The following is a 72,089-nucleotide window of genomic DNA, read 5'->3' on the forward strand; positions in this document are numbered from 1 at the left end:
ATCTATTGAGGAGTTCTTTGATGGCTTTCTTAGATAGTTTCAAGTATGCCCCACACTAAACAGTCAAGTGGAATCCTTCATTGAGCATCATCATGAACTTGGGAATCTAGATGATTAGCAGGAGAGGGGGCCCTCCCTGAGTCTACATGTTGAAAGATGGGATGATGATAATTCTAAAAGCATGTATGATAGGGAGGATGAGTTTGTAGAGTGTGAAGTTAGGGTTAACCCTAAATTTTTCAAGGATACTATCTCTGATGATATACCCTTTGAAAACCTTGGAGAAGGTGATCCCATAACCCCTTCAAACATTGATATCAATGACTACTTATATATTGAAGAAGGAAAATGGGAGGTCCATGGAAATTGTTTCGACAAGGACCCTATTGTCACTCACAGATTTATCAGTCGTCAATTGCTTGAAATACCAAATAGCAGCAAATTTTGATGCTAAGTTTTGAGCCACAAAAGCTCTTAGAGCTTAATCAGACCTCTCCATTGCCTAGTGCTTAGAAATTTTTTCCAATGGTATATGGAAGTCCAAAAATGGACTCCTGGAGTAGAAGTTAGAGCATGTTGAAGTTACCCTTAGGAAATATGGAAAACAAAGAGAAAACACCAAAGGAGCAAGGAAAATTGCAATCAGAGGTCCAAGGGAAAATCACAACCCTGGGCACAACAGTCATGCAATCCTGCAATCTTGCAGTCCCGCAGTCCCATGATCCCGTAGTCCCGTAGTCCCACAATCCTAAAGTCCCACGATACCACTATATCACAGTCCCGCGATCCCACATCCTACAACATCACAGTCCCACACACTCCAAAACCTTGCGTTATCGTCAATTTGAAATATAACGATACATCGCTAGGGAGGCCAAAAAATCGTTTACAAAGGAATTTCATGGAAAAACCAAGGCCGAGTAGATCCCTTCTCTCTCCTCCACATGGCAATACAGATACTGATGTGGAAGTATGGTTGGACAGGTGTCACCCAGTTTCAGTGTTTTTAGGGGTCAAATGGGGCCATTTCCAGGTGACATGTGTCACTACTCATAGGGTGACACGTGCATCACCCCACGAATCGGTGATCGCACAAAGTGAAAATCCAGTTCCTTGTCGATATCCTCCCCGAATGTGATTGCGATAAGGAAAAGCCCCCCGGATGTGATAATTTATTGAGGTGTATTATATAAGGGTTTCATGTTTGGGATATCAGTTGATGCGGTATAAAGAGTTAATGAAGGCTCCTGGAGTTATAAAGGAAAAAGACCCCCGAATAGGTTTCCATAGGCCTTAGCGCCTGAGGGTTAAATGCTTAGTCAAGTCCCTGATCACATGAAGGAAGAAGTACAAAGGTGTTGAAAGTGTGAGGGTAAGGGAAAAATCAGAAAGCAGTTGGAACTCTCCTATTTCATGTGTTTCCGTAATAAAATGTGCATACGAAAGACTACTCTTCTACACTGTAATACATATCCCCACGAAGATCATGGTGCTGATTGCGTTCAATATGAGGTTTAAGGTTGAAACGATAGAGCCAGCTCCTAAAGAATATTTAGCAGCAAATTATGGGGGACGGAGCATTCAAAACAGGTATGGGTGCATTCAAGGAAGGATCAGCCTGCAATACGCCTCTAGAGTCAGCACCGAAAGCCTTTAAAGGAGAATATATAGCGAACCGCTTCAACAACAGAGAAATGCATCATAGTAGGTACATGACTCAACCAGAGGCCTCCACAAGAACAGTAGAGGTACACCTCCTCCTTCCTCTTTCCAACTTCCTTCTCTATCCATTAATTTCTATAAGATTCCAATAAATGCAGGAAATCCCTATTGTATTCACAGTTTGAGCAACAGAGCTTCACCTTGCCAAGACAGCTAGCTGATCTGATAGCTAAGACTAGGCCCATGGATATTTTGTATTCAATCATGTTTTATAAATTCTTCCCATCATTTTATAAATAGGGGGAAGCAACAATGTAATAAAGAGGGGGTAGGGGGGTTTGGTTGGTTGGGCAGGCTGGCTGGCTGGTTCCAAAATTTCTCACTCGCTGGGTCTGAGTTCTGAGATACCATTTGTTCAACTTGTTGTATTAATGGAGGGGGACTAAAATGATTTTGGGATTAATGTATGGATTGATTGTTTGGACGCTTTGGTTTAATGAAACTCCCTATTGATTCCACGAATAAGGGATGTGTAGCATGCTTTCTTGATAATTTCATTTCACTTGTGTATTTCTTCCCCTAAAATAGTGTTAATGGAGCTATTGGTTTCTTGCTAGTTCATGGATTTATCTTAGTTGATCAATAGTAAACAATACCTGTGCATATCACATATTTACCTTTGTTATTCATTATCATGCAGTACCTGTAGAATTACATATTTACTTGTGTTTTTTATTATCTTACAGTACCTGTGGTGGCTCAGATTTACTTTGGTTGTTAAGCAGAGAATGATACCCATATTAATATGTATCCTGAAACATTAATCAATGATCAACTATTTCTACCATTTCACCTTCCTTTCTCTACCATATTTCTACTGGAATATTATTGCTAAGGATTCTGTTCATTTACAACCCTCTTCATATGTTTCCCTCATTTTCCTCCTCTCCACCACTACTCCAAATTCAGTTTTAAAGCTATCTCATTATTGTGTGTCGACCACTAGGAGAAGACATTTCTCTTTTAATATTGTCTTGATATAACCCCTCATTTGAATCCCTATATTGGCTTTAGTCCACCTTAATGAAGGCTTATTTAACCAAGCCCCTCCTATTACCTTTTTACCTGACAATTGGAGCGCTGATAACCCCTTATATATAACATTTCATGCACTCCTCTATTTAAGATGTCCTAGGCACTGGTCTATAATCAACCTAGAGGCTGTCTCTAGGGGGATTTATGTCTCTCCTACAACACTTATGTTGCTGGTGCAATTTGAAGAAACAACATCTTTCTGGTGTCATTGCCAGGGAACGTATTAGAATACTTTTCCCTGGGTACAACAAATTTTTACATTTCCCCTGTTAGGTGAGCAAGGGAAGTGTGGGTTGAATATCTCTCACCTTGGTGAATCCACTATCAAATTTATGGTAAACATCTCGGTGACTCCACTGTCCCTATCTCTATTTGATCATACTGGATTTGAAGCAACCCCATACTCACTCAAATGCTACAATAACCAAAAACTCTCCCTTCTTTTGAAGCTAAAATCAATCACATAGGGAGGTTTTCAAGATGGCCCTTCCTGCATTCCTGTCCAGCCAATTTACCCCACTGGATTTCTCTTCTATTATTGGTTATTCCAATCATGTTCTTGCATGTCATGAGTGGAATTTCTATTTTCCTAGATTCAGTGGGAACACAAAGAGACAACCTAACCAACACCTCAAAGACATTCATGAATGCATGGAGCAACAAGGTATTTTTCTTGAAGATGTACAAATGAAGTTGTTCAAGTGGTCTTTAGATGAGGATGCTAGAGTTTGGTTTAAAATGATACCTCGTGGTAGCATATCTTCTTTGAAATGTTTTCATACAACATTCTATCAATATTTCAAAATATTTTATCCATCAAATGCTATATTTCAAGATTGTTGCACACTTTGTAAAGATGAAGATATTCTTGAGGTAAATAACCCTGTTGAAGATGTATGTGAGAGCTCATTCCAAGAATATATCTACTCACATCAAGAATCATCTCCCCATGAGCAAGAAAGAGAAGAAGGAAACACCATTGATCTTCCAATAAACTCTCAGAGGGCTTATTCAGTTGAGTCTGATGTTTCTCCTTCTTATGATGAATATAACTTTGATGGAGAGTCAAGTGGGGCAGATATACCATACTCCCAGTTATGGGAAGCTGAACAACAAGAAGAGGCCCATCAAGAGGTCAACAAAGAGGCTTTTGTCCATGATGCATATATTTCACATGGAGAGAAGGATCAAGGATCTCCTCCAATCTATTATTCATATGATTCAGAGGAGGAGGAAATGGTCATGAAGGTGCAGAAGGATCTATTTACCAGTAAGTGGGGAGAAATCTCCCAACAAGAAGTTTTTCAAGAAGATCCCAAAGCTAAATTGTTGCAGAAATATTTCTACCAAGAATTCTCAACATACCCTCCAATCTATGATTCTTACAGTTCTGAAAGTGAAGAGTATGCTATAGATTTCCAAGACAACTGTCCCATTGAAAAATGGGCTGCAAAATATCAAAAGCCAATTTTTCTTGAAAATGTTGAATTTTAGAAGCTGAAAGGTGTTTGTGGCTGCCCTGGCCAAGAGGATATTTGTCAACATACTACTTATGAAATTAAGGCAGCTGCAAAATTTCCTTCCCTATTCCATGACCTTGTGGTTGAGTACATGAGCCTATTCTTAAGCTAGCAACAGAGGTTGTTTCAACAACATTTATCAAGTTCTTCATTTGCTAATTTTTCATGGTGCATTCTTATTTGTATCTTTCTTTTTCAGTAGTATGAAGGCATATGGTCTAGTACTCTAATGCTGGCCTGGCTCTAGTGGAAGGTTGAACATACTTAGCTAAATTAAGCTCTTTGCATAAATAGGAATGTACATAAATAAGCTCACTACCTGAGCATTTACTTTTCGGTTATTAGAATTTTAATTTCTGCATTTTAGATTGAGGAGGAAAGTCCCATGGAGATTTTCTGGTTATAAAGATCCACTTTATTACTAACTGTTACACAGTATTTTGTCATCGACCTTGTATCCCCTGATCCCGGGTAGAGTCGGTCCCTGTATGGCATCTATTCTATGTCATACATCAAAATATGTGTCCACATCTTCCAAATCACTAATGAAGATTAACCATGCTCATTAATCCTGAAGTTGACCCTTTTTTACCTATGTTTCAAGATCGTCATAGGACATCACTATCCTGCCTGCAATGATGGCCCAGAGTGAACAAGAACCTTGCGACACCGTCACAAGAGTACATCTGTTCTCAGCGACGGTCAGATTTTAGGGATCGTCGCAAGTCATTAGTCTCCTGCTTGCGATGATATCCCTGAATACACTGATGCCTCACAATGTCGTCTCTGAGTCTTAGTATTTGACTCGCGACGACCCAGATATGGAAAATTAGTTCAAACCTAATGCTTTTGGGTGGTTCTGGAGCTGGTTTTTGGGTCAAGGAAGTTCACCTTTCCTCATTTGAGATGGTGGTTCTGCCTTTTGAGTAACCTCCCATGAAGATAAGATTCCTCTCCCTCATTTATGGAGGCTTCTCCTCTTATAAAAGCATCCTCCATGACTATGATTAGCTAGTTTTTGTGTAGTGATAAAATTAGCTAGTTCTTGGTGTTGGATTGATAGCTTACAGTGTGGATTGCTAATAGCCTAGCAATTGGTTGTGGATTGATAGTGTGAAATGGTTTTGTAAGAAGGAAGCCTTGTTGTAATTGCCTTAGTCTCATACTAGTGCTTTTGGGTGAGAGAGAGAGTCATCAGTCTTTCTAGGAGACCTTTGAGAGTGAATGCTTATGGAGACATATTGATTGGACCCTTCAAGGAAGCTTATGACGTCAAGGCGTGGTTGTAAGATTTACTGTTGTTTATATTAATACAATCAATGGTTATTTCCTATATCATGTATGAAATGTATTTGATAGCTTATGGTTCCTTGACTCTATAAGTGGATAGTTCATTGTTGTGCTCTATTATGTGTTTCGTCGTTCTCTTATGTTGTTTCAAGTGAATCATTTATCAAGGAGAAGAAAATGATAGCTAAAGCGATGTAACAAAGACTGCATCAAACACTGGTATAAGGTAGGCTCCTTCAACGATAACTATTTAAGGAATTGGTTGTTTTCTTTGTCTTGTTATGACTAGACCCACTCTAGGGCTAGAGGGGTTGCCTCTATCTGCAGAGGAAACAATACCTGCATCACAAGTTGTAAACTCGGCTGGGGAGATCGTGTTGTCTCTTGTTTTTGCTCTTGATTTTTTTTGTTAGAGTTACATAGTGTCTCTTCATTTTAGGACTGAGCCATCAGTGTTCTGGATCACTTGATTAGCTATGGTAGTCCACCTCACTGTTTGAGTGAGGAGCATGGTGTCTTTCAGCTATCTTTGCCTTGTTTTGCCTCTTAATTGAGATCGTCATTGTTTAGCTCTTAACAGCTGCGATGAATCACTCCTGTCCTCTTTACCCAAGCTATACGTTGCGGATATCCCGTCATACAGTTCCAATGATTCCTGAAATTGAACCGTCACTGAGAATAGGTGTCCTTTTGTGACAACGTTGCTCAGTTGCTAGTATAGTGCCTGCGACGATTTGGCGATCATCTCTTGTTGTCAGTCTTACTCCTACAATGATTACTGTAGGGTTGCTTTTTACAGCCCTGCCTCCTGAATAGGCTAGTGTAGCTTGTCCTTTGCTGTCTCTTGCATGTTCTTAAGCTTGTTTTGAATGTGTTTGCTAAGGCACATCCTTATTGGTTCCGTTTGTATGAGTTTTGGTTTCTTGGGCTGTGTGACCTAAATCTTTTAAGGTTTCGTCAAGAATTCATTTGTTTTGGGTTACTTGTCCTTCTGAGATTCTGAACTACATCCACAACCATTTTGTTGACTTGTTTGAAGTTGTTCCCTTGCTACCTGTTTATCCTTTATAATTGGTTTGTAGTGATTGGTTATCGAACTAGTTTGTTGTGATTGATTTGATTTCCATTCATCGTTGAAACATAGATTACATTTGTTTTGATCAGTCATGCTTGCATTTGCTTGTTTGTTATTAATTCCAAAAAAAAAATCAAAAACATTGCATTCATATAGTATATGAAAGTGAAAGCATGTTTGCATTAGTAGATTCCTCGTGATTAAGAATTAAAAGGCAATGTTCAAATCTTTCATTTTCTATCATAGTAGTTGCGAGATAAGAGAAAACCAATGCATTGTGTTTCCTATTGATTGGATTACTTGCTTGGATTGCTATTCTTGCATTTTCTTGTTATTGTTTTCGTTCACTTGGAAATGAACTCTTTACCCTCATTTAGGTAGTCGTTCATCGAAAGGAATGGTTTTTTACTCATTGTAGTTGCATCCTAGAAATTGTTGAAAGACATTCGATAGGGCCTTGAAATCGAGACTTAATTCCAAGATCAACTGTTAAAATCTATTGAATGAACTTAAAAATGCATTGGAACCTAACACTCACATATCTAGAGGTCTAGGCTAGAGACGTGTTCTGACGTTGTTAAACCTAGTTGCTGTTGTTTTCACTAAGGTTGGGTGCTTCCTCCTTTTGATTCAATAGGTACTAGTACGGATTTGTGCTCCCCATATCATCGAGTATATATTGGGAGACCCCACTAGGTTATCATCCTATTATCCATAGGAAGCCGAGTCTGCTGCCTTACGAATCGTAACACACTGAACACAACATTTGGGAAGATTGACTGCCGTACAAAAAGTCCTTGGTCATTTCTCTTTCATTTGATCACCAAGGTGTATATGCAGTTTTGTGATTTGTCTGGTAAACCTCTTGTCTAGTACTCCAGAGCAGTCACTTTCATTCCTTTTCGACTCTTTAAAAGTAAAAGGATCATCTGAGCACTTGTCCTTTCAGGCTCATTAAACATTCGAAGGTGACTAGAGTCATCTTTTGTCCTTTTTCTCAACTCTTTAAATATGAAAAGGTCAAGTTTCATTCCTCTGTCATAAAATTTATTTGTCCATGCTCACATTTTACCCATTAATATTGGTCGTGTTCTTAGTTCGCGTAGTGTTGTAGCCCTATTCATTTATCTCTTTTTCCCAAATTTTGAGTTTAGGCCATCCTGGGGAACTCATCGATCCCATTATCTTCACCAAGCGACGAAGATCCTCCATCTCCTGTCTCTTATGAGGCATCGGTTGCTAGTGGTACCCTTCCTATTGTTCCAAGTGTTCAGCATCTTGACTCTTGAGCTTTGGGAGAGGAGCCTTTTGATATCAATTGGAATCATCTTTGGGAGCCTTCAAATGAAGACCTCCTATCTACTCCTCTTGGTGTTTCAATTGCAATGTCTTCTTCTGACATGGATGAGACAAGTCCCGTTAGCGGTGAAGAGAACATTGCGTCAAGTGGAGCCCTTCCTTTTCCACCGGAAGGTTTCCCTTTTCACTCTACTCTTGGCATGTCATTACCATTATGCTATCGTGCCTTGGCTGACATCACTGGTTCTACATCTCTAAATCGGAGCTTTGTGTGGTCTCGTACTACAACTCCGACTTCAGGGCCTTTCATACCTCAGACTCAGGTCATCTCAGTCACATCTGTTCCATCAATGCCCATTGTTTGTGTGGCCTCTACCACTCCTTCCATTAGTGTCATTATTTCATCCTCGGTGGTTACTACTGTTACCGAGCTTTCTTTTGAACCTGCTAGCGGTGGTCCTTCATCCTCGATGTCCGGAGTCGTTAACCCTATGGGTAACTTACCACTTTCTTCCGGTTACATTCTGGCAGGATGGTCATATGAGCAATACATGTTTGCTCTTCAAAACCCAAATTATATGCCTCTGGGCTCCCAACCGCCATCTTATCCACATAACCCGTTGCACTATTATGATCCCCAAGGGGCTCATATTTATCACACTAGGTCCCCCCCCCCCAGAGCCTATGGTTGAAATTTCCATTCCACTATTGGTTGCCTGAACTCATACTACCTATCATGGCCTGCAAGGGCAACCCTATCAAGGGAAACCTTTACAAGGTCAACCTTCAGGCCTACAATGACAACCCTTACATGGACAACCTTCAGCCCCCATAGGTTCCTCGTTTGTTTATCTAGGGCAACCTTCTCGTCAACCAGGTCAGCCTCAATTCCAGCCAGGCCAACCCATTGCCCAGCAAGTTCAACCTTCTGGGTAGCTAGGTTAGCCTTCATTCCAACAACGCTAACCTGCTATCCAGCCAGGTCAACCCACTGGTCATGCAGAATAATGTTAGTTTCAACAAGGCCAACTTACTATCCAGCCAGGTCAACCCTCTGGTCAAGTAGGACGGCCTCAGTTTCAGTAAGGCCAACCTGTTGTTCAGTTAGGTCAATCCTCTAGTCAAATGGGCCAGCCTCAGTTTCAACAAGGTCAACCTATCACCTAGCAAGCTCAACCTTTTGGGCAGGTAGGTCAACCTCAAATCCAACAAGGCCAACCTTCTGGTCAGTTGGGTCAACCCCAGTACCAACAAGGACATCAGTTCGGTCAAGTCAATCCCGCTCTTAGTCAAGCTAGTTCCCAAATTCAACCAAGTTTCCAAACTCATGCTAGACTCTAAGCTCAACCTGGTCTCCAAACTCAGCTGGCTTTCCAACCCAACCTGTTTATCAAATGCAACCTGGGTTTTAGGCACAGTTTGGATCTCAACTGCAATACGATCTCCAAGTACCTCAGCAACCCCAAGGGTAGTCTCAGGGTGTTCCGTATCAAAATTATCAGCAACCACAAGTCAATCCTTATCAAAAAATTTAGCAGCCATAGCTGCCCCTGTTGGTCAAGCTGGTAACCAGTGGTTTGCTGGTGGTCAAAACCCGAGACAGCCATCAGGTTATAACTATAACCCTTATGGAAAAAACCCTTATGGGAAAAATCCTTACAAACAAAACCCATGGGAGCAACAAGGATCTAGGTGGAACCCTAACGCTAGCCTTTATTAGTGGCCTATGATGTCCTTTAACCCTCAATTACCTTTTTTGGCAACCTTGGAACTACCTGATGTGTCCAAGCTGATGAATGATCCCATCCTTCATAATCCATATTGGCAACTAGTTCTGACCAAAATTCTCGGTGATTGTCCTAAATTTGATGGTAAATCTGGAGAGGATCCCCAAGCGCATATCATGACTTATCACCTATTTTGCTCATCTAACTCATGGCTTGATGATTATATCCGCCTCCATCTTTTTCAAAGGACTTTCACTAGTTCCGCTGCGAAATGGTATATTGAACTTGCTCGTGGAACTTTCCAAGACTTCAATTTTCTTGCGATGGTGTTTCTTACCCATTTTCAGTTACTGATTCATTATGAAATGGGGACACACCTCCTTACTTCTCTGAAATAGGACATGGAAATGCATATCTCCGATCATATTCATGAATGGAGAAGGCAACGTCATTTGATTAACTTTTGGATCCCTGATCAACTTCTTACTAATTGGTTTACTACCTCTTTTTTTCGGTCTGATAGCCTGTGATATTGCTATGGGGGCATGTGTTACTAAAGAGCAGGCTATTGTGTGTGCTCAGTATCTTGATTTGGTTTATTCCCAATCTGGCACACTCTATGATCTCTTGCCTGATGCTCAGCGACCTGGAACTTCTAAAGCCCCGTCGATGCCTTCCATCGATGGTGTTATTGGTTCCATTGCTCAATCTTCCCACAAGTCTTCAACGAATCCTGCGAAGCAAAAATCTGCTGCTTCTAGTGAAAATACTTCTCAATCTGCTTCTAATACTAGAAAAACCTTCGAAGTCAATGTCATTCAATACACCATGACAGATAAAGTTTCAAAAGGTAAAAAGAAGGGGAAAGGTAAAAATAAGGCCGATGCACCGAAGCAAGATCCTCCGAACCCTCTTGTCAATGATGGGTCGAAACGTAAACCCAAGTATCCTTGCCTTATCTGTGACGAGGATCACTACACTAAAGACTATCCTAGATGGTCTAAAGTTAGTCATTTTCTTAAGGGGACTCCAGGAACTCCTGCTGTCCTTAAAGAGCCTTTCCCCTCACCGCAAACTCAAATGGTGGTCGATCAATCTTAGTACTCTTCCACTTTTGGTTCCCAATTTTTTATGCTTGGGACTATCCCTATTCATGTGAGTACTCGAGTGAAAGAATATCCTCCGTCTGTCGGCAAGGAATCTGAAATCCCTTCAAATGTTCCTTCGTCCAGTTCTGGCCCTCTTCATATTGAACAACCTAGCACTGAGTCTATCATTCGACCTCCTACTAAGGGAGTCCTCTGGAAATATTCCTACAACCCCAATGCTCGTTTCATGCAGCACTACAGTATTATTGAAGACTTAGCCCAAGCTCCTTCGGATATGTCTGCTTTAGAAGTTCTCCAAGTTGTCCCCCCCAATGGAAGTCTCTGTTATCAGCCATTGGTGGCATTGACCCAGCCGGTTCGGAATTAATTACATTTGATCTTGAAAACCACATGCCAAGATTTCCTCATCAAATTGCCTTTCTCATTCAATTCATCATTAACTCGAGGAATATTCATCGTACCGTTATTGATGAAGGTGCTCCAACTTGCATCATGTCTGTTTCTTGTTGGAAGGCCATTAGGTCCCCGTCTTTGAGTCAATCTCCTAATACCTTGGAAGCCTTTGATGGAAGAGATTCTCATCCATTTGGTATTCTCTCGTGCTTTCCTATTACCTTGGAAGGGGTTGAAGTCGAAATTATTTATGCGAATTTGACTTACAAACCTCTGTTGGGGCGTAACTGGACCTATGCCATGCATGTGGTGGCTTCATCTTTATTCCATGTATTCTGTTTTCTTCATCAAGGGAAAATTTTCATGGTTGACCAACTGTCCTTCTTCGCTTCTTCTTTCTCCGATGGCAATGTTCCATTTTTGGAGCATACCAGTATTCCCTATGAGAGTGTGGGTGTTGGACTCTTCAAAGATCCTGCCCTTATGGGTGTTTTTTCACTCCCGCCTCCCAAAGTCGCCTCTATTAATATGATTTCTATCCATTTTGATCCTTGGGTGATCCCCCCGTCGATCAGGTAGATTCATGGGGTGATGTTATGCCATTGAGCCCTGTCGAGTTCAACTATGTTGAAATCATTTCAGCTTCGATTTCATCTTCTGACTCTACTCCATTGAGCAGATCCCTTAACACGTATGTGTAATCCCCTTGGCTCAGAGATATTATTTCTTTAGATCCGTTACAAGAGACTTTTCCTTCAGATGAAGAAATTCTTGAGACTATGTCTTTTAAGGATCCTCCTTGATTCGATCATCACCATCGTTCCTCGTTTCTCCCAAGCCATGGGGCCATGGCTGCCTGTCTAGGTCAGTTTGCTTCCTATATTCCCTCTCCACTGCTTCAGACACCTATCCCGATTAATGAAGTTTTTTCTAAAGGCAATATGGGGAATATTACACAAACAATGCCCATCAACATCTCTGTTAAACCAGGGATTGTTGAAAATATTCACGTTGGAGTTACCTGTTCTCCTGAGGAGATTCAACTTTACATTGGCCTTTTTAGAGAATTTCGTGATGTGTTCGCTTGGTGATATGAGGAGATGCTCGGTATTGATCCAAGTATTGTGATACACAAGATACCTACGTACCCTGGTGCCAAGCCAGTTCACCAACGTTTATGCCCCATGCATCCGAGAAGAGCTGCGGCCATTAAAGCTGAAGTTGAAAAACTTCTTAAATTAGGGTTTATCTACCCTATGCCACTGACCAATTATCTAATATTGTTCCTGTGACCAAAAAGCAGGGCACTATTAGAGTTTGTGTTGATTATCGTGACATCAATTGCACGCATCTGAAAGATAACTATCCTACTCCCTTTATTGACCAGCTCATCGACGATTTTTTTGGGAGTGAGATATTTTTGTTTATGGACGACTTTTCTGGTTACAACAAAATTAATATTTCACCTGCCGCTAAACACAAAAATGTCTTCATCTGCCCGTGGGGTACTTTTGTTTACAAAAAGCTTCCTTCCAGCCTAAAGAATTCCAGTGCCACTTTCCAACGACCAGTGTCCTACGCTTTTCACGACATCTGTCACATTGTTCAGTCATATCTAGATGACCTTCCGGCTCATTCAGATAAATGCTCTGATCATCTAAACCACCTCCGTCAGATTTTTCTTCACTATAGACATTACCGTATTCGTCTCAATCCGCATAAGTGTGTCTTCTGCGTCGAATCTGGCAGACTCCTTGGGTTTGTCATTTCTAAAGAGGGCATTTGTCTTGATCCCCTCAAGGTCGAAGCTATACTGAATCTCCCACCTCCTACTTCTTTGCATCAGTTGTAGATTTTGCAGGGAAAAGCTAATTTCCTATGTTGTTTTATCCCTAACTACACCAATATTGCTAAAGGTTACACACATCTCCTTAAGCATGACACTCCCTTTGTTTGGGATGACATTTTCCAAAGTTCATTCGAGCAACTCAAGACACTTCTTGTTTCTGCTCCTTTATTGCATCTGCGTGACTATCATCGTGACTATTCACTTTATCTCGTTGCTGTCGATAGTACTATTGGTATGGTTTTGTTTCAAGACAACGACGATGGTTTCGAGCACGTTATATATTATCTTAGCCGCAACCTCCTTGACACCAAGACTTGATATGCTTATGTCAAGAAGCTCGCCTTGGTGGCTGTCCAGGCTATCCAATCCTTTCGTCATTATATTTTGTTGTGTACGACAACCATGATTTCTGATTACAACCCGATGACATACATTTTGTCACGTCAATTGCTGGGGGGCAAGTACTTGAAATGGATTGTTATCCTTCAAGAGTTAAATTTGGAGTTTACTACTGCCAAGTCTAAGAAGTCACTCATCTTCGCTGAGTTGATTTTCTCGTTACCGTCTGCTACTACTCCATCTCGGATAGAGGATCGCAGTCCAGACGACACTCTTTTCTTGATCAGTACCCTCGATCCCTGGTATAGTGACATTATTGTCTACCTCCAGATATCTTCCTTTCGTCTTGATTTGTCTAAGGATGTTTGATGATGCATTCGTCACCATTCTCAGCCTTATCGTATTGTTGGAGACACTTTATACCATCTCGGCATTGATTCAGTTCTCCGTCATTGTTTGACTTTCGAGGAAGTTGAAATAGTCTTAAATGACTGCCACTCTGGCACGTGTGGTGGTCATATGTCTAGTTATGCTACTGCCCAAAAAATCCTTCATGTTGGTTACTTTTGGCCCTCCATTTTTAAGGATTGCATTCTCGCTGTCTGTTCCTGTCACGCGTGTCAAATTTACCAGCAGAAGATGCATGCGCCACCTTCCCTTTTGCATCCTGTCATTACCGTGGGCCCTTTTTCTAAATGGGGCATTGATTTTATGACCTGTAACCCTCGCTCGGCCGAGGGGCATGGGTATATCATCGTTGTCATCAATTATTTTACAAAATGGGCTGAAGCGATGCCTACATTGTCTAACAACGGTAAGACAGTTGTGCAATTCCTATTCAATCATGTGATTACCAGATTCAGAGTCTCTCAGGCTATAGTCACTGATCATGGTTCCCATTTCCGTGGTTATATGATGACTGAGTTTACAACCTATTTAGGCTTGCATCATGATAGTTCAACACCTTATTACCCTCAAGCCAATGGCCAAGTTGAAGTTGTAAACAAAGTATTGGTTACCATGCTTCAACGTACCATTGGAATGCACAAGTACAACTGGCATTTGATGTTGTTTTCTGCATTATGGGCCTACTGTACCTCGGTGAAGGATGCAACCAAATTCACACCATTTCAACTGGTTTATGGTCTGGAAGCTACCCTTCCGATTGAATGCAAAATCCCTTCTCTCAAGTTAGCTGTCGAATTTCTCCCGAATACTACTCTGGTGGAAGAATGCCTTCTTTATCTAGAGCAGCTAAACGAGACCCATCAACTTGCTTCTTTCGTTATTGAAGCACAGAAGAAGAGAGTGAAAACTCACTTTGATCAGACTATTAACCCTCATTATTTCGCTGAGGGAGATTTAGTCCTGCTATATGATCAAGAAAATGATAAGCTGGGGTTAGGAAGATTCAAACCCATGTGGCATGGGCCCTATACTGTGAAACATGTTTTGCAAAAAGGGGCCTATGAGCTATTGACTATGAAGGAAACCCTTTGGATAAACCCTAAAATGGGATTTATCTTAAAAAATACTATGCATGAGTCTTTCGTGCATTTGTTGTGTACATAAGTGTGTTTTTCATTTTGTACATGTTTGGTTTGGTGTGTAAGCGTTTGTCATTTATTTTGTCCTTTTTACTTCTTATGCATATGTCTGTCACACCTTATATTGGTTTCGCTGATGGTGCCTATCGCAGTACCCTGAATCTTTCCTCTGTGACATGGGTGATCTACGATCTTCATGGTGAGTTAGTGGATCTTCAAGGTATTTGTCTAGGGTGTATCAAAAACAATGTCGCTGAATATAGTGCCATCATTGAATTACTGGCTGAGGCTATTGCCCTCAAAATTCACCCATTGATTGTGAATCTAGACTCCCAGCTTGTTGTTCTTCAACTTAACGGGCGATATTCCGTAAAAAATCCTCAAATTTTAAGGTTGTATTTATGTGTTTTCTTATTCGAAAGGAATTTTGATTATATCACATATCAACACATTCCTAGAAGGTTAAATACATTAACTGATACATTAGCGAACCATGTATTAGATAGTCATTTACACAATTTATAAAAATCATAAACAAGTATTTAGACGCAATAAATAGATACAGTAAAACATAGATAGATGTATATCATGTGTTGCGCACCATGGCGCCCAAAAAATATATGTATATATCTAAAAAATATGTGTGTTCAAGTTACATTGCGAGACAAATGTCTCTCAAAATTTACAGAAAACGAAACCTAGAAGTCTACTATGGATGATGCTCTTTGTAGCAGACTACTGCTCGGACCACCCATCTAAGCAGTTGGTGTATCCTGTCTGACACACCCGCGGTGTGTCATTGGTACCATCTAGGAATCTCCTCAAATCCCACGTAATCCGGGATTCCCTCAGTCAAGCTGTATAGGTTACGGGCTATCTTCTCCTTAGCATCTCCACCCGGAGGTGGTAAGTCAATCTCTCTGTTAGCCCTCCAGGAAGTAGGAGTGATACCTGTTGGTCTCTCAGGTCAAACATCTACAAAGAATTGAACATAATAATCAAGGCATGTATATTTAAAATCCAAAAACAACAAAAACAAATTACAAAAAAATTTTCAGTCAAACTGAATATTTTACCTCTCTCATCCCACTGTTCACCAAGAGGAAGCAACATGTTTGGATCGCCCCTGAAATCCATCCTATCATATGGCCAATCCTCGACTATGACTTGCTGACAGTTCATCCACTTCATGAATTCAGGACCCCATGATATCAGTTGGCCATCGCTTCCTCGCGACATCACAATAGCCCAATGGGTAATCCGTGTCTCTCGTGGTCCCGGCCATCCCACGTGTATGTACTATCTTTGAAGGATTGGTGCTCACTCTAGAATGAGCGGTACTAAGATCGAACCATAACGAAATTGTTTTGTCTCACCCCTATGGCATTTGGTTAATTGTCTCTTCATGTTAAGAGACATGGCCTCTACCCAGTCAAACATAGTAGGATTTAAACAGTCTAAGGCTAACCGTAATTGAGTTTTGGTCACTTCATGCTGGGCTTGGGAACCAGCTGCACTGGTGATGGTGAATAGAAACACCCGCAATGACAAATCATTAACCATGGGAATATGTAGCTTGCCACTCATAGATGATTTCCATGCTCCTGGGGACACTCTTGCGATCATTGTGTCTAAAGAATCTCCAGTAATTAGAGTACCCACCATGCGAGGTCTCTCCCCTCGCTGTGACAATCCAATCAAGAAATAGATATCTGTGGCATCAAACTCGACTTCTTTCCCACGAATTATAAATTTACCTTCCGTTGGATTCCACGCTCGGATCAGGTACTCCAAGAGATCCATTTGAGCTCTCAAAAGTGGTGTTAAGAAGAATTCTAGCAACCCACAGTTCCATAGGATGTTCTGGAAATGAGGATCAGTTACCCCCATCACATCATCATCATCATCATGGGTGCATTCCTTCCAAGAGAAAGCCATTTTTGATCCCTGCATGTACAAACATCCCTTTGTCAAAAGCCATTCAACCAATTTGACTTCCTAAAACTGTTTAAAAATGAAGATTTTTTGGTTTCGGTGCTCATCGCAGCTATTTTTAAAACAGCTGCAACGGGCTGATTTTCGTAGTTCACAAACTTTTGAGTCATCGCAGGTGTACATCACTTTCTTGCGATGATCTCGTTTTTTCCCTGTGTAAATTTCTCGGTTGTCGCAACCCTGAGGGGGAAACTTGCGACAATCGAGGCGTAATTTTTCTCCCAAAAATTCCTCTAAACCTCGGTTGAAAACACGAAATTGCTTCTAAATTTGGCATAAAAACAAAGGTAAAGATGAGGCATTTACCTAGAAGAAGCTCAAAAGGCAATGGACCACTGAGCCTCCTGGAATCAATCGTCAAGTTTCATGAGGTACGCAATGTTTGAAGATTTTTACCACAGTAAAAAACACAAGTAAATTAGTTTTTTACCATAAGTGTCTTTTATAACCTTTTTTAAAACATTTTTAGGGTTTTCCTTAAGGTTTGAAATTAGGGTTTTTGCTTATATATGTTTTTTTGCAGATCTTATGCTTGTATTTCCTTGTGTAGCGACAGGTGTTTCGAGCACTAGTGATGATCGATGTATGAATTATATACTCGTTAAATACCGAAAAGTCCATTCTGAGTCAACTTTAAGCTCTTTACTGACTCTTGAAACGTGAAAATATTGTCGAGCCCTTGTCGTTTCGAGCTCATCAATGGTTACGAAACATCATGTCCTTAGTAAGTTTTTTACTTTTTCAGGCTAGAGGTACTATTTACGAAAAGTACTCCTTGATTGAAATGGTCAAGCGATTCTCTCAAGTATCATTTTCTGCCTTTTCGGGCTTGAGAGACACAAAGTTAAGAAAAGGACCCATTTGGAGTTTTCTTTTCCGTGTCTTTTTCAAACTCTCTAAATATGAAAAAGACTTCAAGTTTCACCTATGTCGGACTCGTTAAACCTTGAGGACATTAGACTCATCGCCATGATGAGTCTCGAGCTTCTCCTCCCTAAGGCTCGTTAAAATTTCACTGGGTTGGATTTGTCTGAAGGATGAACTTATATTGCAAGGATATGATATCCCCTTCAAGCTTGTGTTTCAAAAATAATTGGAGTACTTGCCAGCAATGGTAGGGGAAAATTTGGAAATATTCTGTTGATTACCTATGGCAGCTTGTCGCTCTTAAACATTGACAATTTTGCTTCTCACCAGGTTTAGGATATCCTCACTTCGTCATTGGCCCTACGGGATTTGGGTTCTTCATTTTGCCTCATTCCATTCGATCTCTGTTGTCTTTGTATGACCTTCGATCCCTTGGTACCAAAATGCTGCCGCATTCCGGAGTCGTGTCGCTGATATGTTCAAAAGCTTCATCCTTCTATAGTTTGCACCCTTATATCCTCCTTTGATTCTCTATTTCATCCATTTTCATCTTGTTGATCTAGAGACCCCTTTTGGGTACCTTGGAGCTTGCATGCCTCAATGGAAAGTTCCTCGCACTCTACAATAGGTTTGCATTATTGGTCTTCGATCAGGTGATTTCTCAAGTGTTCGACTCTAGATCGTTCTTCAAACTTTGTGGATTGTAATAGTAGTACCTTGAGAACCATTGAAATTACTAGTGGTCTCTCTCACGTTTGTTAATAGTTCACATCATTGACCAGTAATTAAGTGATTTTCTAATATGCTAGACTTCAGCACATCTATTCGCATATTAAAAATTGCACTATGATCGGGTTGGATTCAAGACCCCGGACTCAGATTACATAAGTTCGGGTTGCGTGGATTGGTTCATGATTACATACATGATTCTTTGATTGGATGGCTGTGACCATACCTAAGTCCTTCTGGATGGCTATGACCATACATGTATTTTCATATGGTCTTATCGAGTGGATGGCTACATCCATACCACAGACCAATTCTACTTGTCCTTTGGATGGCTGCGCCCATACCTCAACTACATGTTTTTCTTTCATTATCATAGATATCAATTGTACTTGCATCGTAGGTTCTCCGTGATGGTGTTCCAATTTAGTTATGGTTTCATAAAGCATTTAAACCCTCCCACTCTCTCAACCTTCATGCTTCAGGGGGCATCTGTTACATAGTATTTTGTCACCGACTGTTGTAGGGAAAAGTATCCGACTCGGATGACCCTATCCCACTCTAAGGGTGATAGTTCCTTAGCAACAACTGTAAAACAAACTACTCAAGGTTTACTTCTTTATGAAAGCAATAGAGAATGGAGAAAAGCACTAACCGTTGCCTTGCGCTTAATGTCGAATCCAAACTCTTCTCTTTGGCCGCTTGCTCCTAGCTCCTTGTTCTTTTGCTTGCCCAGCTACAGTGAGATCCTGCAAAATAACAAAGAAGGAAACTACAAGAGGCATGCAATCATAACTGGTTCATGGATTAGTGTAAACCAAACATGCAGTTATCACAATATATCATTGAAACAAGAGCACATAGAAGAACCTCAATAGCTTTTATTAATGAAGAAATAAAGGTTCTGAGAGTATTACAACCATTGAAGGCTCCAACCCAGCAACACCTCCCAGCAGAAAGAATTTCTCCTCTTCACCTCTCTCAAACAATCACCCAATAGTTCTATAGTGAAACCAACAGCATATCATTACTTTGCACAAAATTCCAGCCTCCTGAGCTCATAGGAGAGAGCTCAATATATAGATGAATTGAGAAAGGATGAGTCAGCTTGCAACTGATGTGTAGCTGCCTTGTGTCCTCTCTCTCTTCAGTTAATCTTTAGTTGATCTTCAGTTCTTGAGTCCACTTGGTGAACCTTGCTTCCACTTGGAGAAACAAAGCCTCTGACTCATCACAAGGCGAAATCCCTGATCCAAGTGTCATTTTTGGAAGATTCCAGAGCAATGACTCAGTGTGCCACATGTCCAAACTCGCTCAACGCAGGTGGGCTTTGTTCTACCTGCTTTGCAACGCAGGTACACCATGGAGCAGTTGTGTTTCAGCGCAGAAGCCTAGTGGAGCACCTGCTTTGATTTCAGGATTGCTTGTTTTTGATTGTTTTTAGGTGGAGAACTGATCTGAGAGCTGTTGGTTTGCTGACCTTGTTCCTCTAGGGGTAGGAACATCATGTTTAGGGAACTTTGGATCCCTTGGATTATTGACAATTCATGCTTGTTGCTGTAAGGCACAAAATTGTCTATAACAGATTCCCCCTAAAGTATGAGGTCGTTTATCGGGTGAAATGCTTTATTGAGAGGATCCGAAGTTCATTCAATCTGCTGAGAAGTGTCCTGTAATAAGATACAATACGATACATTATTTTTCATACATTTTCATGATCTAGCTGAGGCGGGCATTCCCATGCTCAGCTTTATAAATACATTTTGGTACATAGAACAGACGATCGTCTGATTGTAGACAGACAATTCTCTGCTGAAATTATCATCCTTTGAGAAGGATGATCATCTGCTGCAACGATGTACATATCAAATGTCTTTATATCCTGAATATATATCGCAGCCCGGATGGATGAAACTAGATCCGGGGTCTTCAATCTCTTCCGATCTTCACTCGATGTACAAGTCGATCCATGTGAGAATTTCTTGAAGTCGAACATGGAAAGACATCGCTTGATTACCGGCCAATGATGTAAACCGTTAACAAGCGCGAGAGGAATCACCGATAAGGATGATGACCCTCAAGGTACAGCAGTACAATTCACATGGTGGGAATAAAGGACTTGGCGTCGACCACCATGCAAAATCCTCTGGTCGAAGGTCATTGATGTATACCTGTCGCCGGAAGTGAGAAACTTGCCATTGAGGCATGCAAGCTTCAAAGTATTGAAGGGGTTGTTCCTAGATCAACTCCTTGGATAATGAGCTGATGTCGACAAGGAGCGATCCGTCAAAGGAGGGCCTTAATGAATCCCACATCAGTGACACGGAACGGAGCTAGTGATTGTGATGAGGTGAAAACAAACTGTGATGTATGATTCAGGGTGGCGGTCATGAAGTGGATGAAGGATAATGTATGGCAGTGGGTGGAACACGGTTGACTCTTTACAGAACCACATCTCTTGAACATATAACGACACTGATGTGATGGATTGGTAGCATTACCCCAATTGCGGATGGTGTGGCAAGGACCATGGTTATGAGACCGGTGAATGAAACAACCCAACCCGATGTGATACAGAGGACAAAGTGTCATGTTCAAGAGCGACTTGCTACCATTAATGCTGTGAGGTTCTCCCAATTTTTCCCCAGTCATTGCTGACCAGTACCTCTTTATTTTTGTCAAGCTTGAGGAGGATAACATATGCTTGTTCTATAACCTGCCCTTCGGGCAAGCCCATCGCTATGTTTTAACGAGCCTAGCGATAGGGAAACTCGTTCTCGTCTAAAGACAAGTTTGTCGCTATTTAATCATTTTAACGAGTCTAACGACAAGGAAAACTCGGTCCTTTTCATTTTTAGAGAGTCTGAAAAGGTACGGAAAGTTAACTCCAAAATTCCTTTTTCGTCATCTAATCCCTTAAGTCTGAAAAAGTATAAAACAATACAGAAGGGATGAATTTTCGATTGCTTTAACGAGCCGAACAAAACAAGCGCTCGATCTTTTTGTGCAATAATCCCTCAGGTCCAAAAAGATTAAAATCTAGAGGAGGGATAGCTCTTCCGGTCGCTTTAACGAGCTGGAAGGCCAAAACTCGGCAAACTTTTCATATTTTACGAGTCAGTGAAAAGAGCTCAAAGAAGACTCGTCTTTTGAGGAACGAGTGATTAACAGGGCAGCAGTAGATTCCAGGTACAGGTTGGAATATTCCAATCACGGCAGTGTCACAAGGATGGCTTAGTGAAATCACTCTTCGCAGCTGTTCCTCAAAATGGGTAAACAAACATATGGAGATGAACGATTGGCCAAATGAACGGATGGAGGTGAGACTGCAAGAACACGACCAAAGGGCTTTAATATGGCTGTCAAAGGTTACATTTACCAAGGTTATTTACCAGTTCATTTTTTCTGGGTGAGCTTGAACTCTAGGGGAAGATTGCTCACAACTTATGTTTATTTTTTAACGAGCATGAACTATGCGCTAAAACTGCTCGGATCTTGCGTTTATTTTTTAACGAGCATGAACTGTGTGCTAAAACTGCTCGAAGATAAGTTTGCATGCCCCCAGCATAATAATGCAAATCAAGGTGCATGCCCCCCAAGCTTCATTGCATCCAACTCGGTGGTTGGAATGAAGGTTTACCTCGGGGATTTGTTTCATTTTTTAATGAGGTTGACACAAGATAGGAACTATCCTCGACTCCTTGTTTCATTTTTTAACGAGGTTGACACAAGATAAGAACCGTCCTCGGAGCCGACAAAATATCTAGGAATCTTCCGAATCCAACCAGAAGATTGGATTAGATTTCATTTTGTAGGTTTCCACCGTGGCCACTCCCGCCAGATTACTTGGAGGCGGTAGGGCGAAAGTACCCATTAAGGCAGGGTCTTTTAGGAGACCTACTCCGATATTTTGGAGCAAATGATTCCTTCCATGGATCATTGGAATGCTTCCTGTAACTTGTGAACTGTTGTGGAGAAAAGTTTGTTGGTCGATGATTGTAATTCCTCCTTGGAAGGGAAATGCAATCTTCCTGAAGTAGGTCGACACAACTGCGGCCATGGCATAGATCCATGGTCTTCCAAGTAGGATGTTGTAATCGAGGTTTCCATCAATTACTTTAACATCAATTCCTACTGTTTTGCCCCCCAGTTCAACTTGCAAGTTACTTAAAATCCCGTATGGAGTGTATGAACGTCCATCAAATGCTTTTAACGTCGTTGACGATTTTGACAAGGGTGGTGAGCCTAAATCTTTCCAGCAACTCATCGACATAAGACATGTAGATGCCCCCTCATCAATAATTGTTCGATGAACAGTTTTGTTGAGGGCTTTCACTTGAATAAGGAAAGCTAGTTGAGCTGGTAATTGTGGGTCATATCCTTTATGATCAAAGGCCACAAGATTGGAATCCATTGGGCCAATCCCACCTATTGCTGATAATAAAGCTTGCTCTTGGGAGGGGTAATTTTGTGGTACCTCAAGTGTCGACATAGTGGACGGCGATTGGGCCAGGTCCTTTACTATATTATAATTCTGTGCTTCTTTGGCACGAGGATTAAATGTCGATTTGTGTACTACTCCCTTTGGCGACTTTATCATTGGCTCAGGAACGATGGGTGGCACAACTTCGGTCAAAGTTGTTGTTGAACTACTAGGTCGTTCATTAACCTTGTTGTTCGACAGCTTTGGATTCCCGTAATCTTTATTCCTTGTCAAAGCATTATTCTGTTGCTTTGAGGTAGACAACATAAGCACTTGGGATCCGGAAGCATTTTGATTAGCAACCAGATTTTGACCTGGATTAGGAAACAGATCAGTCAATACTGCTGGGGTTTTTGAACTCTTAAAGAGTTTCTTAACTTCAGCTATATGTGGACAATATTTCGTCCAATGATCCTTATCGCATATATGACACCCTGCCAGGGGTTTCCTTTTTCTTCCTGTCTTTTTCTTCTTGCCCCCTGGTTGCTTCAGTTGTTTGCTCTTGTCGGTCGACATTGCATTTACTTCTGAGGCAAGAAGTTTTTCATTTGCATTTTGACTATAAATTTTGTGCTTGCCAATCACGTCATCGCCGGCGTGAGAGTCATTGTTTGATTTAGGAGGAGGAGGAATTGAGAATTCCGGTCTAGGGGCGTCAGGTATTTTGTCGTAGAGCGTGCCAGACTGAGTATAGACCAAGTCCAGATATTGCGCACGAGCGATAACCTGCTCTTCCGTTACGACCCCCCCCTTTGCCACATCTTCCGTGATGGCAGGAATTAATGACTTGATAAACCATTCAGCTAATAGCTGATCGGGAACATACGTTTTTACCATCCTACGACGACGTCGCCACTCATGTATATGATCAGATATGTGGGTGGCAGTCGTCTGTTTGAAGTTGGTGAGGAGTTCTGTTCCCGTTTCATACCTTATTGGTAATTGAAAATGGGTTAAAAAGGTTGTGGCTAAGGTACTGAAGTTGTCGAACGAAGCTCTAGGCAATTCAATGTACCATTTTGCCGCTGGACCCGTTAACGTCCTCTGAAAGAGGCGAAGTCTTATCGAATCATCATTCAAGGTGTTCGATGAACACCATAGATGGAATGTCATCACATGATTCGACGGGTCTTCACTCGGATTTCCATTAAATTTAGGAATATCTGACGGAAGTTTATGTGGAATCGCTGGCCACCAAGGGGCATAAGCAATTGGATCATTCGTCAGCCAGTTTAGATCTGGTAATTCTAGAGTTGCTACAAAGGGCAACTGTTGATTCAGGTTAGGCGAAGCATATCCAGGATAAGATGGGATTGCCTGAGCAATGGGTCTTTGCAGACCAGCATAATGCTGGCAACTTTGACAAGGTTGATGGGCATAACCATTATAGCATGGTTGCCCATTACTTACAAAGACTTGTTGCTCAGGTCCTTGATATGATTGCTGGAATGGCGGTTGTTGAGATTGAACCAGCTCTGGTTGCTGGACCATTTGCTGTTGACCAATACTGGATGATTGACCAGGATGAGGGGTCACAGTACTTGTTTGAGCCTGAGTCGCTCCAGATAAGGAGGCACTACCCTGAGATTGTGATTGAGTCGTTGAGACTTGCGACACATTCATTATAGCAGGTATGGTGGGAATATTCGACACAGGGTGTACTGGTTGCATTGAATATACAACCCCTGGTTGCTGAGGCAGTATTGGTACCCAACCGCTGGATGTAATTCCAGTTTGACCTGAACTTTGTTGTAAACTCCCATATGGTTGTTCTCTGGGAGGGAACAATGAAAGAGCATACTGCCCTCCATATGGTGGAAATCCAGTACTTAAAGGGTAAATTGGCCTTTGAAGACACATTGGATCAATTTGTTGAGTTTCAACATAAGAAATACCAGATGATAATCCGGATGAAGAAATAGGAACTAACCATGTCGTCGTCCCTGATGGGACTCCGGCTTGTTGTTGACAATTTGCCGGGACAGATGGTATACCAGCGAACATCGTTGGAGTAGCAGTAGGAGGCTCTGCTGCTGCTGTGTCGGACGACACAGTCCTAGATGTCGACGGTTGTTCAGACATATCTAGTCTATCCAAAAGATTTCTTAGCGATTCTATAGGAACTTCCACTTGTGGTGGACTAACTTCGAAGATCAACGAGGGAAGGGTGATGATTATTCCGCTTAAAATAAATTTTATAACGACGCTTTAGACACAACTTGCTTTTTCAGTTTTAAAGAGTCGAGAAAAAGCTAAAGATGACTCTAGTCTCCTTCGATGTTTTAACGAGCCTGAAGTGACAAATGCTCGGATGGACTTTTTCAGTTATAGAGTTTGAAAAAGGCCAAAAGAAACTACTCTGGAGTTCTAGGCAGAGGGTGTGCCAAACTTTTCGCGAAACCACAGAATACGTTTTACGGTACGGGTGGTCGATCTTCGTGAATGCTGTGTTCACTGCATCGCGATCAGTAGGGCGGCCGACACGGCTTCCTATGGATAAAGGCTTTGTTCCTATAGGGGTCTCCCAATATATACGCGACGGTATGTGGGAGCACAAGTCCGTATTAGTGCCACCGACTCTCAGGAGGAATCACCCACCTTCGTAGAGATCGACAGTCACTATGTTTAACGACGCCGGAACACGTCTCTACCTAGACCTCTATGTGTTTGCGTTATGTTACAAAGCATTGTTATGTAAATTGAATTTATTTTAATGTTGATCTTGTTTAGCAGTTTGCCTTTAAGGATCACCACGAGATGTTTGATACAAATTCCTAAATGCAGTCTAAGATGAGAAGCAAGCTTTTTCAAATCTTTTTGACTGATGAAAATCTTAACTACTGAGGGAGAAGAAAGGCATATCTTTTCACACAGTTCATACAGCACAAACTAATGCACTTTCTCCTAAATCATCATGCAAACTTTTTCAAATGCAAAATGCACAATGCATGTATTTTCTTTTCCCTTTCTTAATGTTGATGTATTACAAAAAGAAAGTTGTTATATAACTTTGATTTCGATTTAAAGCGAAAACAAACAAGTTTGCCCAAAATCAAAAGACACCTTAAGATTTACTTGTTTAATCACTGGAAATACATGAAATCAAACCATAATGACGAAAGTAAAAAGACTAATCAGCTATGGACAGCAAGCAAGCTAACTCTTTAGACCAGCAAAATGCCTAACACAGGTTCAGATCTAGGAGGCCAAAGCAAGACTAGTTTACTTTTCGTTATGGGAATTTGTAAATGAAGTAAGAAATACAAAGAACAAGTACAATTTCGTTATATAACAGAGGCTGAATGATGGCAAGTAAGGTTGGTTTCAGAATAGGTACAAGAAAGACAACTTGTTGCAAAAACTGTAGTGAAAACAGGCAAGAAAAAGGGAGGAAACCCCAACTGCACTAGGCAAAACTGGATCAAAGCAGGTAGTACACTGCCTGTTTGACATTCAGCGCAGGTCCCGAAGGGGCTACCTGCGTTGCAAAGCAGGTAGCCTGTGTACAGCCTGCTTTGGAAAACGAGACTTACGTTTTCTCAGTTTCCGGGTCACAATTTTCTCAAAAATTCACGGTTTTTGCTCAAATCAGAAGCAATCAGTCAAGCACACTCAAAGGGATGATTAGGAAGGTGAAAAGCTATCACTAAGAGCTTACAAGGATCCTTGTAGATCAGCTCTTCAAATCATGAACATGCTCAGAAATGAGCTAGAGTAGCTGCCCTCTACTTCGCTTTTGATATAGTCAAAAGCTTTTCGATTTGGTACTCTTTCGTTCAGGAAATGAATAGCAAAATACTACAGACAATCAAACAGATACGGTCCCCAGCGGAGTCGCCAGTTTGTTGTAGGGAAAAGTATCCGACTCGGATGACCCTATCCCACTCTAAGGGTGATAGTTCCTTAGCAACAACTGTAAAACAAACTACTCAAGGTTTACTTCTTTATGAAAGCAATAGAGAATGGAGAAAAGCACTAACCGTTGCCTTGCACTTAATGTCAAATCCAAACTCTTCTCTTTGGCCGCTTGCTCCTAGCTCCTTGTTCTTTTGCTTACCTAGCTACAGTGAGATCCTGCAAAATAACAAAGAAGGAAACTGCAAGAGGCATGTAATCATAACTGGTTCATGGATTAGTGTAAACCAAACATGCAGTTATCACAATATATCATTGAAACAAGAGCACATAGAAGAACCTCAATAGCTTTTATTAATGAAGAAATAAAGGTTCTGAGAGTATTACAACCATTGGAGGCTCCAACCCAGCAACACCTCCCAGCAGAAAGAATTTCTCCTCTTCACCTCTCTCAAACAATCACCCAATAGTTCTATAGTGAAACCAACAACATATCATTACTTTGCACAAAATTCCAGCCTCCTGAGCTCATAGGAGAGAGCTCAATATATAGATGAATTGAGAAAGGATGAGTCAGCTTGCAACTGATGTGTAGCTGCCTTATGTCCTCTCTCTCTTCAGTTAATCTTTAGTTGATCTTCAGTTCTTGAGTCCACTTGGTGAACCTTGCTTCCACTTGGAGAAACAAAGCCTCTGACTCATCACAAGGCGAAATCCCTGATCCAAGTGTCATTTTTGGAAGATTCCAGAGCAATGACTCAGTGTGCCACATGTCCAAACTCGCTCAACGCAGGTGGGCTTTGTTCTACCTGCTTTGCAACGCAGGTACACCATGGAGCAGTTGTGTTTCAGCGCAGAAGCCTAGTGGAGCACCTGCTTTGATTTCAGGATTGCTTGTTTTTTAGTGTTTTCAGGTGGAGAACTGATCTGAGAGCTGTTGGTTTGCTGACCTTGTTCCTCTAGGGGTAGGAACATCATGTTTAGGGAACTTTGGATCCCTTGGATTATTGACAATTCATGCTTGTTGCTGTAAGGCACAAAATTGTCTATAACACCGACCCCGTATCCCCTGATCCCAGGTAGAGTCAGTCTTTGAATGGCATCTGTTCTGTGTCATACATCAAAATATGTGTCCACATCTTCCAAATCACTAATGAATATTAACCATGCTCATTAATATTGAAGTTGACCCTTTTTTACCTATGTTTCAAGATTGTCGCAGGACATCAGTATCCTACCTGCGACGATGGCCCAGAGTGAACAAGAAATTTGTGACACTGTCGCAAGAGTACATCTGTTCTCAGTGATGGTTTGATTTTAGGGATCGTTACAAGTCATCAGTATCCTACTTGCGACGATAGCCCTGAATACACTGATGCCTCGTGATGTCATCTCTGAGTCTTAGTGTTTGACTTCCGATGACCTAGATATGTCGAATTAGTTCAAACAGAATGCTTCTAGGTGGTTCTGGAGTTGGTTGTTGGGTCAAGGAAGTTCACCTTTCCTCATTTGAGATGGTGGTTCCACCTTTTGAGTAACCTCCCATGAAGATAAGCTTTGTCTCCCTCATTTATGGAGACTCCTCCTCTTATAAAAGCATCCTCCATGACTATGATCAGTTAGTTTTTTGGTAGTGAGCAAATTAGCTAGTTCTTGGTGTTGTATTGATAGCTTACAGTGTGGATTGTTGATAGCCTAGCAATTGGTTGTGGATTGCTAGTGTGAAATGGTTTTGTAAGAAGGAGGCCTTGTTGTAATTGCCTTAGTCTCATGCTAGTAGTTTGGGTGAGAGAGAGAGTCATCAGTCTTTCTGGGAGACCTTTGAGAATGAATGCTTATGGAGACATACTGATTGGACCCTTCAAGGAAGCTTACGATGTCAAGGCGTGGTTGTAAGCTTTACTGTTGTTTATATTAATACAACCAATGGTTTTTTCCTATATCATGTATGACATGTATTTGATAGCTTATGGTTCCTTCACTCTATAAGTGCATAGTTCGTTATTGTGCTCTATTATGTGTTTCGTCGTTCTCTTATGTTGTTTCAAGTGAATCATTTATCAAGGAGAAGAAAACAATAGCTGAAGCGACATAACAAACACTGCATCAAACACTGATATAAGGTAGGATCCTTCAACAATAACTATTTAAGGAATTGGTTGTTGTCTTTGTCTTGCTGTGACTATACCCACTCTAGGGCTAGAGGGGTTGCCTCTGTCCACAAAGGGAACAATACCTGCATCACACTGACTCCATGCCCAATGGTGAAGGATACTAGTCTGCAAGTTCTCAACACCTTGCCAATAAGGCACTGTCCCTAGTAGGAGCAAATGTTGTCACTCACTACTTTATCAGGCATCAGTTGCTTGAAATGCCAAATAACAATGAAGTTTGATGTTAATTTTTGAGCCACAGAAGCTAACAGAGCTTAATCAGACCCTCTCCATTGCCTAGTTCATGGAAAGAGTTTTCCAACGGTATATGGAAGTCCAAAAATGGACTCTTGGTGCAGAAGTTAGAGGATGTTGAAGTTACCCTTGGGAAATTTGGAAAACAAAGAGAAAACACCAAAGGAGCAAGGAAAAATGTAATCAGAGGTACGAGGGAAAATCATAACCCTGGGCACAATAGGCCTGCAATCCCACAGTCTTGCAGTCCCACGATCCTGCATTCCTACAATATTACTATATCACAGTCTCGTGATACTGCTATATTGTAGTCCCGTGATCCCGCATCCCACAACATCAAAGTCCTACACACTCCAAAACCTTGCGTTATCGCTGATTTGTGATATAGTGGTAAATCATCGGGGAGGCTGGAAAATTGTTTACAAAGGAATTTCATGGAAAAACCAAGGGTGGACAGACCCCTTCTCTCTCCTCCACTTGGTGGTATAGATGTTGATGTGGAAGTACAAGTGGACACATGTCACATAATTTCGGTGTTTTTAGGGTTCAAATGGGGCAATTTTTGAGTGACACATGTCAAAACTCACAGGGTGACACATGGTAGTGATGACGTAACCCCAAGGATTGGTGATCAGCGATCGCACAAAGTGAAAATTCAGTTCCTTGCTGATATCCTCCCCAGCTGTGATTGCAATAAGAGAAACCCCCCCTGGATGCAATAATTTATTGAGGTGTATTACATAAGGGTTTCACGTCTGGGATATCGGTCGATGCGGTATAAAGAGTTAATGAAGGCTCCTGGATTTATAAATGGAAAAGGCCCCCAGACAGGTTTCCATAGGCCTTAGCGCCTGAGGGATAAGTGCTCAGTCAAGCCCCCGATCACATGAAGGAAGAAGTACAAAGGGGTTGAAAGTGTGAGGGGCTAAGGGACAAATCATAAAGCAGTTGGAACTCAACTGTTTCATTCATTTTCGCAATAAAAGCGGCACCTGAAATACTACTTTGCTACACTATAATACATATCCCCAGGCAGATCAAGGCACTGATTGCGTTCAACAAGAGGTTTAAGGCTGAAATGATAGAGTTGATGTTGGGTCCCTATAATACTAGTGATTACCCCATTACTATTGTAGTTATACCCTTATTTATATTGTTGTGCCCCTATTACCCCCATATTGTTATTTCTGTGCCCCATAGAATCCCTCTATTGTTATTTTTGTGGCTTTATATTATTACTGTTAGGTCGGCTGGATTATATTGTGACTCCTTAGACTCCTATATATAGAAAGGAGGTTTTATCATTTGTATCATCCAAGAATTGTTCATTCATGTAATGTAAAGGATGTTGCCCCCTCGAAGAGACTGAATTCTAAGGCGTTGATCTATCTTTTCTATCTTTTCTTGAGCTGGTTTCATAACATTTGGTATCAGAGCTTTGGATTCTAGGGTTTCGCTGCTCCAAACCGGTCATCGTTGCATTTTCGCTATAACTTTTCTTTTGTGATGTTTCAGAAGTCACAAAAAAAACCCATGTGAGAAGAATTGGTGCTGAACCTTGGGTCCGAATTTCAAAGTTTTTCGCGCGATATTTTTGGAGATATGATCTGAGGAAGTTGGCCTTTTTGCAGACTCCTGAATTACATTCAAAACAGGTGACCTGGGGAAAATCGTCATAACTCTCTCTCTGAGGATCGGATTGAAATTTCGTAAAAAATTACAGAAAGAGGACGGACTGTAGTTTCTTGTATGTGTGTTTCAGATTCAAAGGTTGAAACAGTGACTCGTGGCACGTCGTACAAGTTCGCTCTACTGAACCAGTCTAAAAGCAAGTCACTGTGGGAGATTTCACATAACTCTTCCTTGGAGAATCCAATTTGGCTCAAACTTGTGGCATTGGAAAGAGGATGCAGAAGGCTACTGCAAGTAGCAATTTTAGAACTGGATGATCTGAAATTACGGAGATACATCAGATTCAATATCAGGCTTCTATAAAGTGAAAAAAGGTGTGTAGTTTTTTTTTTAATTTTTGTGTAAGCTTGGTTTAACGGAAGTCAAAGGGCATAGTAAAGCATTATTATCAGTAATGGATTCCCTGAGGAAATAAAATGAAAACACCTAGTAAGTAACCTGAAAGCTCTAGCATGACTCATGAAGAAGAAGAAGAAATGCTACATGATATATCAAAATTACAAGAACAAGTGCAACAAATGTCACGCTCACAAAAGCTAACAGAAGCTAAGATAAGTGGCGTGGAATCTAAGATAAAGGGCATGGAAGCTAAGATGGATGATTCGAAGACAGTTTTGAAGAGAGACATGGCATATTTGAAGACAGATATGGAAGAATTGAAGAAGTTGCTACAAGAAAGGGTCACTAATGGTGAAAAGGTAGTAAAGGAAACTCATGATGAGAACAAAAGAAATGTTAATCATGATACCATAGACGCTAATGTTGGATCAAAGACTCACCATGTTCCAAAAATCGATATGAGGAAGTTTGATGGCAAGGATCCCGCCACATGGATATTACAGATGGAGCAATTCTTCGATCTCAATAATGTGCAAAACACACAAAAGGTACGTATGGCAACTTTATATTTGGAACCAAATCAGTTTGTATGGTATCAATGGCTTTGTTCTCGTAAACAATTTATCACTTGGGCAATTTTTACGGAAGAATTGATAGCACATTATGAGGATACAAAAAGCAACACTTTTTTTAGCCAATTGATAAGTCTCAAACAAAAGGGTTCAATAATGGAGCACATTGAGGAGTTCCAAAAATTGAACATAAGGGTAAAAGATATTCCAGAGGAGCATAGGATTGATGTGTTCATAGGGTCTTTAAAGGATAATATCCAACATGATGTGTGCCTTTGGGAACCTGATTCATTAGAGAAGGCATTCAGGTTAGCAAGAAAAATGGAAAGCAAAATTATGGCAACTAGGAAGCATACCATTCACAACTATAAAGATGGAAGTGTTGTTGCCCATAGTCTTCCACAACCTACAAGGTTGACACCACAACAATTGGAAGAAAAAAGAGCAAAAGGGCTTTGTTACAATTGTGATAGCAAATACACAAAAGGTCATAAGTGTGCTGAGAAGAAATTATTCTACATAGATTGTGAAGAGGAAGAAGAAAAGGAGCAAGAAAGGTCAAAAGAAGAGGATATATTCCAGGAACAAAGCCTAGATGAAGAACAAATAAATCCGACCATATCTTGTAATGCATTGGCGGGAATTACCACTCCTCAAACCATCAAGATAGAAGGACAAATCAAGAAGAAAAAGGTAATAGTGTTGATTGATTCAGGAAGCACCCACAATTTTATTCATTGTAGGGTAGCAAAAGAATTGAATTGCTTCCTATATCCAGCACCAGAGTGTCAAGTGATGATTGCAAATGGAGGAACAATAAATTGTTCTGGAAAGTGCCATAATATCAAGCTATCCATGGGAGAATATGTATTGACTAGCCCAATGCTTTCCATTCCAATGGGAGGTGCTGATGTTGTACTAGGAGTCCAATGGCTACAATCCTTGGGTACAATAGCTTTTAATTTTCAAGAACTTTTCATGAAATTTTCTGTGGAAGGAAAGGAAGTTGAATTAAGGGGTATTGCAGGGAAACCAGGAAAGATAATCAGCTCTAATGGCATGACAAAGCTTCTAAAAAAGGAGCAAAGAGGTGTAATTGCACAATTATGTTCGCTAGATGTTTCCACATTGGAATCATCTATTTCTCCAGATCTCCAAAAAGTCCTGGACAATCATTCCAAGGTATTTGAGACTCCCAAAGGTCTCCCACCTATGCGTGATCATGATCATGCTATTCATCTGATTCCAGGAAGTGTTCCTCCAAACATCAGGCCGTACAGATATCCATATGTCCAAAAAAGTGAAATTGAACGTATGGTTGCAGAAATGCTAGAGGCTGGTATAATTCAACCGAGTCAAAGTTCTTTCTCAGCTCCAGTAGTATTGGTGCACAAGAAGGATGGATCATGGCGCATGTGTCCAGATTATAGGGAGCTCAACAAGCTCACTATTAAAGATAAGTTCCCCATTCCTGTCATTGATGAATTACTGGATGAATTGCATGGATCAATTTACTTCACCAAGTTGGATCTTCGTTCGGGATATCATCAAATCAGAATGAAGATTGAAGACATTCCGAAAACGGCATTTAGAACTCATGAGGGTCATTATGAATTTTTGGTCATGCCTTTTGGCCTTACCAATGCACCTTCAACATTTCAAGGTTTGATGAATTCAATTTTCAAACCATTCCTTAGAAAATTTGTGTTAGTATTTTTTGATGATATACTAATCTACAGCAAGTCTTGGAAGGATCATGTTGAACATGTTGACAAGGTGCTACAACTATTGGAGGAGAAACAATTATATGCAAAAAGATCCAAATGTTTCTTTGGAGTCCAGGAGGTGGAATATTTGGGTCATATTGTATCTCATGAAGGAGTTAAGGTAGACCCTAGCAAAATTAAAGCCATTAAGGAATGGAAAATCCCCACATCCATAAAGCATCTGCGAGGATTTCTTGGGTTGACAGGGTATTATCGCAAGTTTGTTAAGAATTATGGGAGAATAGCAGCACCTCTAACAACATTATTGAAGAAAGATTCATTTTCATGGACTCCGGAAGCAACAAAGGCCTTTGAACATCTTAAAGAGGCAATGTGCCAAGCACCGGTCTTAGCTACACCGGACTTCACAAAAACCTTTATTGTGGAATGTGATGCTTCAGGAAATGGAATTGGTGCTGTTCTAATGCAAGATGAAAGACCCATTGCTTTTGAAAGTCGTCCAATCAAGGGAAAGTTTTTAAGCAAAGCTATTTATGAGAAGGAAATGTTGGCAATACTCCATGCACTTAAGAAATGGCGACCCTACCTAATGGGAAGACACTTCAAGGTAAAAACGGATCATGATAGCCTTAAATACTTTTTAGAACAAAGATTATCCTCTGAAGAGCAACAAAAGTGGGTCACAAAGATGTTGGGTTATGACTTTGAAATCATCTACAAAAAAGGGAAGCAAAATGTGGTGGCAGATGCACTCTCAAGAAAGGATGAGGATGTGGAAGCATTGTTGTGTGCCATTTCTATTATCCAACCAGATTGGATAAACGAAGCAAGGGAGGAATGGAAGAATGACGAAGAAGTGTGGGCACTTATTCGAAAGCTACAACAAGATTCCAGTACTTCTGATACATTTAGCTGGCAAAATGATTCGTTATGGTACAAAGATCGCTTATACCTCTGTAAGAATTCCCAGCTAAAACAAAAGATTCTTATGGAATTGCACACTTCTCCCTTAGGAGGGCACTCAGGATTTTTAAAAACTTACCACAGGGTTAAGAAGGAATTTTTTTGGGATGGCCTTAAATCAGATATTCAAAAGTTTGTGGCGGAATGTTTGGTTTGCCAACAAAATAAAGTTGAAACAATTAAGACACCGGGTCTATTACAACCTTTATCCATTCCAAGCCAACGTTGGGAGGAGGTTTCAATGGATTTTATCACAGGTTTACCCAAGTCTGAGGGAAAGAGTGTCATCATGGTGGTAGTTGACAGACTTACCAAGTATGCACACTTTTGTGCATTATCACATCCATTTAAAGCCAGTACAGTTTCTACTGCATTTATGGAAACAGTTCAAAAGCTACATGGAAACCCAAAGATTATTGTAAGTGACAGAGATCCCATTTTCACTGGAAATTTTTGGACAGAATTATTTTCTTGTCTTGGTACTCAGTTAGCTCATAGCTCATCTTATCATCCTCAATCTGATGGGCAAACTGAGATAGTAAACAAATGTTTGGAAGGATATCTTCGTTGCTTTGTATCTGATAAACAGACACAATGGGTCAAATGGTTGCCTCTGGCTGAATGGTGGTATAACACTTCCTTCCATACAGCAACAAAAATGACCCCATTTATGGCACTTTATGGGTATCAACCACCATCCATCACATCATATTTAAGAGAAAATTCTAAGGTTCAGGCAGTGGAACATCACATCGAACATCAACAACAAGTCCTCCAACTCTTAAAGGATAACCTCGTGTTGGCACAAAATAGAATGAAACAACAGGCAGATCAACATCGCAGTGAAAGAAGTTTTGATGTAGGTGATTGGGTATTCCTACGGCTACAACCATATAAGCAAATGTCCCTAAAGCAAGCTAAGAAGGATAATAAATTATCACCAAAGTATTATGGTCCGTACAAGGTGTTGCAAAAGATTGGTACTATGGCATACAAATTGGAGCTTCCTGCAGCTTCTCGATTGCACCCAGTTTTCCATGTTTCATGTTTAAAGAAGGTTATAGGCGACAAGCTCCCAGTTCAAACAATATTGCCAGAACTTGACGAGGAAGGAAAAATTATATTGGAACCGGAAGCAGTCACAGAAACAAGAACTCGACAGCTACGAAATCGATCAATTTCAGAGTATCTTATCAAGTGGAAGAACTTATCCGCTGAAGATTCCACATGGGAGGATGAGAATTTTATGCAGAAGTATCCAGAACTACTCAAGCGTTGAGGACAACACTTTTTTGAAGGAGAGGGGCATGTTGGGTCCCTATAATACTAGTGATTACCCCATTACTATTGTAGTTATACCCTTATTTATATTGTTGTGCCCCTATTACCCCCATATTGTTATTTCTGTGCCCCATAGAATCCCTCTATTGTTATTTTTGTGGCTTTATATTATTATTGTTAGGTCGGCTGGATTATATTGTGACTCCTTAGACTCCTATATATAGAAAGGAGGTTTTGTCATTTGTATCATCCAAGAATTGTTCATTTATGTAATGTAAAGGAGGTTGCCCCCTCGAAGAGGCTGAATTCTAAGGCGTTGATCTATCTTTTCTATCTTTTCTTGAGCTGGTTTCATAACAGTTGACCCCTAAAGCAACTTTAGCAGTGAATCATGGGGGACAAAGAATTCAAAATAGGTATGGGTGCATTCAAAGAAGGACTAGTCTACAATATGCCTCTAGAGTTAGCACCGAAAGCATTTAAAGGAGAATAGACAGCGAGCTACTTCAATAGCAGATAAATGCATCACATTAGGGACGTGGCTCGACCAAAGGCCTCCATAAGAACAACAGAGGGACACCTCCTCCTTCCTCTTTCCAACTTCCTTCTCTGTCCATTAATTTCTGTAAGATTCCAATAAATGCAGGAAATCCCTATTGTAATCACAATTTGAGCAACAAAGCTTCACCTTGATAAGACAGCCAGTTGATCTGACAGCTGAGACTCGACCCATGGATATTTTGTATTAAATCTTGTTTTATAATTGCTCCCCATCCTTTTATAAATAGGGGCAAGCAACACTATAATATATAGGGGGGCTTTTGGTTGGTTGGTTGGGCAGGTTGGCTGGTTCCAGAATTTCTCACTCGCTAGGTCTGAGTTCTGAGATACCATTTGTTCTACTTGTTGTATTCATGGAGGGGACTGAACTTATGATGGGATTAATGTATGGACTAGTTGTTTGGACCCTTTGGATTAATGAAACTCCCTGTTTATTCCAAACATAATGGATGTGCAACATGTTTTCTTGATAATATCATTTCACTTGTGTATTTCTTCCCCTGAAATAGTGTTAATGTAGTTGTTGGCTTCTTGTTGGTTCATGGATTTATCTTATTTGCTCAATAGTAAACAATACCTGTGCATATCAAAAATTTACCTCTGATATTCATTAGCATGCATTACCTGTATAATTACATATTTACTTGTGTTTGCGATTAGCTTACAATAGCTATGGTGGCTTAGATTTACTTTGGTTGTTAAGCAGCGAATGATACCAATATTAATATGTAGCCTGAAACCTTAATCAATGATCAGATATTTCTTCCATTTCACCCTCCTTTCTCTTCTATATTTCTGCTGGAATATTATTGCTAAGGATTTTGTTCATTTATAACCCTCTGTATATGTTTCCCTCCTTCTTTTCCTCCTCTCCACCACTACTCCAACTTCAGTTTTATAGTTGTCTCATTGTTGTGTGTCGACCATGAGGAGAAGACATTTCTCTTTTAAATTGTCTCAATATATCCCCTCATTTGAATCCTTGTATTGGCTTGAGTCCACCTTAATGAACTCTTATTGAACCAAGCCCCTCTTATTACCTTTTTACGTGACAGTTGGAGTGCTAATAACCCCTCATACATAATCTTTCATGTAGTCCTCTATTTAAGATGTCCTAGGAACTAGTCTACAATCAACCCAGAGGTTGTCTTAAGGGGGCATTATGTCTCTCCTACAACACTTGTGTTGTTGGTGCGATTTGAAGCAACAACAGACCCTATCTATGACACTAATAATGATGATATCGATAGGACCCTTGTCTTTCCTCACAATCATGGGTTGTAGTTGAGTCTCATGTGGACCCTTTCCTCAACCCTTCTTACATTATCACTAGAAATGACGAATCCTCCATCCCTCCTAAGTGTGATCATCATAGGCAACCTAATTTTTTATCTCCATCTCATCAGTCTCCCTTTCTTACTAATCATATCCTTATGGAGGCCATAAAGAAAATGACATAAATGGTAAGGATCATGATGGAAGTGATATGTCTAAGGTTTTCATCCATCAAAATTTTATGAGCCTAATTGTTTACATCTCTATCTTTTGGTTAGAGGAGAGGATCTCATGGACTAGATTACATCCCTTTGTTACCTCATCTCTCGTGATCATCCATGTATGGGAATTCTATTCCCCCCTCCTGCCTTGGTGACCATCCATATGATTATTTGTGTCCTTACTCCTAGATTTGCTACATAAGTAATCACTGGGGAAAATGTTTTTATAATGACCTAATGATGTCCTGTTTGCATTGGCTCAATGATTACTCATAGTGCTTCTACAATGTAATATGCATGTTAAGGTAGAATGCACTGCATGCTAATTTTCCTCATTAGAACTAACGTTATATGATATTATCATGTTAGATTAGCTGCATTTAGATTAATATGGAATTTGAACTTTTATTTAAATTTTATTTACTAGTTGATTTTTAGTGGCCTAATATAAGCATGTGTGATCATGAGATTCCACGAAAGATTGCTACTCCATGTGTTTGATTTGTGATATGTGTAGGTGACAGGTTTGTGTACCTAAGAGATTGTTGGAGTTCTCATGACCTCCTTATTCAAGTACATTTGTGTACTCTCCAGAGAGATCATGGAGATAGATGTTACTCACCACTTTGTGGGTGATATCCCTAGAAGAATTTTTTTTCTCTAAGATGGTCCTCAGCTGGCATCCAACAACCCCTTGCAGCTACTAGATAGCTCGATGTGCCATTTTCTCCACCACCCAAGCCAACCTTGTGGTCCCTCGCCCATATGTTATGATCACATGTTTGAAGGTAGACCTTCTAACCGCAAAGGTATGACTTTTCATTGGTTTTGTTGAGTAATTTTTCTTACTCATTATGGACACTTTTGGGTATGGATTGGTCGGGGAATTTAGTGGAAATAGTGAGCTAGGTTTGTACTCTTGTCCGCTCTTCCTAATTCATAGTTAGCCTTGTATCTTAGTCCCATGGGATCTATTTTACTAGCCATTAGATTTAGGATTAACACTACATGGGAAATCCTATTTTTTCTTGTGTGGTATTGCTTCCCGACACCATATACATCAATCCCCTCTACTCATTTTAACCCTATTCATCACTTTTCCAATCCAGGTCCACATGTGCCCACTAGGTTCACACAGGGTTAGACTCCCCATCCCCTTGTGCACACTTTGGGTTGGGCCTGGAACAATGCCCAGAGGTTTATGCAACTAAAAATAAAGGAAAACACATAATTTGGACATTTACAATAGGAAATGTACCACAAAATGCAAAATATGGCTGGGACATACAAATTTAGCACATGGGAAAAATCTAAACGTGAGCTCTACCCCTCATTCACGGCCATCACCCTGGTTCCTATGGGCCCTAAATGAGACCCCTCCACATTAAGGAACCCATTATTGTCCCAACCCCTAGCGAGAAATGAGCCGCCTCACCTTAAAAGGGGGTATCTACTATTATATTCTACACATCATGCTCTCATCCCCTAGAGCCTCGAGAAGTTATGAAGAAAAATCAATCAAAGGAAAAAGGCATATGAAGAAGTGTGGAAAAACAAAGGCCAAGGTAACTCATGTAACACAATTTCCTCCCTCCTACATTCATATACCCAAGTGTGGGAATCCCTTATCATAACTACCCTTTTACAATGACTTGTGGCTTGGTGCCTTCCCTTGGACTCCACTCGATCCCATCACTATATGACATGCCAATTACCCATTGATGCATGCACCATGGACATGTCACCCCCTTTAAAGACTGAAACCACCTAATAGGGTCCTTGGTTAATGCCCTTATTGAGCTTGGATACAACTATACATGCCATAGCCCACTATGAAAGGGCATGCCACCATGAATTTCCCACTTGATTCCATGATTTAAAAGATCTTTTACTTGATTTCTTTAGATCTGTTGTATTGGAGGGCAAGGGGATACATTGAATCTTATGCAGGATTATGGTTGGGTCTCCATTTTTGGGTTTGGTTTCCCTATACAGGGTCCAAACCCTCTATAGGGCCACATTGGCACTTGTAGGGTGCGTTTTGAGAGCCATGGACCTCCACCATAGCAAGTAATTCATGGATCCCCAACACCATTCAGAGATTGGTCGTGTTCCATCTTTTGGATGAGGATGATGCACTTGGATCACCATTCCCAACCTGCCACACACATGTACCTCAAAATTGGCAAATGTTCTAGGGTCCATATGAGGATGTGTCTCACTGCAGGAGACAAAGGGAAGGTTTATTTCATCATCCTAGTCCCTTACAGATGGTTTCCATGCATTATCGATCCACTTGGAGACCCATGAGGATGTCATTGTGCCCCCACACCCACTTGAAAGCACCACATGTGACTTGATTGGAAAACAAGGGGCCAACCCCATGTCCACTATGTTTTTAGCCTTTTCACTCAACTTGGCAGATTTGGATTCCATTAGGCCTCCTCTTTGGCTTAACGACTCATCATATTCATTATTTTTCCCTCTTTAGAGGCTATTCTTTGTATTATCGAGCTATATTGATGGGATTATCGCCAAGTCATGCCATTATTATGTATTATTTTATTATTTGGGGCTAAATAGGCTAATTAGGAAAATCGAATCCCTTTTAGAGTTGTATAAATATGAGAGAAGCTCATTATAACCTCTCAACATCACTTGGATTGGATTGGTATCTCTTGAGAGATTTTCATACTTTTCGCTTGGATAAAAATTTTGGAGTTTCTTGATGCGTTATGATGTTTGGACTTTCACTATTTTCTTTGGAGCTTCTTTCTAATGCAAAGTGGATGAATGGATATACTCTCTCTCTCTCATGTGAGTCAAATTTTTTATGCTATTATTCTTATCTTACTTTTAAAATGCATGTATATTGTCATCATTATTCTTGTATGGGTTAATGTAATGAAAATATTTTTGGGACCTCTGATAAGTGATTTAATGCATGCATTACTCTTTTAGGGATTGTGTGAATGTTCTTAGAGCCACCTCTTAGTATGAAAGACCTCGAAATTTCATCTCTTTGGCAAATTTTAAGTATAAATCCCTATTAACCTAGTTGCTTCCCTTGGAGAGGGTAGAAAAGATCAATTAGGGCTCCTTAGCTCATGAAAATTCTCAATCTATGTGTAGCTTGACTCTATTAAGCCCAAGCAATAAGGCACTAATCGTTGTATCCCTTTGGCCATCAAATTTACCTCTCTTTTCTTCACTTTTCCAAACTCTAGGCCTAACTCTAGAGGGTCACCTAGGTCATCAAGTGAAATATTTTGTAGCTATCCAAAAACCTTGAAAGTTGGTCCACAACTACATTGGGATATTTTGAATTTTCCCCAAAATTTGTGCACAGTCTGAAGGTGGAATCCCAAGATGTCACAAGCCCTAGCTCAAGGATCATATATCTCCCTAGGTTGATTTGGGTTAATGTCCTCATTTGGATCATTGCATTTAAATTTTAAAAGAAAAGTAGTCGTTTGATCCTATTCTCTTTCCTAATTAGGTCAAGCCCCTCTTTGTTTGATCAACTCCACACCGTTGACCTAGTTTGGGTCCACTTGGGTTCTCTATGGTCCCACAACTTTATAACTCAAATTCCACAAGGATTACATATAATCCATTTCTCCATAAGGATCCTTAATTCTAGGAAGCCCCTTGTCAAGGAATATCCTCGAAACCTAGGCTCAAGTGTCCTCTTATATCTTCCTAGAGAACCTATCACCTTGCTTCTCAAGAAACTAAGCTATTTAATTGAGTCTCTCTTGTGAATAGAATTTAATAATCACTCCTTATTTGATCACTAATTTATTCATCATTGTGATTCCTCCTCTACTAGGTCTCCTCCCATCGATGAAATTGCATAAAGAGCAGAGAGCCTTAGCTAAGGTGACAGTGTGCTATCGCTCCATTATTTCCCCTTGCCAAAGTAGTTTCTCCATAATATCCCCTCTTAGGGACCTTGCTAGTTTGAGCGGTAACAAGGGGCTTCCACAAATATTATGCCATTGAAATCCATGAAGTAATTGAATCTTAACATTACTTGTAGCTACAAGGAAGTTTGTGGGTTCAATTCTCAACCCATCGAAGTAGAGGGCCTCATAAAGGATCTTAAGGTTTAGTTATCTATGAATCCTGATATATCATTTCTTATGGATGTTGTGGTCATAGATATTCTCGATGTCTGTTATCAAGGAAATGGGGAGCCACTGTTGGTGGTCAACTTCAAATGGAATTATCATACATCACCTTTTTGCATTCAGATGGGGCTCTTTTCATTCTTTATAGAGAACTTGCTTACCCTACTCATGTCATCAAGCTTGGGCCAATCCCTTATTATAAGATGAACGAGAATGAGAAATCTTTTCCCATTCTTCCTTCACAAGAAGTCTGTATTCTTAAAAGACCAAATCACAAGATGAACAAGAAGTGGAACACTAAAAGAGAATACAAGGTTGGGGATGTAGTCTCGGTAGATAAAATCCATGTTCCTATCAAGATTCATGGAAAGGTCGGAGAAGATTACTATTACATTTCCAAACTTAACAACAGATTTTGGTCACAACTGGTCAAGTTGAGTTGTATCACCCCTTTCTTTCACACTTGACATTGTATCATATGCATGTTAGGGTAGGATGCATTGCATGCTGATTTTCTCATTAGAAATAACATCATTTGATATTATCATGATAGATTAGCTGAATTTAGATTAAAATTGCATTTAGAATAATTTTATAGGCTTATTGATTTTATGACCTAATATGAAGCATGGGTGATCATATGACACCACAAAAACATGTTTCCCCATGTGCTTGGTCTTTGATATGTGAAGGTAACAGGTGTGCGTCCCAAGATATTGCTAGTTTTCTCATGACCTCCTGTTCAAGTATGTTCATGGACTCTTCTGAAAGCTCATGTCCTAGTTGGAGTCAGATGTTACCCACCCCCTATGGGTAGTATTCATGGGAGAAAATTTTCTCCTAGATGGTCTTTAGCTGACAACCAACAACCCCTTGCAGCCACCAAATTGGTCGATGTGCTACTATCTCCACCACCTAAGACATATGTTATGATTGTGGTCCCTCTCCCATATGTTATGATTATATGTTTGAAGGTGGGCCTCCTGACCCCAAAGGTATGGATTTTCTTTGGTATAGTTGAGTAATTTTTCTTACTTATCATGGACATTTTTGGGCATGGATTTGTGTGGGGATTTGACAAAAAGAGTGGGCTAGGTATGTACCCTTTTATCCTCTACCCAATTTGGTGGTTAGCCTTGTATCCCAGTCTCATGGGATCTCCTTTACTGACTATTAGCTTTAGGGTTGGCACTACATGGGAAATCACAATTTTGTTTGCGTGGTCCCACTTCCCGACACCATATACATCACTTCCATCCACTCACTTTAACCCCATTCATAATTTTCCCATCAAGGTCCACATTTGTCCACTGGGTCCACAAAGGGTTAGCCTCCCCCTCCCCTTGCCCACACCTTGGATCAGGCCTCAAATGATGCCCCAGAGGTTGATGCAGCTAAAAATAAAAGAAAAAGCATAATTGGCAACTCTCAACAGGAAATGTATAACAAAATGCAAAAGATGGCCAAGACATATGTTGGAAATATTATGGGGGGGGGGGGGGGGTGGTTTGGGGGGGTTGAATCAATATTTCTTAGCGATTAGCACTTTAGTAATCTTTTTAGAGCATTAGTTAATATTCAATTATTATTATTATTGTTCAGTATGGGAAGTAAACAAAAATGCAAAAATAGAGACAATAGTCACAATATTTTTAGGTGGAAAACCCCCTCTTGGTAAAAAACCACCGAACACTTTTCCAATAATTTCTTTAATCTTCAGCCCCAACTAAAAAGAAAGCTACGAATTCCTAGAACCTAGAAAAGTATTTTTCTCTAGCTCCCATTGGAAGGACACCCCAATGCCTTGGTTTTATCAACAATCAGCTGAATGGATGCCTCAACACCCTAGTGAGCCATAGCTCTCCTTAACACCACCCTACCACCCTGAAGTGTTTACATGCCCCAATGTTAAATTAAGGTATGTTCCATGCTTAGAGAAATTTATTTCAAGTTTCATAGTTAGCTCAATATCTTTTCCAAATTAGCAATCACATCGGCATAATAGTAAATTGTAGATAGAAAATAAACATAAATCGTAGAAGACAAGCCAAGAAAAGAGGACATAAGATGTGACGCTAACCAGGGACAAGCACCAATGTGGGGAAACCCTTGATCAATTCTTCTTATATGTTCTTCAATAGTTTAGTAGATATAGAGAGAGATAGTACATATACAATAGAAGTCAACACTTTGACTTATCTAAATAAGAGCATAGATTATCTCTAAGAAGATGATACATGAGGTAGTTGAACTCAATTGAAGACATGATGCTTCAACTGATTCTCCAAGGTGACTCCATCACCCATCATAGTGTTGCACCTCGTCATCATGTTTCACCTCACTGTGATGCACCATGTTGCACCCATCATCACTATGATGGACCTCATTACCATTCTATACGCATCATACTGTTGCACCTTCCTATATTGCAACATCTTGTTGTACCTTATCATCTTGCTGCACTCACCAGTGCTACCTCATCTTGTACCTCACTGTGCCCATCATTCTACATCTCATTGTAGAATTTAATATCACTGTACTGCTCTTTGTAAGTGCTTCACATAACAAGATACACTTCGCTTTGTTACGATGCCCATCATTATGCAACAACATTCCACATCATGATGCACCTTATCACAATGTTGTCACATCTCATTGCTACACCATGATTGCTTGTTGTCCCAAGTATCATGTCCTTTCTGTACCACTTACGATGCTACTGTCCCAATTTGCTTGCAGCACCATGCTGGTCGGGATAGTGTATTGGAAATGTAGGAAGAAAGGTCACCTAAAGAAAGACTGCAAGTCTCGGAAGGGAAAAGAAGGAGACGCGCAACAAGAAAAAATCATGAAGCGAATGTAAAAGGTGATGTGTTGCAAGATGCTTTGATTCTTTCATTAGAAAATATTATTGATGCCTGGGTGGTATATTTAGGGTTTTCATTCCATGCCACACCTGATAGGAAACATTTTCATGATTATGTTCAAGGAGATTTTAGACAGGTTCAATTTGGTGATGATAAACCATGTAAAATCATTGTAATGGGTACAGTTTTCATAAACAACAGAATGGAAATCAATGGCTATTGAAGGAGGTAAGGAATTTTCCATATCTGAAGAAAAGTCTAATTTCAACAGGGTAGTTGGGAGGTGAAGGTTGTATAACTACTTTTACAAATAAAACTTGGAAGGTCACTAAAGGATCCCTGGTAATAGCAAAAGGAGAAAAGGTTGGTACATTGTATTTATGCAATGGTATTTCTAATTCTGTTAATTCTTTAACCTCTACAGGAGTAGATACGACATTGTGGCATCATAGGCTTGGGCACATGAGTGATAAGAGGATGCAGATTCTTCACTCAAGAAATTTGTTGCCAGGTTTGAAGCATGTTGATTTAAAATTCTTTGAAAATTGTGTTTATGGAAAACAGAAGAGAGTTAGATTCCTCAGAGTTGGGAAAGAAAAGAAGAGCGAAAAATTAGAGCTTGTGCATATAGATGTATTGGGACCTGCTCAGGTATCATCTCTCGATGGATCTCATTATTATGTTACTTTTATTGATGATGCAACTAGAAAAACCTGGATTTATTGTATTCGAAATCACTCTGATGTATTTGATACTTTCAAGAAATGGAAAGATTTGGTTGAAAATGAGACAGGAAAAAGCTTGAAGTGTCTCAGATCAGACAATGGAAGTGAATATTGTAGCGAAGAGTTTGATAGGTACTATTCAAAGAATGGAATTCGCAGAGAGAAGACAATTCTAGGAACACCACAAGAAAATGGCATGTCAGAAAGGATCAACAAGACAATCATGGAGCGTGCAAGGTGCATGAGATTGCATGCAAGATTGCCTTTACAATTTTGGGCAGATGCTATAGATACTTATTGGGTGCGAGATCTTGCAAGGGAAGTTTTGGGACTTAGAGCCCATATTTTGATCCAATTTTGTAATTCCAATGTAAAGTCTCTACATTTTGTGGGTGTAGAGTGCGTAGTTGTTAAAGAGTCGTAGGGTTGTCCACCCTTATTTTGATAATGTAATGTCAACTGTAGAATATCTACCCATGGTCCACAGACCATGGGATTGCATAAATAGAGCAAAGCTCTAAGTAGTTAAAACAATTAATCAGTCTAAGGAATAATGATGTATGCGATATAGCTCTGAATTGTAAGTCTAAGTTTGGATCGTAGCATAGTTAGAGGCTCTGCAACTCAGTGTGAATAGGGCTAGTAGTCCGTAGCTGAGTGCGCAGACCCCTGCAGCTGAATGCGTAGGGTGATTCAAGTCTGTAATTATCTAGAAATATTAATAAAGAGAATTTTCTATCAATTCTGTGTCTTTATTTCTTGTTTTTTGCATCTGTTTTTTTCCCTTGGAAAAATCCGTAATATTTCATTAATATGAAAAATTACATATGTAGATGCCTTTCGCATATGCCATAGTCTCTGTACATCTGTACATTTTACAAAAATTTCTAGATTTTGCTGTTCGGTTATACCACGCAGGGTATTACTGTTAGAGTTGTTTATAAAATTATAGCCTTTTCGGCATCCATCAGTCTGTTACAAAAAAGAGCTATCAAAATAATGCTGCTGCCATATTCCTGTATGTTCTTTTTAAGTAGAATGAAGACCCGCTGTAGGGTATCCCGGGTCTATATAAGGGCGATGATAAAAATTTTGTTCCTGCTGGTCCAGAATCTCAGTGATCTCCCAAACGCCTTGGTCCATCAGCGCGGCCTCCTTGGATAGTTTATCAGCATCTTTGTTATGTTCCCTGTAGATGTGAGAAATAGTAATATTGTTAAATGCCGCTTTGAGCTCAAGAACTTCATTTAGTATGATGCTGAGTGTGTGCGAATGACATGTGGAAATGTCATTGAACCAATTTATGATAATTTGTGAATCCCCAAATATGTTGATGCTAGTGCAGTGATGGCTTAATGAAAAATGAAGTAGATGGCGCAAAGTGATAAGCTCAGCATAATTATTTGATCCATCCCCCAATCCCGCTTTTATTTTGTAGAGATGTTGATCTGTTATGTGTAAAATGAAACCGCCCCCACAGCTTTGCACATTTGCGGCTCCGTCAAAAAATGCCCAAGGAGTACTCTTATCAATGATAGGGGGAGGATTTGGCCGCCAGATTTTTGGGGGAGGTGGGTCCAGGAGCTCTCTAAACGCAGAGATGATACCAGCCTCGAATAAAGGCCAGTGAATGATCTTGTCTTCAAAGATCATTCGGTTCCTAGCTTTCCATATGGACCAATTTACAATAATGGGCAGATTTACAATCTTCGAACCTTTATGTCTTTTATCCCATTCAATCCAGGCGTTGATGAGATCAGTTCCATTCCAATCATCGGAATAGTGTGTGAAGTTCTTTATATTTTTCCAAATGCTTTGGACGGTACTGCATCTCAAGAATAGATGCTCTGTAGATTCAGAGGCGGCTTTGCACAGAACGCATCTCGACGGTCCATAATGAGCTCTGCGCATTAGATGTTCTCCCGTGGGGATTTTGTTCCTCAAGATGCACCAGGTAAAGAGCTTTGAATGTGGCGAAGCTGAAAGTTTCCATATATTCTGCCACCAACTATCTAAAACTTCTGGTTTCTTCTGATCAATAAGCTAGATATAGCCTTCCTTAGGTGTGTAAATCCCACTTTCGGCCTGGTGCCAAACAAGTTCATCTGACCCCTCAATGATTCTGATGTGGGATTCCATCAGGGCTGCACAATATTCTCGCCAAGCTGTGTGCCATCTCTATGGGAGATTTAGTTGGATAACAGATTTCCAAGCCTGGTGGAATATGTCTGAGTGTTCTTGATCTGCAATCTGTGCAATCACTTTTATATCATGTGTTGTAAGGTATTCCATCAGTTCTTGAGGGAGAAGATGTCTCCCACCACTGCCACTCCAAGGGTCTAGTCCGATACGAGCTCTGTTTCCACTCTTGATACGCCAAACCAAATTGTTCCTAATGAGCGGCAGAGAGTGTAGAAGAGCCTTCCAAATAGAGGATATGCCAGTTTTGCTCCATGATGGGAGTCTGACCCATTCCATTATGTTGAGAGGCCAGATATATTTGTGGTAGGTGATATAGGTCCATAAGCTTTGAGTTGTCAGCAACGCCCAACCCATTTTAGCTGCCAGAGCATTTGCAAAGGTGGGAAGCTCCTTTAACCCCCAACCGCCCCACTTCTTTGGCAAGGCTATCTTATTCCAACCAATCCAGGCGAAGGTGTGCTTGTCTTGATTACCTGCCCATAAGTATCTATTGCATAGTTGCTGTAGCTTTGACAAGATATTCCGAGGGATCCAGGCGAGCGCCATCCAGAAGATCGGCGTTGCTTCCAAGACTGATTTGATCAAGGTTAATCTTCCAGCCCTGGAGAGATATCTATAGCTCCAGCAAGATAACCTTTTTTCTTGTTTCTTGCATCTGTTATATTGGGTATTAACTTCAATTCTAATGCTTATATGATGCACGAATGTGTATAATCATATTGGTTGAGTAAACGCAAGTAAGAATATCTGTTTATGCGAAGATAACTAAGGTCTGTTAAGAATATAAGTAAGACACTTAGTGTAGTTTGGGAAATAGCGTAGTTCACTTCCATAGTAGTGCGAAAGCATCTTAACCACTGGTTAGGGCTGCGTGAAGGCTGCTTGTAACACTTCGCGAAGTTACTGAAGGGTGGAATAGAGCGCAAAGCAACTTGCATGAAGGCAGGTATAGTTGGAATAAATGGACATGACAACCATCCCAAGGGTGCAGAAAATTGGTTCCAACATCCCCCCATACTACTTCGGATGAGACTTTAGTTTGGGCTCCACAGGCTGACGCTGAAAGGGCCAGTAGTGTAGGGATTTGTTTGGCTAAATAACTATGATCTAGGGTTAGGCCCCCATAAGCCAACAAATGGTTCTATTGCCGGGACTGGAATCTACATAAGAGACGTGGGATGTCGTATTATTGGAATCCAACTAAGAAAGAAATCGAAGGCTAGTTCGACAGAAGAGTTCACAATTTCACTGCGTAGGAGAACAAAAACCTGCAACTATCAAAAGAAGAGTGGCTAGACAACTACCTATATACAGAGATCCATGAAATCATTTTCGTGTCCTTCCCTACTGAGCTATACGAGTGGATCACGAAGCTAGCAGATAGCCAAGGAAGGTGGAAGCTTGACGTTCCTATTATGTGGACCCCAGAGCTAGTGTCAAGGTTGGAATCATTGGAGGATAAGATCATGCGCGCCGTCGATCATTGGCTCGATTGCATTATAGGAGGATTTGTTATTGAGTTCACAGTTGACACCTAAGTCAGCTACAGCGAGGTAGAGCGACGCTTTCTCAAAGTACCGCAAGGTAAGTATGTAAAGTATTTGAATACTTGGATGAAAAAGTTGTTGTGTGAAAAGAGGGTTATGTAGTTACCTTAATATTCGGAGCTATGCAAAGCAGAAAGGGTTATAGGAATGAAGGAAATAAGGGTCCAGAAAATAGCCCCTTGATTTCACCTCCACGAGGGGACGACGAAGAGCTCATGAAGGTTTCTCTACGAAGTGTTATTCATATGATAAGACAAAGAATTTCGTGAATCCCACCCGCACCCACACCACCACCAACTTCACTGCCATCACCTCCAGCTTCACCTGTACCAAATCCACCACCACCACGATTCAATATGGAAAACACAGTGAAGTTTCTTGTGTTCAAAGGTTTGGGAAATGAGGATTCAGACCAATTCTAGTTCGTTGTAAGGGCTGTATGGGAAGTGCAAGGTGTTACAAATGACCATATAAAGAAAGCAACGCTGGTTAGCACCCTGCAGGATTGCGCGCTGACCTGGTATATTAAGTACTCCAATGATAACCCGAATGCGAGTGTCATGCGGAAAGAGTCGATAGTGCGGACACAAATCAACCTCCCTAGGAGCCTAAGACTCTCTAGTGACAAACAAGACAAACAAGAGCAATCCTTCTCTAAACATGCATTTACTATATAAGAAATCAAGTGTTTAGATCCTACCTGTAGTCCAACGCTGTTGTAGCAGTCCAGCCTCGCTGATCCAGATGAGCTCCTCCTTCACTTTGAAACCTGCATTCACTAACAATTAAATGATTAAATAGCACTTGATAATCTCATAGAATAAAACATATTTAACACATAGACCAAGGAGTACATGAAACAACTCATAAATAACAAGTTATTGAGAAGAATGGACTCATTTGCATTAATAGGAAACAAAAGGAACAATTACAACTTGAGCCTTGGTGTTGTGCAAGTCCCTCCCAGGGTCCATCAAGAGTTCTCCTTTACTTTGACAAAGCTCACCCACTTCCAAAATAGAACAAGCAAAGATGACAATCTCTCCTCACAAGCTTCTAAATGGGAGTCCTAATTCCTGCAACATCGACCCTTAGAAATGTTTAGCTTTCAATCTCCCCTCCTTCTGGCCCAATGCCTGTATTTATAGTGCTCAAGAGGAAGTTAATCAGGTCCACCATCAATGGGATAATCCCCTCTTTGGATGGGATAGCTCCTCTCTTGATGGGATAAGTTCCTCTTTGGTAGGGATACATGAACCATCTGGAGGCGCTCAATACACGTCGAACAACCTTCTAGAATGCTCTAGAAATGACCACAAGTAACTTTTTAAAGATGAAACTTGCGCATTTTGACCTTTACAGGGGGACGCACCTGCCCCTTTACATACAGAGCGTACAAGTACGCAGCTTTTGTGAACATTGGGTGCGTACCCGCAGGTAAGGTTGAGAGAACCTGCGTACCCAGAGATAAATACATTTATAAAGACTTTCTCTCTTTTTGGAGTTTGACATGGAGAGCAGAGGCATAAGACTTGCCTAAGAGGATAGCATGACTGTTGATAGAGCCATACTAACTGTAAATAGTCATGGTGACATTTTTTAGTGTAACAGATTGCCCCCTAAAGTGCGAAGCCTGTAGTAGATTAGGGTTTTGTATTATCTAGGAAGGGTGAAGCGCTTTATCATTTCAAGGATTATCTCGTGGAGAGCCTGGTCAGAACCTGCAATTTTCAACACAAAATACATGTATAAGATTATATCATTGCTGAGGTAGGCATTCCCATACTCAGATCAAAACTTTAACTAACAGACTAACTACTCTGATACAGGAATGATCTTGCAGTACATCATAATCATAGACTTTTGTAGACACAGTATGGGCGCAGCCATCTGTTTATGATTAGTCTACTTAATAATGAATACAAAACTCCTCGCAGCCTGGATGGTGGAAACTAGATCCAGGGTCTTCATTTCTACTTCCCGAATTGGTACGATTCTAGCCATGCGAATAAATGAGTTGATGTCGAACATGGTAGAAACCACTTGATTACCAGTCGATGATGTAAACTGTTAACAAGTGTGAGAGAGACCACCAGTAATGTCAATGGTTCTCAAAGTACCCAGTACAATCCATGAGATGTGAATGAATGAGTTGATGTCGAACATTTCACGGAATCCTTCGATCGAAAGTCAATGATGTAAACTGACGTCAAAGGCGAGAAACCTGCCATTGATGCATGCAGACTTCAAGGTACTGACGATTTCTAAGTCATCTCTCTAGATAATGTGCTGATGTCGATAGAAAGTGACCCGTTGCAGGCAAGCCCACAACACGAAATCATTGTTCAAGTTGAAGAAATGTTGCTGTAAGGACTGACTCAGGGATGGTCAAATGGATGACAAGTATTTTGCAGATGAAAGTTTTGCTTGCAGACCTCTTGAACACATAACGACACAACAGATGGCTTGGTGATAAACGACTCAAAGTTAATCCCCGGAACTCGGCTGAAGACTTTCAATGTGGTTTGATCAACTGTGAGGTAAAGGATTTCCCAACCCAGGTGAATGAAAAGTGTCGTGTTTAAGAGTGGTAATAAGGTTTCTTCTGAGACAAAGGATAACAAATAGGCTCATTCTTCTCTCTTTTCCCCCACCATTTCTGGCAAGTACCTCTTTATTTTTAACAAGCTTGAGGAGGATAACATATGCTTGATTATAAGCTCATCCTTCGGATGAGTCCAACCTAGTTTTGATTCGAACCCTAGGAAGGAGTGGTTCGTTCCTGTTTGTAATTGAACAGGTCCTTTACTGTGAAATTTTAACGAGCCCAGTATAGGAGAAACTCGGCGTTTTTCAATTTTAGAGAGTCTGAAAAACTTAAGAAGACTCCAGGTTGAACTTTTTCGTAAATTTGTGTCCCCCAAGCCCGAAAAAGTATAAAATAATACCTGGGAGAACCGCTTGATCTTGCGACCAAGGAGTACTTTCATAATTAGTGCCACTGACCTGAAAAGTAAAAAGCGATCAAGGACACGTCGTTTTATTTCCAGTATCGAGTTTGAAACGACAAAAACCCGGCAATCTTTTCCTGTTTTTACGGTCAGAAAAGGGCTATAAGGGGACCGTCTTTTAATTCCGTTTTAACGAGTGTAAAAGAAACGCTCGGCAATCTTTTCATATTTTAGGAGTCAGAAAAGGGCTTAAAGATGACTCTGATATTTTGGTTCGTGAAAAATGACAATTTTCCCCCTAAATCCCTTTGTCCTGCACAAAAACGACACATTACTCATACCTGTTTAAGATAGGCAAAAATACATTGAAAAATATCCTTCCATGGTGAAAAATAAACAAACCTAGCATTCATTCATCCAAAAAACCTATAAAAAGACTTTTTACCATGTCATTTTTACCATTTTACTGTTGAGGTTGAGAAAAGGGCTTTTGGCAAGAAACTTCCCATGGTCATTGCGGAGAATCCGACCGTCAGAATCGAACGCCGTCTCTTCCAGGTATTTCACAACATCCTCCTCTTCAATTTCATCCGATTAAAATTTTGTTTTAGGTTTTAGTTTTGGTTTTTGGGGGGTTTTAGGTTTTAAAAAACGCTCTGCGGGGTACGCAGGTGCCCTAAGGGTGACCTGCGTCCCCCGACCTTTTCCTATACAGGAAAAAGGTCGGGGTACGCAGCCCACCTTCAGGCCAGCTGCGTCCTGACGCTCTGTGTCCTAAACGCGGGGTGCGTCCCCCGCGAAAGGCGGAATTTGAAACCCCAAACCCCAAAAATAACCATTTGAATTTTCCCAAATTAATTCTAATCTTTATTTCTTGGTGTGTAGGGCACTCACCATGTTGGATTGGAGAGAAAGAGAGCACGAGGACGTTGATTTAGCCGCAATCAATCATCAACCTTCCATTGATGCCCTAAAAGCATGCGGACTATATAAATACTGGGCCATACCTGGCATGAGGGCTCAGGTGAGATTCTTGGAATGGCTGGTTGAGAGATGGAACATTCATGAGCAATGTTTTTACATCGGAGGGCACCAGCTCGAGATAGAGCCCTCTGACATATACTTTCTCACTGGCTTGCCAAATAGGGGCGAGCAACTCAATCTAGCCGGGACTAGGCCGGGTGGCCAATCCCTTGCTAGTCTCCGGGCAGATTGGTGCATACCCAATCAAAACCATGCGAAAGGCGTAGAAATCAAATACATCTCTCGGCGTGAACTCAAGGTTATAGCTTTCACGGTTACCAGAATTTGCGGTGCAGCCGCTTTACATATTGCCACCGGGTCCCAAATGCGGATGGCGATTGACTGTTTCCGAGGCACCATCTTCAACTGGTGCGATGCTGTGTCGGCCAATATGAAGGCCCAACTGACTAGGGCAAAGAACGGACAACTGAAGACCTTTGGATATGGGCCTCTAGTTGTGAGCTTTGCCTTAGAGAGAGTTCCGATGCTGATCCCTCAGCATCTCACTGTTGATATCTTGGGTCCTCGGGAGCCAAAGCTGATACGATGGGTTACGGTGATGGCCCGGCATCCTGACGAGGGCGCAGCAGTTGTTCGATTCCCTGCTAGTTATTTTCACTGGTTAGAGGACCAGGTTTTTGCGATCCAGGACTTTCCGTATGCCGGAGTAGATTTTCGAGGTGATCCGGACATGGTTCTTCCACCGGGAGAACAATGGGATGACAGAGGTACTTTATTTTTCACAAGTTTTAAGTTATCTATTTTTTTTTGTTTTTTATATCGTCTCAAAACTGACAGCACAAATTTTCAAAATGCAGATGTAGGTCCACGGCGTCCAGCCAACCTCCGGGCTTTTGAGAGGAGAGTACCAGCTGTACCAGCACCCGCCCCACAGGATGCGGCCGCAGAGGCCTTAGTCGAGCTGGAACGGGATCTAGAGCGTCTGACGGCGGATATACCAGAGACCACCATAGATGACATTCCTATTCGACTTCAGCGCTATGTGGTTGCAGTCCCAGGACCTATCAGAGGGTTCCTGTGTAGGGTAGCGTGGGCAGTGGTCTCGTATAGAGAGCACCACCAGTGATTGGCTAGTCACTTTGTAGACACATATGTCATTTTTGTTTTTTGTACTTATCATTTTGCCGATCATAAGGTGTTTTTCAACCTATGATCGAAGACGATGTATATTTTTTGACACACTCCTATCTATATATATATATCATTATTACCGGCTTATCTTGTTTAACATATGTGATGAAATGTTTTTAAATTTACTTGCATGATTATCGCAAATGTCTGTCCAACATTCGAGAAGCAATTGCATCTGCTAATGTATTTAAAGACCTTGGAATATGCTGATATTCAATGTAATCAAATTCACGTTCCAAGAGACGCACTCTCAAAAACAACCTTAATAACACAGGATTTCTAATGGCATAAACTCTATTAAGCTGTAATACAACGAGTTCAGAATCTAACCTCACTATCAAACGTCGAATTCCAAATGAAATAGATTCAGACAATAATTCAACCACTGCACTGTATTCTGCAATGTTGTTCGTCGTTTGACCGAGGCTTACCCCATGCATAGAAACTAACTCGTCAGAGGGCGAATAGATAACCCAAGCTGCGGAAGAGATATTCCGTGTACTACGACAAGCACCATCAGCAAATCCAATGTATGTTTGGAGAGGCGTCGACATCTGCAATATCAAGAGTAAAACCAAGATAAGCCAGAATAACGACGAAAAACACACTCTCTAAGCTAAGCACACTATCTAAACTAACAAACATACTAGCTAGAAAGAAAACCTAACCTAACTAAAAATTCTCCATACCCACCATTTAAGCATAATACCTCTTTAGGTAAAGTCCATTTCTGGGTTTACCCAAAGAGTCCCCATCAAAATCTACCAGCTCATAGGCCCCTTTTGCTAGCTTTCGCTTTACAATGTAGGGTCCATGCCACATAGGAACGAATTTTCCAGCACCTAGCTTATCGTTAGCTTGATCATATAATAGCACTAGGTCTCCCTCCGAAAAACTTCGAGGGGTCACATTTCTATCATACTGAGCTTTCATTCGCTTTGCGTGAGTCTCGATTGCCAATGCAGCGTCACGTCGAGTCTCATCTAATTGAGCTAAGTATAATAAACGTTTCTCCTCTTCGGAAGTAGCTGGGAGTAATTCGACAGCCATTTGAAGTGATGGGATTTCGCATTCAATGGGTAACACAGCTTCCAAGCCATAAACTAGCTGGAAAGGAGTGAACCCTGTTGAAGTTTTCACTGAAGTTCGGTATGCCCATAGCGCTGAAAATAACATGTTGTGCCAATTCGACCGATGAATACCAATGGTTCGTCGGATCATGATAACCAGAACTTTGTTGATAGACTCAACCAAACCGTTGGCTTGCGGATAATAAGGAGTAGAGCTATCGTGGCGCAAACCAAGCTGGCTTGTAAGCTCAGTCATCATGATGTTTCGAAAATGGCTCCCATGGTCAGTGATGATTGCTTGTGGGACACCAAACCTAGTTATAATATGATTGAATACGAAAACTGCAGCTGTTTTGCCGCTTGCGTCGAATGTAGGCATCGCCTCGGCCCATTTAGTAAAATAATCAACCGCGAGGATGATATACGCATGCCCCCCGGCCGAGTGAGGGTTACAAGTAATAAAATCGATACCCCATTTGGCGAATGGACCAACGACAATTATAGGGTGGAGAGGAGCAGGTGGTGCGCGCATCTTGCGATCAAACACTTGACAGTTGTGGCATTTCTGGACTGCAATGATACAATCTTTAAACATGGACGGCCAGAAATAGCCAGCGCGCAACACCTTCTGAGCTGTGGCATACCCAGACATATGACCGCCACATGCTCCAGAGTGACAATCATTCAAAACCCTCTCAGCCTCTTCGTGAGTTAAACAACGTCGAAAAACTAAGTCTGCCCCCTGGCGATAAAGTGTATCTCCAATAATCTTGTATTGCTGGGATTGAAACCAAATTTTTCGACGTTCTGACTTTGAAGCTTCAGGCCGAAAGGTTTGGGTTTGGAGATAGATGATTATATCCCCGTACCACGGATCTAAAGTACTGATAAGAAACAAAGATTCGTCCGCAATGGACTCCTCTGCCACAGTCTCTGTGTCAGCACGCGGGAAATCACACATCAATTCCGCAAAAACTAAGGATTTCTTAGACTTGGACTTCTCAAACTCCAAGTCGAACTCTTGCAGGATAACGATCCATTTAGAGTACTTGCCCCCTAGCAGTTGTTTTGTCAAAATATAAATCATAGGGTTGCAATCCGAAATAACTGTAGTTTTACGGAGAAGAATGTAGTGACGAAAACGCTGGACAGCTTGAACGGCTGCCAGGGCCAATTTCTCCACATGCGAATATTTTAGCTCAGTGGGGTTTAACGTCCTACTAAGATAATATATCACATGTTCCATTCCGAATTCATCTTCTTGAACTAACACCATTCCAATAGTGGAATGCGAAGCTGCGAGGTATAAGAAGTAGTCCTGGTTGTAGTTGGGAGGATGCAACAACGGTGCATGGGTCAACGCGTGTTTAAGTGCATCAAAAGATTGTTGGGCAATCTCGTCCCAAAAGAATTGAGCGTTCTGTTTCAACAACCGTGTAAAACCTTTAGTGACCTCGGCGTAGTTTGGAATGAATCGGCGTAAAAAGTTTGCTTTCCCTTGCAAACTTTGGAGTTGGCGCAAACTCGAAGGAGGAGGCAATTTGATGATAGCTTCGACCTTCGAGGGATCGACGCGAATGCCGGCTTTTGAAACAACAAATCCCAGCAATCGACCCGCTTCTATACAGAAAACACACTTGTGGGGATTCAACCGAATACGATAATGCCTACACCTCATAAAGATTGCTCGTAAGTGGACAAGGTGATCAGCTCGATGTAAAGAATGAGCAGGCAAATCATCGAGGTACGGTTGCACAATGTGCTTGATGTCATGAAATGCGTAAGACATCGCCCGTTGAAAAGTGGCTCCGGCATTCTTAAGCCCAAAAGGTAATTTGAAGTAAGCAAATGTCCCCCATGGACAAATGAATGCCGTTTTTGGTTGATCGGCAGGTAGAATATTGATTTGATTATAGCCCGAAAAACCATCCATAAAGGAAAACATTTCACTTCCGGCACAATCATCAATTATTTGATCGATATAAGGCGTTGGATAGTTGTCTTTTGGACAAGCTCGATTTATATCCCTATAATCGATACAGATTCTTATTGTTCCTTGTTTCTTGTTAACCGGAACAATATTCGATACCCAATCCGTTAACGGGATCGGATAAATGAAACCTGCTTTCAACAGCTTCTCGACTTCTGCTTTAATCGCAGCCGCTTTCCGAGGGTGAATCTGACGCAACCGTTGCCGGACGGGTTTAGCGTCCGGGTAGGTCTTTATTTCATGAACAACAATGGCAGGGTCGATTCCTGGCATTTCCTCGTAAGACCAGGCAAACACATCGCGGAATTCTTGGAATAGGGCCTTGTAAGTTTGGATTTCATCTTCTGTACATGAGGCACCTATATGAATGTTTTCCTCAATTCCGGGCTTCACTGAAATGTCAATGGGAATAGTGCGAGAAATATTCCCTAAATTCAACTCTGAATCAGGATGTTTCGTTGGATTCTGAGCGTCTTTGACATATTCAGCGGTAAAGATAGATGAAAAATCATTTTCAAAACATCATCCTCAGGTAAAAACGAAGATCTATGATGAAGATCTTCCCATGGTAGATCGTCTACACTTAGGATTTCGCGAAGTTGCTCGTCAGATGACACGACTTCGGGAAACGCTATCCGTTCTAAGGTTGATGTGAAAAGTGACTCTTCACTGACCACATTCATTTGGTCGATTTGGGTTGAACGCGAGTCGGTAAAAGACATGACGGCTTCATAAGCAATTTCATATGGACTCAAAGGCATAGCATCACCGAATGAGTCTATCTCAGATTCAGATGGGACAATCCAAGGATCATCGTAAATAATGTTGTCTGATGTAATCATATGAATTGATGCAAATGAAGGGTCTGCGTTGATTGGAGGGAAAGGAAAAGTTCCCAGTAAACCGGAATCTTTAACTAAACCTACGCCAACGTCCCTATAAGGGATTGTCGTCTTACCGACATGCTGGATACTCTCTGAAGAGGCTGGGTCGGATGAAAAGTATGTCAGCTGATCAATTGTCACGATCTTACCGTTATGTGGAAACTTTATTACTCTGAAGACCGATGAAACGACCGCTGTCATAGCATATGACCAACTTCGACCCAAAAGAAGGTTGTAGTCTAGAGGGGCATCAACCACCTCCACATCCAGACTAACGGTTTTACCTTCTACCCCTATAGGCAATTCCTGTAGAATACCAAACGGACAGAACCCACGGCCATCAAAGGCCTTAAGGATGGTCGGGGATTGGTTCAGCGAAGGAGAACCAAGCGATCTCCAACATTGAATCGACATAATACACGTGGAAGCTCCCTCATCAATTACAGTCCGATGAATAGGCCTGTTTTTGACTATCACTGGAATTTGGAAAGCCATTTGATGGGGTAGACGCGGTGTACTATTTTCTAGATCGAAGATTATCAGATTCGGGTCCTGAACATCAACAGCTCCGATAGCCGACAAAAGTAATTTTCGTTGTGCTGGGCATGATTGCAGCACTTCTAAAGCCGACATTGCTGAGGGTGAAACAGCTAAGTCCTCAACAATGTTGTAATTCTGGGCCGCTCTCGCATGTGGATTGAAAGCAGACCTTCGAAGTACACCCTTGGCGGGCGGTTTGATTACTAAGTCCGGGTTAGGTTTTTCGATCTGTAGTGGATCGGAACCAGGAGCTGAGGTTGATGGATTAGAATGAGAAGATTCTGCTTCCTTACCATCAACAGGATTCTTACTACCATAATCTTGCGATCGAGTCGCAATCCTCACATGAGACATCATCAAAATGGGTTCTTCACTGGCAGTCGAGGAAGAACCTATCATCTTACTCTCCTGCTTTGGAAATGGATCTTTCAACACAGCAGGAGTGGGAGAACCTTTGACTATTTTCACAACCTCGGCCTGATGAGGGCAATCTCTTGTAAAATGATCCTCTTCACAAATAAGACAAGGATATCGAGGTTTGCGCTTTTCGTCATTGGTTTCCGACTTTTCTGTTTTCTCCTTCGGAGCCTTGTCTGCTTTAGCCTTCTTCTTCCCTTTCTTCTTTCCACCATTTTTTGATTTGGCCGTAGATGACTCTACAGCGTGAATATCGGCGGAAAGTTCAGGAGAAGACTCTCCTGTCGGGGAATCAGGCAGGGTGATTATAGGAGTAGTAGAACTCTTGGAAGACTTCTTCTTACTCTTTGTGTTCACCGTACCAATCATACCATCAGCGGCATGAGATCCCGAAGGAGCAGCAGCGATTTGATTCGATTTTGGAAGATCTGGGATCTTCTCGTGTAACGTACCTGACTGAGTATAAACTAAGTCAAGGTACTGCGCCTGAGCAATGACTTGCTCCTCAGTAACTACTCCGGCCTTAGCTACATCTTCAGTAATCTTCGGTAATAATGATTTAACAAACCATTCAGCTAAGATTTGGTCCGGAATAAAAACTTTCACTAACCTTCTTCGACGTCTCCACTCATGAATGTGATCAGAAATATACGTGGACGTCGATTGTTTTAGTGAAGTTAATAACTCCGTGCCGTTATCGTATCTGACCGGCAACTGAAAGTGAGTTAAGAACGAGGTAGCTAACTGGCTAAAATTGTAAAAAGAGGCCCGTGGTAACTCAATGTACCACTTGGCCGCGAGACCAATGAGTGTACGCTGGAAAAGACGTAAGCGGATCGAATCATCCGAGATAGAATTTGAAGCACACCAGAGGTGGTAAGTCATCACATGATTGGACGATCCTCTCCAGGCTTACCTTCGAACTTGGGTATATCACTGGGCAACTTATTTGGCATTGGCGGCCAGAACTGAAGATATTGAATTGGATCATTCGTTAGGCGCGTCAAATCTGGTAAATCCAAAGTTGCGATAAATGGTAATTGCCGGTTAGGATCTCTAAAACTCTGGGTCACAAGACCAGTCCCAGGAGGAGGATATCCAGGATAACTAGGAACAGGAATCGCATTAGGGATATTATATCCTCCTGGAAAACCAGGATTAACCGGACCATACTGGGGTTGTTGAGGTTGTTGATAAGTGTACCCAGGATACGGTTGATACTGGTAAACCGGCTGTTGGACAGCTTGCCCTTGTTGGTACTGTCCCTGGTACGGTTGTTGAACAAATTGAGGTTGAGTAGTGACAACCGTACTTATACCAGGCTGACCTATAGGCATCTGGACCGTGGTTTGAATCGTAGATCCAAACAACGGTAAAGATGTCTGAGGAGTGGTTGCAGAGACAGTAGAAACCGGAGCTGTCGATACTCCAGAAGTAAGTGCGGCAGATGTAGCGGTAGTTGCAGCAGCCGTTTGAGATGGAGTACTAGGTGCAATTGGCGGCTGAGTAACTACCGAAGTTACAGAAGTTTGAACATTTGACTGACAGGTTGCGGTTGCTGGGGTGAACCAGAAACTACGGGTTGTCCAGCTTGAGGTAACAACTGTATACTTGGCTGCAACACCTGTTGACCTTGGGATGGATCCCACACTATCATTCCGGGGTATTGACCCATAACAGGTTGAGGATACTGAGATCCGTAACCAGGTTGAGGGTAAGGTTGATAATTGAAAGGTACATTTCTCGGACCTTGAACATAAGACTGACCCTGAGGTGGTTGATAACCTTGACTCGAGTATTGACCTTGAGGTTGATAACCTTGGGGTAAATACTGATACTGGGGTTCACCTTGACCTTGAGGTTGATACCCTTGAGGTTGATATTGATACTGAGGTTGACCCTGGGGTACATATTGAGGCTGGGGTTGACCTTGAGGCATGTATTGTACCATAGGTACATACTGGCCTTGAGGTTGCCCCCCAGACACAATTTGTGTACCTTGAGGTTGCCCCCCAGGCGTTAATTGAGGCTGCCCCCCAGGCAGTAATTGGCCACCTTGAGGTTGAGAAACAGGAATTGATCCTGACATCATGTAAATGTCCCTACACCCAACGGTCTATTACCATTGTTTCCAGCTAATAACCCATGATCGACGGGTTGAGGAGATGCCCCCGCAAAGGTACCAGAAAGTGACTGATACCCGGTGGGAACAGAAGGACCGCCATGTAAGAAAGATTCAGGAGTTTGAGTAAACACGGACGACTGACCAGACATATTTACAGGAGTATAAATACCTCCAGGTGGAAAAGGAGTGCGAGGTGGAGAAAAACTTAACCCTGAGTTGTCTAAATAGTTAGTTAACGAAAGGTACCAAGTAGTACTTCTAGGAGGACTGTAAAAGATAGATTCACGCTCCCTTAGATCAATAGTAAGTTGATCTTCAAGGTTAGAGACGCCTATTTCTTCCTCTGGAGCAAGTTCTTCAATAGCAATCAAACCAGTAGGAAGATTTTTGGTGATAACTCGTTCTATTCTTGGTGAATCTGGAACACTAGAAGTCGGAGTAACAGGCTCAGATATTTCAGGTTCTTCGCCTATATCACTAGTAGACGAAAAACTACCAGCAAGCTCAGAAACTGTAACAGCTTCGGGATTATAACCTGTCTCTAGACTTTGGTAATCTGGATGGGCTACCAAGGAAGATTCTCCTTCTTCAGGTGATCCTACTCTACTGCCACTAGGAGGAGTTACAATGACCTTCAATCCTTCGTACTGCCCCGGGACGTCTTCAGGAGGTCCACCCCGTGATCTACAGAGTTTCCTCAACAAATTAGTTCCGGTAACAATCTCAGGTGACTTGCCCCGAAGTCTATGGGACTGTCTCGGTAATTCCACCACAGCTAAAAACTTTTAACTACTACACACGAAAACAAAGTAAAATCTCAAATCAAACCACCTAAAGTCACTAAAGAACCAAACAAATTTGAATCACACGCCTAAAGAATCTAGGGCGTCAAACCAAGCACAAACAGTAGCCTTCCAAACCGAAAACGCTAGTTGGAGATGAAACCCAACATCGCCAGATTCAGTACAGAAGTGGCGGGTGGAACAGTTACCCCGGCAACCTGCTTAATGAATAGACCGGCACAAGTTCCTCCACTTTAACTGTCTCGAGTGAAGTGAACCCCCCGGAAAATCCAAGTGAGTCTAGCCGACGTCTGCTCCAGGTACAGTGGGATCTTCCCTCCACCGTCACCTCGGTAGAATCCTAAAGATAATGGTCACTAAGGTTACCAACCGCAACAAATGCACCTGGGGAACAGTCTACACTCCGACAACATGCAAGGGCAGAGTATCAAGCTCAATCCCCTTGCCGGTTCCTTGACAATAATCCAAGGTTTACCGAAAAGTGACCCCTGGCTCCTCGACAATGGTTAATCCGAGGTTTACCGTTTGTAATACGTGCGTGTCTGGCGTCGTTCCCAACGAGGGAGGATTGATCCCCTCACTGGTTCGGACATGAGCTCGTGCTTCTCCTTTAAGAGGAGCTTTCCCAGAGTACAAATGAGACAATTGGATTTATTCTATCACAAGATAAGCTACTTGTTTGGTTTTGTTGTCTTGGAGAGTTAATTACTCTCCTACTCCAAGACACTAGCCTGATCTAAATTGGTGTTTCAGAGCCCTAGTAAATAAAAGTTACTACGTTGATTTTACTTTAAGCGTTAATTTTATGGTTTTTCTTAAAGACAAAAGGTAGCGGAAATGAAACCAATGGTGTGTAGACTCGACTCAAACCACTACAAAGATGCACCTAAGATGATTTACGCTACTTTTCTCTTTCGATGAAATTCCTAACTAAGAGAGTTGGAAAATGCAAATTTTTATAGAAAACAACTTTCTTAGTAAAGACAATCAAAGAAACAATTCTCTTTATCTTTCCAAGCATACAAACATGACCACTCCTTACGTGCACGAAAAATTATTTTTCTTTCAAAATGCCTCAAAGCTACTTGAAACAAAACTTTTCAAAGGAGATGTTTTTGTATTTTCTCTTATTTAATAAAGCATATAAATCTATTGTAACGAAAATCAATCTCAAAATCTATAAAATCTATGAAAACTTGACTCACAAGCAAATCAAAAAGAAATTTACTCTAAGCAAACCTAACGAGGCAAAAGCCTACAAGGATGATTCTAGGTTGTTTTACTTGACCACAATCAAGTCAAGGACCAGCTATTGCAAAATCAAAAGACCAGTCAAAACAAAACTCAAATCTTTTTTGTTCTTTTTGTAAAATGGAATTCAATACTTAATCAACAAGCACTTCGAAATTTTCCAAAGAGACCACTCAAGGGTGAGCTGCTCTCACAGGTAGACTTTATGACAGGTCCGACTTCTAAGAAGGCTGACAAAACCAGAGAGATCTAAGGCTTGACAACTTCTACCGCCAAAGTCACTACAGGACCTACTCAAAAATCAAACCCTAGGGCTTAAACTTCTATGAAATCCACTAAAACACTCAATGCTATCGAAACAAGTTCAGGTGAAGATCTTTGACAAGAGACTAATGGATCTGGGCAGTAAAATCTAAGAAAAAGCAAAATCTAAGAGGAAAAATGCAAAAGATGGAAATTTCTTAATTTTTAGCAGGGGACGCAGGCAACTGGTTAAGCCAGGTGCGGGCCCGCTCTGTGCACACAGCAACAGTGCGTACAAGTATGCACTGTGCAATACTCAGAGGGTGCGTCCTACTGAAAAAACCAAGAAAAACTAAATTCAATCTAACCCTAAGCTAACCCACCCAAAAACAAAGTTACAGAGCCAAAAACCAGAAAATAAATGACTTTTCTCAGATCAAAGTTGCATACAAAGGAAAAGACTTTCACATCAATGGATTCCCCAGTGGAGTCGCCATTTTGTCATGCGGAAAGAGTCGATAGTGCGGACACAAATCAACCTCCCTAGAAGCCTAAGACTCTCTAGTGACAAACAAGACAAACAAGAGCAATCCTTCTCTAAACATGCATTTACTATATAAGAAATCAAGTGTTTAGATCCTACCTGTAGTCCAACGCTGTTGTGGCAGTCCAGCCTCGCTGATCCGGATGAGCTCCTCCTTCACTTTGAAACCTGCGTTCACTAACAATCAAATGATTAAATAGCACTTGATAATCTCATAGAATAAAACATATTTAACACATAGACCAAGGAGTACATGAAACAACTCATAAATAACAAGTTATTGAGAAGAATGGACTCATTTGCATTAATAGGAAACAAAAGGAACAATTACAACCTGAGCCTTGGTGTTGTGCAAGTCCCTCCCAGGGTCCATCAAGAGTTCTCCTTTACTTTGACAAAGCTCACCCACTTCCAAAATAGAACAAGCAAAGATGACAATCTCTCCTCACAAGCTTCTAAATGGGAGTCCTAATTCCTGCAGCATCGATCCTTAGAAATGTTTAGCTTTCAACCTCCCCTCCTTCTGGCCCAATGCCTGTATTTATAGTGCTCAAGAGGAAGTTAATCAGGTCCACCATCAATGGGATAATCCCCTCTTTGGATGGGATAGCTCCTCTCTTGATGGGATAAGTTCCTCTTTGGTAGGGATACATGAACCATCTGGAGGTGCTCAATACACGTCAAACAACCTTCTAGAATGCTCTAGAAATGACCACAAGTAACTTTTTAAAGATGAAACTTGCGCATTTTGACCTTTACAGGGGGACGCACCTGCCCCTTTACATACAGAGCATACAAGTACGCAGCTTTTGTGAACATTGGGTGCGTACCCGCAGGTAAGGTTGAGAGAACCTGCGTACCCAGAGATAAATACATTTATAAAGACTTTCTCTCTTTTTTGGAGTTTGACATGGAGAGCAGAGGCATAAGACTTGCCTAAGAGGATAGCATGACTGTTGATAGAGCCATACTAACTGTAAATAGTCATGGTGACATTTTTTAGTGTAACAGCGAGGGACACAGATATCCAAATAGCGCTAAATAGAGAATTTAGTAAGCCTATGTCTGAGGCATAGTCGATTGTGGGATTCAAAGAGATTACGATGCTACCAAGTGAGACTTCCTAGGAACAAGATCAAAGGTTAAAATGTATGATCTGTGAAGCCAATATGAATCTAACAGATGGACAACATCTCAAGTGGTTTGTAGCTTCGCTACTATCACACCTAAGGAGTGCACTATTGCAGTAGAAGATAACAACTCAGGCAAAGGATTTGGAGATTCCCATGAGGCTTCATGAGACCCCGATGCAAGATCCTAACCTAGGAGTTCAGCAGATCCATGTACAACTGAAAAATTTGTTCCTTGAGATGCAGAGTCTGAAATAGGATAGGATAGTTTCACTAGAAGTACACGCAGAAGTGTGGTGCGTAAAATGCAAGAGCCAAGGTCATGACAAAGACCACTGCCCAATCTCTAAAAATTACCTCGCAGGAGGACGACCGATGTATTTAAGGCCGAAAGCGCAAGCAGGACCTAGCGCAGCACCTGCTTTGTGGTGTGCTATTTGTCAGATAGCAAGAAAACATTCCACAGACAACTGCCACTTGTTACAGAAGTATACGCAAAATTCGCAACAGTTGTTCTACAACTTTTGTAGGTCGGTGGGACATGATGAGTGTACTTGCAAGAGCTATGAATGTTGGGTTGTGTTATATTCTTTCCACAACTATCCCACGTAGTTAATTGGGGGTTAGAGAGGGGGAGGTCACAAGGGGTTTGAGGTGTACCCGTAACCCCACTTTATGGGGTCCAAGGCAGCGCCCCATAAAATTTTGGTTTTGGAACCTATGTTAGGATGGGCGGACCCACTTATGGTTTTATGCATGATTTTCGCACATGTTTTTTGGACGCGATGGTTTTTGGTCCATGGTATTGGATGCTTCGGCATGTATAAATATGTATTGTAACATTGAAAGGAACATAATGAAAAATCAGTCTGGTAGTCCTGGTTTTGGGATCCAAGGGAAAATATCTGTGTATATGAGTTTTATGTGTTATGCTCTCGCATTGTTTATTTTCTGTTTTAGAATTCGTATGCAGGTAATTTTCTATATGAGGTTGAAACTTACAATGAATTGATGATGGACAGAACGCCCACCTACAAAGTTTAGGCAGAAACACGACCCCTTGATCAGAATGCAGGGATGGCGCGGACAGGATTTCAGGGGCGTAGATGAGGCCAAGGTGGAGGAGGACCTAGTAGAGATTGTAAACAGTTGATTTTCTACAATTGCGGAGGGCCAGGACACTATGCCCATGATTGCACGAACCCAACGCGCCCATTGTGCAAGTATTGCACATTTTTTGATCATGAGACAAAAGATTTTCCTATGTTGATAGCGAGGATACATGACAAAGGAGCCCGACCTCCTCCCTCGACTCAAAACCTACAAATGATGAGGCTTGAGCCGTGCAAGGAAGATCTAAACATAAACACAGTGCTCTGAAGTGGAATCGCGACAGGAGATGAAAAAGGAAAATAGCCAGAAGATAGTACATGCGTTCTCAAAGCCCCCGTGAAAGAGGCTGAGCTAGATTTGGAGCGCACTCGGGAAACCTTCATGGAAGCTAAGAAGAGCTTTGTTGATGCCTCCACTTTAGGAAGCAAAGATAAATCGGAGACAGAAATGGACCCATCCATGCTCACAACTTTCCTGGAAATGTATATGAAGTTACTGTGCGACAGTAAGGCTGTGAAAGGATTATAGGAGCTCATCAACAGATGTGCTAGGACCCCGCCATGTGAATCACACATATTCTGTAAAATCAAAAAACATAAGACAAGGACAAGACGTGAAATGAGACACACCACGCAGGTCAGAGAATATGAGATGGATCAAGTCATTCTGGATTTGAGATCAGATGCGAATGTTCTACTGAAATAGACATGGGAGCGAATGGGGCGACCTACGCTACAATGGTCTCTAATTCAGCTAAGGATGGAAAATCAACAGAAAATAATACCCATGGGGTGATTGTAGGGAATAACTGTGGATATTGAGGGGGCGAGCACACTAGAAGATTTTGAAGTAATAGAGATTTTTGATGATAGTAATCCCTACCCCGTGCACTTGGGAATTGACTAGGATACTGACATGAATGGGGTAATTAATTTAAAGAAGCAGAAAATGATATTTGAGAAGAAGTCACTGTGCATAATTATACCCCTGGACCCTGCTGAAGGATCATGCTATATGGAGCTGGTCCGCGACTATGAAAGTGATGCTGATTTGGACTATATCTATAAGATAACAATGCAAGACCAAGACTGGGTGAATCCCACTGCGGATGGACAGATTACATGCGAGTGCAAGAGCTCCTATATGATGATGAGGTCGTTGCGCTACGTGTCGATAGAAGTAAGAGATCTGCCTATCTATGATGGTCTAAATGAAGTCGATACCTTCTTGGATGCATTTGAAAGGGAGGTGCCAGAAAAGAAATGCTTCCAGGCCTTGGACTAGGTACTGCACGCTATTCCCACGAGATGGTGGAGTACGCACAAAGGGAGTTTTGACGATTGGCGCGAATGGAGGAGAATGATGAGAGTATGATTTGGGAAACCTAAGATGCGACTGACAGACAAGTATGATGGGCAAGAGGATCCACACATGCATATGGCCAAATGGATGCATGCTTATGGAGAAAAGCCACAAACTGAGTGGGTTCACCTATTCTGTCATACCCTGGATGTTATTCCAATGAATTGTTATGTAGAAATAGATCTCCACCATGGGACTGGAGAATGGGATATCCTACGTGAATGGTTCATGGTGACATTTAGTTTTGAGGATGGGTTTGACGGTATTAAGGAAGCGCTACAAGAAGTAAAATCACTCATCTTTAGGATCCCCTAGAATCCTTTAGACCTGACACAGCCTGAATGGGCTACTCCACTGAGTTGCGCACTGGAATGTTATAATGTAACAGTTGAAGAAGAGGATGAAGATCTGTGGAAAATTAACATTCCAGAGATGGAAGGCCACCGTGAGGTTCAAGGACCACAGATTGAGAACCCTAATATAACTACGTCAGTGAAGACTAAGCAGGTGAATATTGGTACAGATGCAGAACCCAAATTTGTGAATATCGTAGACTACTGGGATGACGCAACAGTGGATAAGGTCGCTAAGTTACTATGCGAGTATCAAGCCTTATTCCTGACCAAGTTTACAGATTTGAAAGGAATAATCGAAGATTTAGGATTGATGAAGATCACATTAAAGCCTGATGCGAAGCCAGTTAAGCAGAGGCTTTACCACTTAAATCTAAAATACAAGGATAAGGTCTGCGTAAAACTAGACAAAATGCTCGCGGCAGGCATCATTGAGCCTATGGAAGAACTGACTGGGTAAGCCCAATGGTGGTGCAAGAGAAGAAGTAGAAGGACAAGATAAGGATATGCATGGATCTCAAAAAATTAAATGATGCTTGTGTGCATGATCCATTCCCAACTCCGTTCACGGATGAAGTGTTGGACAATGTAGGTGGTCAGGAAGCATATTCTTTCACTGATGGATTCTCAGGGTACCACCAAATTAAAATCACGCCAGAGGATAGGAGCAAGACAACCTTCATGATTGGGGTTGATTTCAATATATTATCATGTCATTTGTATTGAAGAATGCGCTGACCATTTTCGCGTGTGGTTGTTGCGGCATTTAACGAATATATTCATAAGTTCTTGGAGGTATATTTTGATGACTAGATTGTATTTGGGTTGGTTAAGTGCCATGTAGTGAGCTTGTGCTTGATGCTAGATACCTACCGAAGATACCAAATCATGCTCAACCTCAAGAAGTGTGTGTTTCTCATTCCTTTTGGGAACCTATTGGGGCACGTGGTTTGTCAACAAGGGCTGATGGTAGACCCAAAATCGTGGTGATTCTGAACTTGAAAGTGCCAAGAAGTGTGAAACAGTTGTGCGCTACTCTGGGACATACGGGATATTACAGCAAGTTTATCAAAGGCTATGCCCAGATGACCGCGCTAATGGAAAAATTGTTGAAGAAGGATGTCATGTCTTGATGGAACGATGAATGTAAGAAAAGCCTGGATATATTGAAAGAAAAAATGGTTACTTCGCCAATTCTTATCTTCCCGAACTGGAAGAAATAGTGTCATGTCCATGTTGACTCATCATGTATAGCACTAGAGGAAGTACTAACACAAGATGGTGGAGAAGGCTTGGATCATCCTATCGCATTTGTAAGTTGCAGATTATCTAAAGTAGAGAAGAACTATTCCACCACTGAGCGTGAGGGACTGGCTATGGTGTATGCGCTCCAGAAGTATCGACACTACTTGCTATGAGGCCACTTTAAAATGTATACAGATCACTCTACGCTTAAATACCTGGTCAATAAGCCTATGTTGGGGGGTCGCATCTGCAGATGGCTTTTATTGTTCCAGGAATACAATTTTGAAGTTATTGTGAAGCCTGGACAATTGAATGTGGGAATAGATCACCTGTCGCGCATCGAGATAGGGGAGGAACCTACTAGTTTGGAGGAAGGATTACCTGATGCGCAGCTCTTTGCTGTGTGCGTAGTGGATGGAAATTTTGAAGATATAATACATTTTCTAACAATTGGAACTATGCTGGAAGGATACTCTGTCAAGCAAAAGAAGGAATTAATGGTGTGTGCGGCAGAGTTCTCTATCATTGTTGGGCATCTATACAAGATGTGGATGATGAAATACTACGAAGGTATGTACCTAAATTTGAATGAAGCAGCATCCTTGGGGATGCTCATGGGGGCCCTGAGGGAGGACATTATGCAGGAAGAGCAACCGCGCAGAAGATTCTACGCGTAGGGTTGTGGTGGCCAACCCTTCATCAGGATTCAAGAGCATATGGCAAGGCATGTGATGTATGTCAAAGAATAGGTAAGCCATCATGAAGGGATGAAATTCCTTTGAATCCACAAATGACATTGAAACCTTTCGAAAAGTGGGAAATAGATTTTGTAGGCCCTATTCAGCCTCAAGGAAAGACAGGCGTGAGGTATATTATCACAGCGACGGAGTAACTGACTCATTGGGTAGAAGCGCAGCTGATGAAGGATTGCACAGGCACAACTACCACGAAGTTTCTGTTTGAACATGTACTGACACGATTTGGATGTCCGAAGATCTTGATGAGTGATCATGGTACACACTTCTTGAACGAGACAATCAACGCGCTGACAGAAGAGTTTCAGGTGTATCATTAGAAGAGCACACCGTATCACCCATAGGCTAATGGGACAGTAGAAGCATTCAACAAAGTAATGGAAACCGCGCTGGCCAAGGTATGCAATGTGTAGTGAAGTGATTGGGATCTACGCATACCTGCAATATTATGGGCTTATCGAATGACATGCAGGAAGTTGACGGGATATACACCTTTTAGGATTGTCTATGGAGTGGAAGCTGTAATGACTATGGAATACATCGTACCTAATCTATTCATAGCAACGCTCACAGCTATAATGAATCACGGAGCCCTGGAGGAGAGACTCGCGTAGTTGGATGAGCTCAAAGAAGAACAATTTTGGGTGGATTTCACCAGCAGGTCCAAAAGCAACGCGAAAAGGCATGGCACGATCGACATATTAAGCTACGCACCTTTAAGGTGAATGATTTCGTGTTGTTGTATGATAGTAAGTTTGATAAATTCCCAAGGAAACTTAGAATGCACTTGTTAGGGCCGTATGTTACTAAGGAGATTACCGATGGTGGCGCGGTGCAGTTGGTAAAGTTAAATGGAGAACCCTTCCCAAGAAAAGTGAATGGCAGTCATTTGAAGCCACACACAGGTGACCCGACCATCTGACTAGCTGACAAAAGTATACTCTTAGCACTCTAGGCAGCTGAAAGGAGGCGCGGGACTATAAACTACTATGCCCAGGAGCTGCGCGATATCAGGACTATGTGCAATAGCAAAGTGTCACAAGGTCCGCGACAATGCAAGGACAGCTGCACTGGCATGCGGGTCGGCCAGAAAGTGATTGTTAAAGTCACTATTCATGATTTGATGCTTGGTTTGAGGCCAAATGGAGTGGACGACAGGCATTTAATGCAAACTTTATGGTCTAGATTCTTGAAAATATGCCGCCAATCTAGCATTAATGGACCGAATATGGGGGGAACGGTCGAATTCAAATTCAAAAGGTGCTATAAATTGCAAGTGGCTATCCAACAAACAACACTTGGCAATTTGAGAACTGAGTTGTTGTGCGCTCAAGTATTCATGAACCGAGACTTATTTGATATTCTGAAAGTGAATCCTTTCCTTAAGTAGCTACTAGAGACACTAAGAGAACTATGGAATAACATTATTTTAGCTCCCAAAGAAGCCATGGACACAAGATTAGTGATAGTCGAGCAAACCATGCAGGAAATTACGGAAGTGGAAGCCCCAGAAAGCATCGGAAGAATCGTTGAGGTCCATAAATCACCACACACGTCGAGACCTAAAAAGGATAAGCAGGTCATGATACCAGTGCGCGTCTCGCCCAGAAATCCACTAAGTACCAAGCTCAGATTGGAGGAAAAGGGGAAGGCCATTAATTTGGAGGCCGATGAGGAGGAAGAGTTTGAGGAAATCCTGGTGGAGGAGGAGGATATAGAGATGGAAGTCGAAACCCAAGGTGCGACCTTATCATCAGGCTGCCAAAATATGTTGGTCTACAAAAGGGTAAAGCT

This window comes from Pinus tabuliformis, chromosome 5_2 (assembly GCF_031772625.1).
Source record: "Pinus tabuliformis cultivar Carrire ecotype Pingquan chromosome 5_2, CPIR1, whole genome shotgun sequence".
Classification (NCBI taxonomy): domain Eukaryota; kingdom Viridiplantae; phylum Streptophyta; class Pinopsida; order Pinales; family Pinaceae; genus Pinus; species Pinus tabuliformis.